The sequence below is a fragment of the Phodopus roborovskii genome, unplaced genomic scaffold (genome assembly GCF_943737965.1).
Source record: "Phodopus roborovskii unplaced genomic scaffold, PHOROB, whole genome shotgun sequence".
Taxonomy (NCBI): Eukaryota; Metazoa; Chordata; class Mammalia; order Rodentia; family Cricetidae; genus Phodopus; species Phodopus roborovskii.
Window position 1 is genome coordinate 28,392,817 of NW_026125295.1, and position 71,313 is coordinate 28,464,129.

At 38.3% G+C, this 71,313-nt stretch overlaps 2 protein-coding genes across 3 annotated transcripts in view; both read right to left on the bottom strand.

Moving 5' to 3' along the window:
• Positions 1-33,862: 33,862 nt before the first annotated feature.
• Positions 33,863-56,284, bottom strand: LOC127238575 (phospholipid scramblase 2). Its single transcript, XM_051207200.1, has 8 exons — positions 56,187-56,284; positions 49,373-49,453; positions 45,174-45,406; positions 43,143-43,185; positions 41,923-42,143; positions 41,645-41,806; positions 36,775-36,936; positions 33,863-34,171 (listed from the first exon to the last, which is right to left on the bottom strand). The coding sequence occupies exons 2-8, from the start codon at positions 49,449-49,451 to the stop codon at positions 34,142-34,144; spliced, it is 930 nt and encodes a 309-aa protein (XP_051063157.1). The 5' UTR covers positions 49,452-49,453; positions 56,187-56,284; the 3' UTR covers positions 33,863-34,141.
• Positions 56,285-61,813: 5,529 nt separating this feature from the next.
• The window catches only part of LOC127238559 (phospholipid scramblase 1), a 19,400-nt gene continuing 9,900 nt past the window's right edge, over positions 61,814-71,313 (bottom strand). The window contains exons 4-9 of one of the 2 annotated variants that reach the window (XM_051207180.1): positions 71,124-71,313; positions 69,322-69,364; positions 67,556-67,776; positions 67,278-67,439; positions 63,227-63,388; positions 61,814-62,260 (exon numbers count right to left, since the gene is read on the bottom strand). The exon at positions 71,124-71,313 is cut by the window's right edge and continues 76 nt beyond it. In XM_051207180.1, the coding sequence (XP_051063137.1) occupies positions 62,201-62,260; positions 63,227-63,388; positions 67,278-67,439; positions 67,556-67,776; positions 69,322-69,364; positions 71,124-71,313 (838 nt within the window). In that variant the 3' untranslated portion in view covers positions 61,814-62,200. The remainder of the gene's footprint in view (positions 62,261-63,226; positions 63,389-67,277; positions 67,440-67,555; positions 67,777-69,321; positions 69,365-71,123) is intronic. The other variant, XM_051207188.1, reaches the window with a different exon arrangement.

The window sequence follows — 71,313 nt, forward strand, 5'->3', positions numbered from 1 at the left end:
TTAACAGTATTCTCTCCCACTCCTCAGTTGTGAAGAGTGTCTGCAGCAGCTATTGGCAGTTGTCCCAAGTAGGCTGGTGAGAAAATATAAGGGACTCCACCAACCCCGTAAGGTGTTGGGGATCCTCTGAGAAAGGAAGATGATTAGTTTTCCAAAGAAAACTGATCTGAGAAGGGCCAGTGTTGGAGAGGCTGCAATCTGGCCACTTGACACTAGGGGACCAACTCTGTCGTGGCTCCTCTCCGCCTGAGCTTCAGAGGATGGGGGCAGAAGGTCCCCCTGCACCACCCTGGTCTCTAGCTCATCCATCCAGGTGAAGGATCAGAACTGTATCAAGAATGACTTTGAGAAACACCGAGAAGGATAGGGGTAGCCTCTGGCCGGTCACCTCACAGGGACCAGAATGGGGAGGGCACCCCGTGTCTGCCAGCTGCCTTGGCCCAAGGCCGCTCGGCTGTGGCTCAGCTCCAGTGGCCCCAGCACACTCCTGGGGGACGTGGGATGGGTGTGTTCACAGTCTTGCTGGGTCTCCTGGCCCCAAAGATGGCCCCACACAAGTCCTCATGGGTGGCAGGTCAGGATGAGAGCCAGGTCCAGTCTGAAAGACAGTTGCCTTAACATCTTGGATAATCTCAGAATTAAAAAGGTTCCTTCTGGTGGCCGTCCAACACCGAATGTCGGCCACCCAGAGGTGCAAAAAGTCTGTCAAGATCTCCCTAATCTCAACTGACAAATTATGGGCCTGAGACTTAACTTCAGTACAGTGGTCAAGAGTTAAACTAAGGGGAGTCATCAGTCGTCACTGTCTGTCCTATGATAAAACTGTAGACAAAGACACCAAAGACATACAGAACGAAAACGCATGAAACAGAAACCAACAGATCCAGACACAGGTGACTTGTCTGCGTCCTCCACCAGCAGGCAAAAGAATTGGACAGCCGCTTCAACAATAGATCTCCATACTACCGACCGATAGAAGGTGTCCACCAGGTGTCCCTGGGCTCCCACACCTCCCAGGGCATTCCCCAAGGCAACAGCCTGTGATCCTCCTAGCATGTCTGCTAATCACAGTCCTCTGGTCCTTAAGGCCCCAGAGGACAGCTGCAAAGCGAAACCGAAAACGTGTGTTCAGATACTTAGAACAGAGACCAGGCACACACACACACACACACACACACACACACACACACACACACACACACACCAGGGGGGGATCCCCTTACCTCCAAGTTGGTTCTCGGGTGTGAGGGGTGGTCACAGATTCCCGGCCAATGAACCAAATGAAAGACCCACAGAGCGTGAACCTTCACACTCTGATTCAGGAAAGGCGACACCCCAAATCACTCATGAGAAGTGGTCTTGATGCAACAGCATGAGGACTTTTTATTCTAAGTGCACTGGGGTCCACAGTCATACACCATGCAGGGGTAAAGGACTGAGGACCCCGAGTACAGAATTGAGACAGCTTTTATAGGGTTTACAACAAAGCCCATGCATTGTAAACCAATTATTTCATAGCATCAAGAGCCCACACGGTGCAGGCCAATCAATTTAAACCATTTTATAGTTTTTAAGCCCAATCATTTAAAATCATCTAAGCCCACACTTTATAGACCAATCAGTTTTCTATAGCCCCAGAAGTCTGCATTTGCGTGGGCTCCTAGACCTTTCACCTATTTATAGGCAGAGGACAGGGTCTGGAATTTAAGGTATTTAGGGCTTTTTAGATAGTATTTTTAAACTTCTCACTTCCTGGGGTCATTGGAGAGTTAGGCTGTATTTTTCCATCCTTACAGAACCATCAGTAAAAACTTACATGGCATTTTTTACAGGATTACTCCTTACAATTTTAGGGAATATAAAAGGATGCATTAGTGCAAATTGCAACAATCTATAAGCTGGAAGCTGATTATCAATTTTTCCCCCAAACTGAGCAAGAGCAATTGCCCATGAATCACTGTTTTGAAATAACCAATCAACTTGCTGTTTGGTATAAAGAACATATATTACACTTGGTTCCCTGCCAAAATATCTCCTAGACTCCATACAGCATTTTTGTACCATACAAGCTATTGCTTCAAAATAAGGATTAATACTTTGGCTGAGAAAACAGGTAAATGCAACCATAACAATGGTTGCCATAAGACAGAAGTCGGACTATGCTGTGTGGGAAGCACATAAGTATCCCATGGTTTTGCATAGTCAATATACCATATCTGCTGATGTTGGATTGCATTCTCCAATTTTAGGAGAACTTGTCTAGTCTTTTTAGTTAGCTGACTAGGTAAATTGGGACCACTATCTCCTTTTAGGATATGGCCTAAAGGTTTCAAATCACCAGTAGGTGCATTTAAGAAAAGGGATGTAACCATTGGAATATTTCCCAATAACTTCTGAAAATCATTCAATGATCACAAGCTATCTTTTCTAATTTATAATTTTTGAGGCCTAATTTCTTTAGGATGTAACATATGTCCCAAGTACTTTTGAAAATTCTTTTTCTAATCTGATCTGTAAAGCCATCATTAGCTGACATGGTCTTATTTGCATTTTCATTGACACCTTTCTAGGTGGCCTAACAGGGCTGCAGTTCCCTAAGGCTTTTTCTCAATAGCTTTTCTCAAATCTCATATTAACCTCCATTCTCTCAATTTCTTTTATAACCACCAAATTTAGGAAGAGTTTTGTATCCTCTCCTCTGCTAAACTCTTTTGAACCATCCATACAGATTCCTCTGGCTCTCAGGCCATTCTGGCTTCGACCATTTCCTGCTCTTCCACTCTGGGAGCCAGCCTTGGGAAACACAGATCTCCAACCCTTCCAATTAAGAAAGTGACCTGATGTCTTTTTTTTTTTTTTTTCTATATCCCAAGCAATTCAAGTAGTACCTATTGTTGGGATTCACACGTTCACAATCACACTTCAGACACACGTGTGGCCACACTATACATACAGAACATACATACATCTTTCAGCTTTCCTTTTCTTTATACCAATATTAGTTTGTTGAAATAGAACATCCTTAATTGAATTCTCTTGCAATGCAGCTGTTATAGCTAACCCTTGAATTATGAACATCCAAAATCTGAACAAATCCCAATAAATTCATCATGTCACTTTGTTTTCCTATGAGGCCTTGAAACAGTTTCTGACAGGCTGCATTAATTTTTCCATACACTTGGCTGGGCGTTAGCCATGGCAGCAGTTCCTAAAGCTCTGCCTTTGCTCTCTGGGCCTGGGCTGGCTCCCTGCAGCTCATCTATGACTGCAGCTGTTTGAAAAGTAAGCGACCACCATTGTAGCAACTCTAAGTTCTTGGCACCCACAGGTCCTGCTGACCTAGTGCATAAGCGGGACCTCACTTTTGCTTCCCCAAGCCCCGGTGCAGGTCTAGAACAGCTGCAGTAGCGGCTTCTATGAGGGGGAAGGATCCTTACAAAACTTTCAAATTCTAAACATTTCTGTACTTGCTCCTGCTTTACTCCAGCTAACTCAGCTATTAAAATATACCCAAGTAAATATATAATCATCTGACTAATATTTTCCTGTCTTATATCTCTAATTATTTACATTATAACCCTTGAGGTTAACTAACTCACTTCTTTACCATCTGTCTGATATGTCTCTGTTTCACATCCACAATTATATACAGCTTTACTCCCGACATTCACTCACCGCAGGTTATTTCACTTCTTTTTTCGAGTGCTCACTTCACCTTTGTGGTGTCTATTCTTCTGCAGTGTCCATCACTTATGTCCCCTGTACTCAGTCCCATGTTCCGGAGTCACATGTTGGCACCATCTGTATGTTCTCACATTGCTGGGCCATACACTATCCATTTCTGTTCCCTGTTCCCAGCCCCAAGTTCAGGCACCATATGCTGGAAGCAGTTTTTGAGGGGCTGCAATCAGAGCCAGCCGCATCTGTCTTTGGTGCATGGTCTATAGTCTCAATACGGTAGTGTCTCCACTGCAGCTGAGAATGTGTTTCTACCAAGAGTTTCTCAGCCTCCAATGGTGCAAAGCCTAAGCTTTTTATAATGACCGCTTTATGCCTTTCAAAGCCAAAACATGTGGGTGACTCTTACACATTGTAAGATTCAACTTCCAACTTGTGATGTATCCTTTGGCCCCTCAACAAACCACAGATTCTGTGCACTGATCTTGAAATGCTTCCCAGATTTCACCTTAGCGATACTGGTATCTTATTGATTACAGATGATTTTTTTAGCCCCAGATAATCACCACCAATTGTCCCAGTGCTGGTCACTTTTTAATCATAGTCAATTAGATACTAGCCTAGCAGAAACCACAGATTCTTAGTTGAAATTATCACATGATCAGTTCTCATAGTCTTTGCAGGCTTCTCAATATTGCCTCTGGAACTTCACGATCTAGGCCTCTATCATCTGTAGTGATCCAAGAACAGTCTTCTAAATTCCAGGAGTAGCTTATTAAGCTCTGAACTCTCAATGGCTTTTCTAGCTCAAAGCTCCAAAATTCTTATTTTTTTTCCCTCATAATACATTCTAAGGCATAAAAGCCTGATCAGGTTTATCGCATCAATATGCTATTCTCTAATAACAATTTCCATCATAGTTTACTTCCTGCTGCTGTGTTAAACAGCATGACCCAGAAAACTTGTGAAAGAAAGGTGTTGGTTGTTCTACAAAACCTGATCACAGATCATCATTTAGGGAAGTCAGGGCAAGAACTCTGGTAGTGGCAGGAAACATGGAGAAAAACTGCTTATTGGGCTACTTTATTTGAATTTCTCTGCTACCTTTCTCATTCATTACAGACACACCTGCACAGGTATGGTACCAACACACAGTGGTTCGGGTCCTCACACCTCCACCTCCAGCAGTAGTGATCCAGTCGATCATTCAATAATAATTGCTGTATACACATGCCCATGGGCCAATCTAATAGAGACAATTCTTATTAAAGTTCTATTTTCAGGTGAGTCTAGTTTTTGTCATGGGGGAAAAAAAACTAACCTTGCCTTTTTTAAAAAATTAAACTATAGTTGAAGTAGATGTATAAGCTGGGCAATGGTGGCTCACAAGTTTAATCCCAGCACTTGGGAGGCAGAGGAAGGCAGATCTCTGTGAGTTCAAGGCCAGCCTGGTCCACAGAGTGAGTTCCAGGACAGTCTTTCTTGAAAACAATATTAATGTTTGGCTCATGGTGGTTAATTTTAATGTGTCAACTTAATTGATGGGGGATGTCCTTCTGTAAGCTATATTTCTCTTATTGGTTGATGAATAAAGATGTTTTAGCCAAAGGACAGACAGGATTTAGCCAGGAAATCCAAACAGGGATAGAAAAAGTTAGTAGGTGGAGTCAGAGAGATGTCATGTAGCAACTAAGGAGCAAGGGACCCGGGCATCACCAGTAAGCCCAAGACCACATGGAGATACAGAGATTAATAGAAAGGGGTTAATAATTAAGAGAGATCTAGCCAATAAGAAGCCTGAGCAATAGGCCAGAGAATTTATAATTAGCATAAGCCTCCATGTGTTTATTTGTGACAGAAACTTCTGTCCATACAGCATACTCAAACCAAACTTCAGTCTGGATGTATTTAGAAAATGTTCCAAGTTGAGATGAGAATTTGAATGTGGGGACTGAATAGGTTTCCCCATGCTATGTAGGTAGGCTTTCTCTATCTCTCGAGAGTGTAAATAGTGGAGAAGAGAAATCTCTGCTCTTTTTTGGGGGGCGGGTAAGGGAGTAAGGAAACAAGTGTTCTGTTCTTGGCTCTGGGGTGAACCCAAAATGAACTTTGTTTCACTGGTTCTCTGGGTTCTTGGATGGAATTACACAATAGAGTGCTTTTGGTTTCCACTTTAGAATTAACTTTGACTGAGTGAGCCAAGTGATCCCATTCTATCAGGACACAGGAAGCAGAGAGGAAGAGAGAACAGTAGGAAGCAGAAAGAGAACAGTAGGCTCTGAAATTTCAGTCCACCCCAATGATATACTTCTTCCAGCAAAGCTCTGCCTCCTCAGGGTTACAGAATATTCCCAAACAGACCCCACATGAACCTATGAAAGATATTTTACATTCAAGTCATAACACAAGATTAATATTTACACACATGTAACATAATTATGTATGTGTGGATGGTGCATGCATATACACAAATTGTATAGGAGTATGTCAAGTGACAGAAAACTTTTGGGGGGGTGGTGTTAAGGCAGGGTTTCTCTGTATTGCTTTGGAACCTGTTCTGAATCTTTCTCTGTAGCCCAGGCTGGCCTCAAACTCACAGAGATCTGCCTCCCGAGTGTTGGGACTAAAGGTGTAAGTGACAGAAAACTTAAAAGCCAAAGTACTGCAGTTAAGAAGCAATATTTTATTTTCATATTGATAATTTTATTTTTACAAATGCTTAGAAAAAAAGTTTTGTTTCTCAGAGTAAAGTTAATATAGACAGAAGAGTAAATTGAAATTCAAGACTTTCCATCTTACCCATAAAAGACAGACAGTCCTGGCCAGAGGATTATGAGTTTAAGGCCTATCTCCAGCACAAACAGCAAATCAAATACCTTAAAGAGAGACATTAATAAATTTTCAGGAAAGTGGGTGAGTTGGGAGGTTTCTCTTCACCATGAGTGCATGAATCATCTTTGTTCTCTTGATTAGAGAGTTGTTCAATAGCAAGCGACTTTCTTGTTCTAGCCTTTGCTTGCTTCTGTGTCAATGAGAGAGGGAGCTACTCAGGCCAGTGAGAGAACACAGTAGGTCAGTCAGGCCTTTCATGACCCCAGAGCAAGCAGGAGAGAGAGTTACAAGCTCTGAAGAGCAGCTGTGTGTCTGTTGTCTTTGGTTTGCTTGTTAGTTTTGGAAACAGTTAGTCAATTAATGTATGATATATTGCTTTACTCAACATTGAGTAAAAATACTATGCAAAGCTAACTAACTGGTTCTTACCATATTTGTGTTGTTTTCTTGAACCTAAAACATTGTTTTTTTTTTTCCAGGCAGACTGTCTTACAAGCTACACCTCAGTTATAGTCCACTGCACAGCACTTTTGACTTGCACTTTTTTTCACTTCAGTGAACTGTGTTCTGAAGGACCTGATTGTCTACAAGGTCTACTTTTTACCCTGCCCTTGAACTTGGACCCTGGATTCCTATTAATTTTTTTTCTTGAGCTAGGGAACAAACCCAATTTAAAGGTGAATATTCAAGAAGGAGGCCTGTAAAACAACTTAAGCTTCTCCATTCATCGGCCATTTACTTATTTCCAGCATCCTTTAAGAACTTCTGGGTGTCCTCTTCTAGGCATTTAGTTCTGTCTCTTTGGAGAGCAGGATGCAGTGTGCCTACCCCATCCCTCCAGGGTCTGGAACCTTTCCTGTATTTTTGAAGTTCCTATTCCATTTGTACTATACTGCCTATTGTACATGAATGAACTGTATACATGCATGAACTAAGGACCATGCACAAGTGTATATTTTATAAGGATTGATTACAATTCACACGAATTGTTACAGTGATTTCTGTTTCATGACCTATACATATACAGAGGGAAGAATTTCAATGAATCAACACAACCATTTTTTAAATAGTTCAGACTTGGGTCAGGAAAGATGGCTTCTTGGCAAATAGTTCATAGTGCTCTTGAGGAAGACCTGAGTGAGTTCCTAGCACCTGGGGAAGGGAGCTCTCAAGTGCCTGTGGCCATGAATCTAAGGCATCAAACATCCTCTTTTGGCTTCGGCAAGCACCTTCACTCACATACATGCATGATCTCTCTCTCTCTCTCTCTCTCTCTCTCTCTCTCTTCCCCTCCCCCCTCTCCCCCTTTTTGCCTCTCCTCCTCTCCCCTGTCTCTCTCTCCCTTTCTCCCTCTCCCCCTCCATTCCTCCCTCCTCCCTATGCCCCCTTCTCACATACATGATATTTCAAATGCCACTGTTCTTCTAAGTGTAAATGTGATTTCTGACCACTAGATGGCTCAGGGTAACCTTTAACTATACTCTCCATTTTGTACTGGATTGAACTGGTTTTACCATTCTACCCCAGATTCTTTCACTGTGTTCTCATTTTGGTAACATTGATAATGAAGCATAAAGATATTAGAATGAAGGTAGAGTGCCCAGGGTATTTCCTGACCCAACAGAAATACTCGGTGACTGTCATTGCTGGCATAATTATTACAGAAATATGCTCATAGGGTTTTGTTCTTTTCTTACATCCTTACTATTTTTTTGACCCATGCATGTTTTGAAAAGGGTGTTGCTCTACACTACATCAGACTTTTTGACCCACGGAAAATTCAAAAACATGGCCTCTTAAGGGATGGGCTTATTATACCTTTAGAAAGATGCGAAAAATACATTCACTACCTGGAAAGTTTGCTCAGTGTCATTTAGATTATGCTATTTACAATTATTCTTTTGGGTAAAATTATAGGAATTAAATTTTGAAATGCTTATGTAGTTCCACTGGCTATAGTCTAAAGGATTCATGAGTTATATATACCTGCTTGGTCTCCCTGGATGTTAGGCTTCTGTTGGACGCTGCCTCTGCCTTCTGGTCTTCTGTCCTCAGTGGATTCATTAACTCCTCCCATGATGGAGGACAGATAGGAGCACTCTCCCTTTCTCTTATTTATTTGTTTATTTTTATTTTGTCCTTTGATATGTGGCTTAGAATTCAGTGGCTGTAAATGAACTGGCATTAATAAATCAGAAGAATCAAGCTTGGGCATTTTCAAATTCCCCTTTTCAGCTAAAAAATGAACTTCTTAGGAGTTTTGAGCCTATATTTACACAAATAATAATAGGTACAGCCATTTTAATCATTTCAAGATCTATTCACTTGAATAGATCAAATTATTCAAAATCAGATGGGCATAGTAAAATATATTGCTCAGTTTAAATAATTCCTACTTTTATGGGGTTTATTTCATGTACACCCAGGGCATAGAGGTAAATAATAAATTAGCAAACATGTATTTATTTTTTTCTGGGAGGCCCACTGGTCTAATGCTGGGAAATAAAACTGCAAACTCATGCTTGAAAGAACACAGGGCATAAATGAAAACCATATTTACACTGGCTACCTGTAGGTTACCATTTTAAACTTGTGGTGGCCTTTAAAAACTGTGTAAGTTAAACTTTTTGTCCCTTGTTTGTAGCTAAATGTGAGGAATTTAACTTTGAAATTTGCTATGTATATTTTGGAAAATTTTAAGAGCCCTGTCTCTTGTTTTCCACAATGACTATAGTAAATAATATCCACACATAGAGCTTTCTCTTCTCTGTAGACCTCACCACCTTCATCCTTCTGGTTAAGAACTCTTCTTGACTTGCTATGGTAACATCTCACTGTGGTTTTGATTACCATTCTCTTGCTGAATACTGGGAGTGATGCTAGCCCCTAGACATAGCTGGGAGGAGTTTCATTCGCTCAGATTTCTGTTTAAGAACTGCTGTTATTTTTTAAGAGCCATTGCGATAGGATCACAAATCATTACATGCACATGTTTGTATAATGAATAATACATTTCATGTAGAAAATTCCCAAGAATAAACTTTATTTAGAAAGTTTTAGAAAATTTGACTTGGAGCCATCTAGTCCTTAGTTTCACTTTGCCAAGAATTGATTCAACTTACTACTTCAACAGGACTATTTGGATGTTTACGTCCTTCTCCTTTGATTTGTATAAGTCAAACATGTCCAGAATTTTAACCATCGCTTCTAAGTTTTTCAGTTTGTCAGCACACAGGTATTTGTAACACCACCTAATAATTATTTTTATTTCTGTGGTATTTGGTTCAATGTCTACATTTTCATATTTAATTTTATTTGGGACTTCCTTTTTTCATTTATTATGGTATCCCTCCCAGTTCCTCCCCACCTTCCTTTAATGTAGATTCACCTCCTTTCTGTCTCTCATCAGAAAACAAACTGGCTTCTAAGGGATAACAATAAAATAAAGTCAGGTAAACCCAAAACTAATACATGATAATAGGACAAAACAAACACACAGAAGGAAAAGAGCCCAAGAAAAAACACAAGAAACAGTGTAGACTTGGAAACACACGTACGTGTTCACATGCTCAGGAATCCCATAAAAAAGCTAAACTAGGAGCCAGAATATGTGCAAATGACTTACAGGGTAAAAGAGATACATGTGCATATATATGAGTACACGATATAAAATAAAATATGTATTATAAAATACAATAAAATAAAATATAAAAAAAAGTTTTTAAAAGCTCTGGTGCAATATTATGGGATAAGATAAGATGCTATTGAGTTCGTTTTCCGTTTGTCACCTATTGCTAGGCAGCCTGCCTTGGGAGTAGTTTGTTTCCCTAGTGAACTCCTTTGGGGAAAACTAGATTTTCATTTGCAAGTGGCTTTCAATTGGCAATAGCTTCTGGATTAGGGATGGAGGGTATATCCACTTTGAGACTTTTTTTTTTCTTTTAATTTGGTGAGTATGGCTAAAGGTTTGCCAATTTTGCCTGCTTTTTACAAAAGCCTAGTTTTTAAATTTATATTTTATTTTCAGTGTTTACTTCTCATATTTTTGCTTTTATCTGTTATTTCTTTCCTGTTACTAATTTGGGATTTGTTATCTAGTTCTTTGAAATGCATTCAATATGTTCTTTATCTGGAATCATTCTATTTTTGATACAGGAAGTTACACCTCCCTCAGTAGGAACTTGCTGTATCCTGTAAGTTTTGAAATGTATTTTCATTTATTTTGGGAACTTTTAAACATTAAGTTTTGATTTTTTTGATAACCAATTGTTCTTACAAAATATAGTGTTCAGTTCTCATGTTTGTGTTATTTAAAACTCTTTATTATCTTGTTGACTTCTAGTTTATGCATTGTGATAAAAAAATATCCTGGATGTGTTAAGAAATTGGGTGAATGTCTTAAGGCCTGTTTATGACCTAATATATGCTCTAGTCTAAAGAAAGCTACATGTGATCACGAAAGCCACATGATATCCAGCTACTGGCTATAATAAATGCCTGCCTTAACTATTTACAATGAAGTTTAACTTTTTTTTTTTTTTTTTTTTTTTTTTTTGCTGAAATGTTTAGATCTGTTTATTGATCAAGTAAGATGCCCTCAATTACATTTCCTTGGAGCCTATTTCTCCCTTTAGGTTTAACCGTGTTATTTTATTAAATTGGTCATGTCTATATTAGACAGACATAGATTTATGTCATTATAACTTCTTGTTGAACTGATCCATTGGACATCAAATAGTAGTCTTTGTTTTGTGTTGAAGTTTGATGTGGAAGTCAAACAAAAATGTATTTATTTCAAGGTTACATTTTCTTTGAATATAATTTCCCATTCTTGTACTTCCTGTATGTAGTTGTCTTTTAGGTTCTTTTTTTTTAAAAAAAAAAAATCTGTTAATGCAGCCTGTGTCTTTTCACTTGATAATTTAATCTGCTTACATTGAATGTATTATTTATTTATAAAGACTAATTTGGGGGTAATTTTCTTCTAATTATTAAAATAGTCTCCCCGTCTTTTATTGCTGTCACATGTGGCTTGATACTTAGTATCTATATCTTGTACATCTTACCTCCCGCTAGGATCTTTCAAGTGCTTTGGGGATTTAATTAACTTTCTTTTGCTTCTAGATATAGGATACTCTCAAGTATCTGTTCTAAATTTACTTTGCTGATCATCGGTTCTCAGTTTCTTTATTTACCACATATTGTTGAAGGGTACTGTCTTACATGGCAGTTATTTTCCTTCAGGATTTATACTATATCTTTAAGTTTCCCAACCCTTTGTGGTCTTTCTGGTATTAATCTAATGAGAATAGCCTCCGTGTGATGTTGTTTTGTTTTGTTTTTATGTTTGAGAACTCTTTATCTAGTACTTTTGAGAATTAGACTATCACATGGTGGAATGGCCTTTTCCATTCGTGTCTCTTCATGATCCTATGTGTTTCTTCGCTAAGAATATTCATGGCTTTCTCCCAATTAAGAATGGCTCTGTTATTTTCACTGAATGGGTTTTAGATGTCCTTAATCTTTGAATCTTTTCCTTCAGGATTCCAAAAATGCAGACATTCCATTTAATGGTGTGGGTTTGAAGGATCGCTTCAGTTCTTTTTTTCTTCTTTCTTCTTCCTCTTGCTTTTGGTCTCAGGATTAGTTACTTCCATATTGCTATAATAAGATATGATCAGTATAGCTCCAGGTCCAGAGGGAAGCATCTGCCACCATCACAGTGGGGAGGATGGTGGCAGGTGGACATTGTGGCTGGAGCAGCAAGCTGAGAGCTCACATCTTAAACTATGAGCAGGAAGCAGAAAGAGTGAACTGGGAATTACCACACAGACTTTTAAAACTCAAAGCTTGGCTTCAGTGACACATTTCTAAACCTCTTAAACATGTCAAACAGCATCACAACAGGGACTAAGTGTTTCAACATCTCAGCCTATAGGGGACATTCTCACTCCAACCACCATAATCTGTCTGGACTATTGTAAAGGATCTACCTTTGAGTTCAGCTATTCTTTCTCTTACTTAGTGAGATCTATTTATTGACACAATTTTATTCTTGGTCATAATTTCTATTTCTACTCAATTTCTCATTCCAATCTGGTAGACACTGCCTCACTGCCTTCCTAATTTTATATACTGTCCACTTGCATCTTCTTTAAACAAAATGACTATTTTCTTTTTAATTAATTTTTATTAAAATTAAAAACAAACTTATTTTACATATCAATCCCAGTTCCCACTTCCTCCCATCATCCCAACTCCCTTTTACCAGCTCCCCGTGCCACCTCCCATCCGTTCCTCAGAGAGGGTGAGGGCTCCCATGGGGGATCATCAAAGTCTGTTGCATCATTTGGGGCAGGACTGAAGTGCCCCCCCCCACCCCGTATCTAGGGTGAGAGAGTATCTCTCCGTAGGAATGTGCTAGGGATAAATACTGGTTCCACTGCCAGCAGCCCCACAGACTGCACAAGCTCCCCAACTGACATCCACATTCAGGGGGCCTAGTTCAGTCTTATGGAGTTTCCCCAGCTGTCAGTCTGGGGTCCATGAGCTCCCACTTGCTCAGGTCAACAGTTTCTGTGGGTTTCCCTGGTATGGTCTGGACACCTTTGCTCATCACTCCTCCCTTTTTACAACTGGACTCCAGGAGTTTTGCTCAGTTTAGCTGTGGGTGTCTGCTTCTGCTTCCATCAGCTACTGGATGAGGCACTATGATGGCATTTAAGGTAGTTATCAATCTTGTTATAGGGGAAGGACATTAAAGGAAACCTCTCCACTATTGTTTAGATTCATAGTTGGGGTCATTCTTGTGGATTTCTGGGAATTTCCTTAGTGCAAGGTTTTTTGTTAAAGCCCATGAAGTCTTCCCCTGTCAAGGTATGTTATAGCAGCATAGTCTGTAATAGCCAGAACCTGAGCAACTGAAAAATGGATTAAGAAAATATGGTACATATACACAATGGAGTAGTGAAAAACAGGGACATTCTGAAATTCACACGCAAATGGATGAAACTAGAAGAAACCATCCTAAGTGAGGTAACAACTTTCTCCTATAAGAGTATCAGTTGCTATACAGTGCTGGCATAGAATCCTTTTTGTAGCATGTAAAATTGTGAAAACTGTGATACAGTCAGACATATTTACTGTCTCCATGGACAATGCAACATTGGAGATAGCCAACTCAGGCAACTGAATGTAGATAAAGGATGATAAATAGTTCATGTTGTGATGACTCCTATTAAGGGAGTGGTTTCAATAGCTAGAGGGGCTAGTATCTGCACAGATCATGTTACTAAGACTCTCTTTTATTCTTAAATCTACAAAGGAATTCTTTACCTTCTCAGCCCATGGAGTAAAAATGGCAGGGTTTTTGTTGTTGTTGTTTTGTTTTATTCCATTTTCCTTTCTGTCTCCCTGGTTTCTATGTTCCATGAGTTACTACAACTACAAGGTTTCAGTGACTGACTTGCTGATTTCCAGTGTTCTTCCAGGGTCACTCATCTCAAAATATGTAATATATATTACTTTTTGGATTTTTGGGTGGAGGAAGAAATGAATTTGGGGCATCTGTTTAGCCAACTTAAATCTCCACAAAATTATGAATCATAATTTTTATATGGAGCTCTTGGATATTTATTTTGGTATTTATCCTACATCATTTTTAGTAAGACTGACAAATTTTAAATGAAACATTGATACTGAACTTTCAGTACATATTATTTCCAATAAATAATAATTCAGAGTATATAAAAACTCTTATTGTGTTATAGTCATTTGGTTTTTTGTAAAAGTAAAACAGTAATCTAAAATCATGACAGTCTTGTGCCTCCTCTCAAATATGCCTATTTAGCTCTTTATTCCTACTCTGTTTATTACTTAGGACTTTAAAAAGTTGATAAAATAGTATTATTCTTTAATATACTTCTGTATTTTTATTCTTACTTTTAAGAGGGATGGTTGTGATATGTAAGTATGCATGATGTTTTCCTATGAATTTTATTGTGATCTAAAGTTGCTTTCTTAAAATATCTAGAAGAGCTATAAAATAAATAGATAACAATCTTCTGAAATGAAAACATGTTTCTTCTCACTTTAATTATGAATGGAAAATGCATGCCATTTCCAAATACAGGATCTTCAGTTTTTTTCTCTTGCAATACATTTTAACTCCATCAGGAATTATTGTGTCTAAGGGAATCAGGAATAAACAGTGGAATTTTCCTTTTCAATGCAGAATTCTTTGAACTTATTTTTAAGCCATTTCCCTCTTATAATATTTTCTTTTTCTACCCCTTATAACAACCTTAGACAAAAGATGTTTGAACTATATGAAATAATTTATTTTCTAATGCTATTTTAGAAAGAATATTTATTTCATGAAAGGAATTTATCAGTATTTCTAGGAAATACCACATGACAAATAAAACGTGGGTTCTGATTAAATAACTCAGAACAGTAGGACATAATGTTATTATCAAGTATTTTGTGTTTTGCTTTAAAAACGACTGTATTGAAAACTGGGAAATGGCTTATGAAATACTACCAAGGTATCCTTCATTCTTGGTGTCACACAATGGAACAAAGATTGGCTCTACACCCCCCTCGTTGTCACATCATTCATATCATGAAAGCATTTGAAAATCTTGGTCCTGGAGATCTCAAGCTTCACTCTTTGGGGACACCTGTTCACCTGTTAGTCTGTTAGTTTGTCAGTCTTCCCATACCACTGGCAACAACAGTGCTATAGTCTACACTCTATATATAGCTTGGATCGTTTAAACTTCAATAAAAATGTAATTACCACCCAAACAAATGTACCTCGTGTTTACAACCATTTCTAATTAACTCTGGGTTGAACTGAACATGGAGTCTTCAGGTGGTTTCCCAAGATTAGCTGCATCTGCCTTGTTTGAGCTCGGTCTTTTCTCTCTACATTTTACTTTCACAATGTTGTTACGTTTTATGTTCACAATATCCTTACAGCTTAATTATTCCCTAAAGCACCAACTCTACCAGATGAGATTAAAAATGAAACAAATATAAGGAGAACAAATTTAAAATAGTTTGCAGTTTCACCCACATCGGTACTTTAATTTCCTCCACAGAGTGTGGGTAATCCTTCCATGCTCTTAGGGAATTCCTGACACCTTCCTCCATCCTCTCCCTGCCTTTATTCCACACAATCTGTCCTAAGACACTGGAACAGACCTTGCATGGTTTTGGCAACTTTACACAAACATAGGCGCATGGGGTGGGAGTGGGGCTCTTGATTGAGAAATGTCTCTATTCAGATTGCCTGTAGGCAAATCTGTGGGGAATTTCTTGATTAATGAATGGTTTGGGAGGGTTCGCCCACTGTTGGCTCTGCCACACCTGGGCAGGTAGGGTTCACAAGTAAGCAAACGGAACAGGAAGTGCCATTCTTCTGTGGCTTCTGCTGCTTGTTTTGTCCCCTTGATTTCCCTTAGTGATGGAGTATGACCTGACAGCTGTAAAACACTTGAGTGATGATGCCCAGGAAAACATGAACTTAAGACTGAACGACATGACAAGGACAATACAGGATTTAAACAACAAACGCAGTAAAGAGGAGATTGAAAACAAGATGAAATGAAAATTGGATTGAAAAAGCACTCAATAACAGAATTCAAAAACTCATAAGTAGCCTTATAAGTAGAATGGACTGAGTAAAGTAATATACTCAGTAAATATAAGGACTCAATCACAAATTAAATGAGTTAGATAACACAAGCAAAGAAAATATTTTTTAAGTCACAATAAAGGAACAAAGACAGAACTGTGTGACAAGTAAAAAAAAAGAAAGAAAGAAAGAAAGAAAATCACAAATACTAAAGCTGTAGGCAGTGATGAAAGAGAAGAGTTCCAGGTCAACGGACAGACCATATTTTCAACAATATCATAGAAGAGAATTTCCCCCAAAAATATTACAATCAAATGATACCATACATCAAACATACCTAACATACCTTCCGAATGTACCAAGGAATATACTTTATATTCACCATTCCATGGAAAGTTTCTCCATGGAAAATAGCCCATCCTGGGATGCAAAACAAAGCTTACCAAATTATGAAAGGTTGAAATAGCTCTACGTATCCTATCTGACCATAATTTAATAAAACTTAGACAGCAAATAAACCTCTAGTAAGTACACTAATTAATGGAGAGTAAAGAGTTCATTAGGGGAAAAGACAAAATCAATAAAGAAATTTAAGAAGTCCTAGAATTAAATGAGAATGAAGACACAACAAAACAAAACCTCAGGAACACATTAACAGTAGTCCTTCTAGGGAAATTTATAGCTTTAAGAGCTTACATTAAAAACAAAATCAAAAGGAAAAATAAATAAATTACTTGAGATACAACTCAATTTGGAAACACATCAAAAAATTAAAGCCAATTCCAGTTGATGACAAGAAAGACTAAAAATCAGAGCAGGAAATAATAAAACAGAAACAAAGAAACTAATGAAAGGAATCAATGATCTAAGGGCTGGTTTCTTGAGCAATATTTACAAGCCTGTGGCTGAACTAACCAAAATGAAAGAAGTGGCGAAATTGACAAATCAAAAATGAATAGGGACCACTACAACAGACACCAAAGATATTCAGAATATTATAAGGGGATTATTTAAAAACCTGTATTCAGTTAAATCAGAAAATCTAAAAGAATTGGAAGACTGTCTAGATTCATCAAAACCACTAAAGTTAAATGAAGAGATTAACAACCTAAACAGACCCAGAACAAATGAGACTAAAATAGTAATAAAAGGCTTTCTGGCTGAGAAAAGTGCAGTCTGAGATGGACTCACAGGAGAATTCTACCAAGTTTTCGCAGATCTACAGCTAATAGTGCTTAAATCTTTCAAAAAGAAAAAGAAAGAAAACAAACAAACCAAAAAGGAAAAAAAAGAGAGAGACCTTCCTAGCCTCTTATGTGAAGCCAGTACTACAGTACTACTGTAATACCAAAGACAAATAAAGAAAAGAAAGACAACAACAAAAAGCAAACTTCAGCCTAGTATCTGATTAACATAGACCCAATAATCAATCCACAACAAAATATTTGGGAAATGAATATAGATATATACCAAAATGAACATTCACCATGATCAAGTTAGCTTATCCCAGAGACAGAGGGATGGCTAAACATATGTAAATCAACACTGTAATAAATCATACAAATGAACTTATGAACAAAAATCTATGATCATCACAATAGATGCAGAAAATAGAAAAATCCAACATGCCTTCATGATGAAAATCCTAAAGAAAGTAGGACAAAAGGGAACATACCTCGACATAATGAAGGCTACATACAAAAATGCTCAGCCAACATCATCCTAAATGGAGAGAAAAGTGAAGCAATTCTATTAAAATCAGGACAATGACATGTCTGTTCACTATCCATACTTCTTTTCAATATAGTGATCAAGACATGAGCTGAATATGACTGCATTTGCCCAAGATTTAAGGCCAACAAATAATAAGAGAGACCTCATTAAAAATAAATTAGTAAAAGCATCTACACAACTAAGAAAACAATAAATCAAATGAAGAGCCAGAGTGGGACAGAATCTTTGTCAGCTCTACATCTGACAAGGGATTAATGTCCACATTACACAAAGAACTTCAAAACAAACAAACAAACAAATAAAAGTCAAGAAAACAATCACAAACTGGCTACAAATTTGGACAAAGAATTTCATAAGAAGAAATAAAATGACTAAGAAATATTTCAAAACATGTATATTATCCTTAGCAATTAGGGAAATGAAAACTAAAACAAGTTTGTGATTTCAATACACCCCACTTACAACAGCTATGATAACAAAACAACCCAAAACAAAGGCTGATAATGATGTTGGGAAGAGGGAAATCTTCATTCACTATTTTGGGGTTGTAAATTGTTATATCCAGTCTGGAAATCAGTCTGGAAACCGGTGGGGGGGGGGGAGGGGAGGGAATCTCAAAAAGCTAAACTTAAACTAGCAAAGCTATTTCACAGTGTGTGCCCAAAGGATGAAGCACCCTACTCCACAGATACCTGATGTTGACTGACACTCTATTCACAAAGCAAGGAAATATAAGTAACATAAATATCTTCCAGCCAGTGAAGAAATTTTAAAAAATATCACATATAAATCACAAAATGTCACATAATAAATCATGGATTGCAATTCACCTATAAAGAAATGTAAAATTTTCAGATATATGGATATAAATAGAAAACAATGAATGAGGTAACCAAGTGCCATAAAAGCAAATGCCACATGATCTCTCCCTTTAGCAGTTCCTAGCTCCAAATTTTCAGGTGTGATTATATAACCTGATTTCTGCCCCGATCTTTTTTATCATGTCTACTATAGTTGTATTTTGTTTCATGATGTTTCCTCCAATGCATTAAGGAGCATCAAGAAATTATTTATTTGAGAACTCTCTGAGAATGTAATGTTGGCATTTAGTGCTTGACTTAGTTACAAGTACTAAATGAGGTAAGTTAAATGAGAAAGAGTTTATTGAGGGGGGGTTATAGTTTCAGAGGGTGAGTCGGTACATGATCATCATGGTGGAGGAGCATATACTAGAGCAGTAGCTAGAACTTGCATCTGATCCGTAAGCTTAAGAGAAAGGTAACTAGGAACCACATGGCCTTTTTAAACATCAAAGCCCACCACAGTAACACACCTCCTCCAAGGCCATGCCTCCTAATACTTCCCAAACAATTCCATTAACTAGAGACCAAGCATTCAAATATGAGCCTATGCAATCCATGCTTATTCAAACCCCCATATTACTATAACTTTCCTATTAGAACTTGCTTCCTCCTGTCCTGTGGATATTGTGTTTTCTTTTGTATTTAATTCCAGAAAATTTTTGTTTCTTGATTTCTTGTAAAAACTATTCATTACTTAAAGAAAAGCAACAATCAAACAATTGTGTTTTGATTAAAATGTTCTTCTTCAGTTGTTGGAAAGAATGTGAACTTCACATTATCCTTCAGTTAGAGATACAGTTTTCTTAATTTTGAAGAAAATTCTGACTTTATCCCATGCTGTTCCTGAAAAATCATTCACTTCTCATTTAGTCTGAAGTATAAAGAAAAGCAGGATAAAACCCTGGCATTTCTAATTTCATTTGTATCTTTACTTTGGGGTAAGCTTATAGAGTTCTATACAAAAATATGCTAATGATTTATAGATATTCTCAACACTTATGAAATTTAACCTCTTCCCTCCTCCTTCAAGATTTATGATACAATAGTAGTTCTAGACAATAGTAACTCAGGTACTTTGTTTTGGGATTTAGTATCATCTAGCTCTAAATTATAGAACTGTTCCCTGAAAGTATCTTGTCATTGTTCCACACCTACAGCATCCTTAGATTCTAAGAACATTAGAACCTTGGTATTCCCTCATGAGGAGAGATCACCTCCTATGCCAATAGTAGTAATAATCCCTTGGGAGCTGGAGATTTTTTCCATTAAAACACTTCATTGGGGCCATTTTACAGAACCCAAACCAAGATAATCATCACCTGAAAACAGTTTGATTAAGACCGTTCAATCTTGAACACTTCTCACTCCTTGCCCAATTCTCTTTAATGCTAAAGCACATAACTATCCCAAAGATGCACTCAGATGTTAATTTTCTCCTTTCCAAGATGTTCATTTCACATATTTTCCTTTCTTGATATTTAACATTACTTCTGTTTGTTTCTTTGGGACAAATGCCTAGACTTTACTTATTGGAACCTCTAGAATTGGGGCATCTGGCTTAGGTTATGGTCAAATAATCACATACCTGCTAAATATCTCTGAAAATACTCATTGTTGGTTCAAGGTGAGAACTTGTTTTTAATTTCTAGGTCAAGCCTCAAATTATTTTTGAAGATTGGAACATGAGCCTAAGAAATATCTTTTCACATTAGATTTATTTGTGGTATAGCCATGAAATGAAAATACATATCCTGAGGAGAAATGAGAAAACAGGAGTATTTGACTTGGATCTTTGCATGAGTGTAAATATAGAAAGATGTAAGAAGGCATAAGGCCTCTTCATGGCCATGTAAATCTCTTGCATATTATTTTTTTAATGTCAGAAGTAAAATGAGTTTGGAGGCATTTGTTATAATCCAGCTAGGGAATTTGATTCTTTCTATTCTAGATAGAAACATAAAAGCTTGATTCCAAATTAGGAGACTAAATTCCAAAGAAGAAGGTTAAGAACTTAGAATCATAGGCAATGTCTACAAAACAAATCAAGATTATCACCCATAACCATACCAGCATCAATGAAGTATCAACAAAATTTGAATTCTTTGAACACTCATTTCTTAGTTCAATAGCCTGAATGTATGCCTGACAAATACCAAGAAATGAAATCCTTGAAGTGATATGTTTATGAAGAAATGAGTTAGTTCTTGAGGAAAGAACCCTCATGGATGGGATTAGTGGTTCATAAAATAGGTGTCAGAGAGAGCTTTCCCTGAAAGCCATATGAGGATACAAGAGAAGTTAGAGATCATGAGGGAACAGGCTTTTACCAGATATCAAATTTTAGCCTCTTAATCCTGGAATCCATTCTTCCAGATTATGAGAAGTCACTTTCTATTATTATAATCCATCCAGATATGGTTTTGTTATAATAGAAAAAAGACCCAATATACCTTATAGGTGTTTTACGGGCCTATGTGAATGACATCCTAGGCATAAGTGAAGTGTAGTTATGATTGTCCATATTTCAGTCTCTGAAAGATACATATGAAATGGCTACCTTAGACATCAGTGCAAAGAAGGTTAGATCTTCAACTGTTTCACAGTCCAGTACTTTCATGTTATTAGGAAGAGTCCAGGATGGGAAGTTTATTAGGAAGAGTCCAGGATGGGAAGTTCTCAGCAGCTACAACAATTAACATTCCATTCAGAATGTAGAACCTGTCTATTTCTATGAATACTTGGAGGTGCATAGGGATGTACAGTTGATAATTTTTCATGATCTTGGGACAATTTGCTTTCAAATAATTGAACAACTTTCTGTCATATGTCCATGAAATTTGTGATTGCTAAAAGCACTACTATTCTGTACTACAAGCACCATGAAAATAAAATATTTATAGCCCATGACATGGTTGAAAGGCAATTGGTGTTGTATTCCATTTTAACAATAACATACAAAGGGATATTACTGAGAATTATCATTCTTGGTCATATATGAAAAAGACAAAGACAGAGAATGATGTAAATAGAACATTACATTATGGAAAGCAAAGTTTCAGCTGAGGAAATGGTGCAAACTTCCACATTTTAGAAAAAGGAGAGGTATTTAAATGTAAGAAAGATGGAATAATTTCTATAAATGGTAAATTTCAAATGTGCTGTTGTTTTACTTAGATGTAAAATTCCACATGTATTAAATTGTACAAAGTTTTTTTGATAAAATTTAATGATGTTTATAAGAAAAAGAAAGATGGAATAAACTTGTTGGAGCATCTTGGGGAAGAGTGTTGAGGTGGCAAGGTGAATAATTCTACTCAAGGCCTTTTACCATCCTCACTTTTAGACAATATGGCACTCTTGGGCTTGTCATATCCTTCGGATCATGAAGAGTAATGTCCATATTGCCCATGAGGACAACAAAGTACTTCTAGGACATTTTTGTGGGTGGGGAAGAGGCTCAGCAATTCACAGCATATACAATCAAAAACAAAAACAATTGGCAGAGAGAGAAGATAGGCTAAAGGAAGCTCCCTCCTGAAAGAGGAGCTCATCCTGTCCCAAAGGATTCATGTCCCTTGGGTGTCTGAAGTCTCCATAGAGAAGAGAAGGCTGGTTACTATGTAATCAGCAATCATGCAAACCTTCTAACCAGATCAACATATTGAATTCTTTTTCTGTGAGCATGAAGGTAGAAAATTAACATTGAAGAGCTGTGTCCTCAAGGGTCACAGTAACATGAGTTGTATGTTGTAAGTTACTAACAGAAGTAAATGACTAATACAAAGATGGATTCATTGTGCCACTCCAAAATCTAGTATATTCAGATGTTTGAATGCTTCTTCACTTAGAACTTTCCTTTAATTTTCTTTCAAGAGAGTAAGTGAAAATATGGCACTATTCCTGATTTAACAGAATCATGAAGTTACAAAAAGTTAAAAAAAAAAAAGATGAGAATTATTAAGAAGTAATAGCCTACAAAGAGTATTACAGTGACATATTGTCATAGTCAATCCTCAATTTTATTGTCCTTGAAATAAAGCTCTAGTGCTAGAGAGATGGCTCAGCCATTAAAGGCTAGGCTCACAACCAAAAATATAAGAAATAAAGCTCTATTCTTCTAGTTATAAAGTTACATGGAAGTACTGTTTACTCAGGTTATAATTTTGGATATTATCTGGGCAAAAAAAAAGAATTTTGGATTCTGAATAAAGTGTTTACATTTAAATAAATAAATAAATATTAAGCTGAATTAAAATTATTATGTTCTCTTTAAAATAACAATACTCTTTTAAAATAATCTCAAACAATCTTTCCCAACACATATTAAATGTCTAAAAGGGTGAAAACATTTACTTATTTATTGATTTAATATTTTCATTTTGTCAGATTATTACCCAAGGCATCCCTGTAATATCTAGGAAGAATGAAGAGTGGCTATATGTAATTATATCATAGAAGAGTAGATTAGCAAGTAATATATATATATATATATATATATATATATATATATATATATATAATTTTTTCATAGAAGAATAGAAAAGCAAGTAATATATCTATACATATATACATATATATAATTTTTATTTAAATTTTTCACAAGCTTGTTTTACATATCAATCCCAGTTCTTGTACCCTCTCATCCTCCCCTGTACCCCACACCAACCCCTATCCCATCTCCTTTCTGTTCCCCAGGGAGGGTGAGGCCTTCCATGGGGAGTCTTCAAAATCTGCCATATAATTTGGAGCAGGGCCCAGGCCCTCCCCTGTATGTCTAGGCTGAGGGAGTATCCCTGTATGTGGAATGGGCTCTGAAAGTCTATTCATATACTAGGGATAAATACTGATCCAATACCAGAGGCCCCATAGACTGCCCAGTCCTCCCAACTAACACCACTTTCAGGGAATCATGGTGTGTTCTATGCTGGTTTCCCAGCTATCAGACTGGAGTCCATGAGCTTCCCCTTGTTCAGGTCAGCACTTTCTATGGGTTTCTCCAGCTTAGTCTTGACTCTTTTACTCATCACTCCTCCCTATCTGCAACTGGATTCCAAGAATTTGGCTCAGTGTTTAACTGTGGAATGTCTGCTTCTGCTTCCATCAGCTACTAGAAGGCTCTAGGATGGCATATAAAGTAGTCATCAATCTCATTATCAGGGAAGGGCATTTAAGGTAGCCTTTTACTTAGATTGTTAGTTGGGGTCATCCTTGTAGATCTCTGGACATTCCCCTAGTGCCAGATTTCTCTTAAAACCTATAATGGCTCCCTCTACTATGGTATCTCTTTTCTTGCTCTTCTCTGTTATTTCCCTGACTCAATCCAGATGGCTCAGCCATTAAAGGCTAAGCTCACAACCAAAAATGAAAGAGCAAGTAGTTTTAACAAGTTAAAAATCCTACATATACAAAACGATGTTTTATATATTAAGTGTTCTCCAAAAGGTTCTTGTGCTGAAGGATTTTTCCAAATAGTTAATCTATTCATTGAAAAGTAATTGAATAATAAGGTCTCTGAATTCATTGGTGGATTTATAATTTGATAGTAATTACTAAGAGAAGGTGGGATGTTGGACACAGTTGAAAAAATAAGTCATTGGGTACCCCTAAAAAGAATGAACTCCTCCCTAACTGCTTTCTGATCCCCATAAATTGAGCAACTTTCTCCCCAATGTGCATCAGATAGGATGCTCTGCCATATCATGTGCCCAGAAACAATGGAACTACCAAACATACATGGAAAGTTCTGAAATTCTAAGCCAAAATAAATCTCTCTTCAAAAAAACTTTTTCTCTCAGGGTTTAATGCAGGGAAGAAAAATCTAGCATAGCACTGCTGATACTTTAATTGATGTTACCTTTTAACCATGGGTAGTAATTGTATGTATTTGTAAAATTACATTTGCATACTATATGGGTATGTGTATATGTATATATTAAGAGAAAATGAGTCTATTTTGTATGGTTTTAAAAATTCTTTCCCTTAACACCATTAGATTCTGTTGCTAACATTTCATCTTTATCATTGTGTTGAGCTTATGTTTACTTTCATTGGTTCTAGATCCTATGCACAGCAGTAATTTCTTTGTGGGAACTCCATTGTCTTTTGCAATGTCCCGATGTCTGCTTGTAAAATGGTCTAAGTAACAGTGATAAATATTGGCAGGAGGTGCTTTTGAACTCAGAGCCTGAGGCACGAGTCATAGTTGGAGTGTGAGCCAGCTAGCTCAATGCATGCAATCACAAAGGAAGATTTCGTTGTTATTTGTAGTTTAAAATGCTCCTGTTCGAAAGTCCTTTTGTGCTCACATCTCCCATGGAGGGATAACTGCCTTAATCTAGAGACAGGAGAGAAGCCCTAGTCCCTATTTCACATGACCTGTCAGATCTACATGACCCCAACTGGATGGCATTCCCCTACATATGGAATTGGGGTGGGAGGATGGGAGGGGAGGGTGGTTAGAGTGCATGTGAGAGGGCAGAGAGGGTAGAAGGGAGGGAGGGAGGGAGAGGGAACTGGGATCGACATGTAAAATAATAAATTAAATTTAAAAAATGCTTTGACTCCAAAATTTAAGTTGAAGGACAAGTTACTGGGGAAAAGGATTTCTATTTTTGTTTCCACAGAAAATGAAAAGATGTAGATTCCTTCCAGACTAATGTGGTTTGATCAAGCCAGACCACCTGAAACAGAGTACCAGGTGATCCTACATTCAAAACAGCTGGACCAAGCAGCCTTACAGACCTACAGCCAGGATTTCTGAATCTTCTTCAAATCCCGCATGACAGCACCCTTACCAGCAGGAAGTAGTTTGGAAAGAACAATGCCCAAATTCCCAAATATTGTCTATAAGTGTTTGTTTTCATTTAAATGGACTTTGTTATATAAAATAAATTTTAAAAAATTAAAAAAAATGCTCCTGTTATCTATTATAGTATACTCTCTGTTTCCCATAGACTCAAGGCACAATTATCCACAGAACAAGAACAATGTTTGAGATACTCTCATTATAGGCCAACTTAGTGACATCATCAGGAAATACATAAGCATTCTCAGTTTGTCATAAGGGATGGAACTGTAACAGAATACTGGAATTTGCGATGCCTACTCAGCACTGAACAGAATCAGGAATTGAATCTTAGTGTGAACTGGTCACAGAACCAGCAATCTGGTAAAAACAGATTAACCATTGAGTGTCCTCAAATTCTGCTGTCCTTCTCTTCACCCCTGCGTGCACATTTTAGAAGGGACTGGAACACAGAGTCAATCATTAAGCTTCTCCTTGCCCTGAATCAGGTAGTCAGTCTTGTTTCTGAGATTCTTGATGCTGCTGTTGCTGGCTCTCTTCTGTTGCGCTCTCTCCCTCAGGATGGTTTCTCTGATAGTGGGGTTCACACACACTACCAAGATTACTGAGCCTCACAACACTACCAAGACAACATGTAGGTTAAAGGTTAACTCAGAGCAAACACATTATCAGTTGTGTAAGTATACTGAGATTTTTACAGTGCATGTGTGCTTAATATAATATGAAGTAAAAATGTCGGATGTAAAAGTCTCCCTATCCCTGGGAACAATCTTTTTGATATATATGTAATATGAGCATAGTTTCTTAACCTTGATGAACTGCTTTTAATTAAAGTGCATTTTAATTTACTTGTGTATAATGCTGGTAACCTATATTAATGTTACAAGTGTTGGTCTCAGATCATTTCCTTCTATAGCACATAACACTGTAGCTCCCACAGCTGAGGGCTGTAAAATAAAATTTTCTTACAAATTATATATAACAGTCATTTTTTTTCATTTTTTTATTTTATATAACAAAGTCCAATTAAATGAAAACAAACATTTATACACAATATTTGGGAATTTGGGCGTCGTTCTTTCCAAACTACTTCCTGCTGGTAAGGGGCGCTGTCATGGAATCGAAGAAGATTCAGAAATCCTGGCTGTAGTCTGTCAGGCTGCTTTGTCCAGCTGTTTTGAATGTAGGATCACCTGGTACTCTGTTTCAGGCGGTCTGGCTTGATCAAACCACATTAGTCTGGAAGGAATCCACATCTTTTCATTTTCTGTGGAAACAAAACTAGAAATCCTTTTCCCCAGTAACTTGTCCTTCAACTTAAATTTTGGAGTCAAAGCATTTTTTAAATTTAATTTATTATTTTACATGTCGATCCCAGTTCCCTCTCCCTCCCTCCCTTCTACCCTCTCTGCCCTCTCACATGCACTCTAACCACCCTCCCCTCCCATCCTCCCACCCCAATTCCATATGTAGGGGAATGCCATCCAGTTGGGGTCATGTAGATCTGACAGGTCATGTGAAATAGGGACTAGGGCTTCTCTCCTGTCTCTAGATTAAGGCAGTTATCCCTCCATGGGGGATATGTTCATAAAGTCCTTTTGTGCACCACTAGCTCCACTGTCTGAGGTCTCTTAGACTGCTCAGTCCTTCTGGCTGAGACACATATTCAGGGGGGCCTGAGTCAGTCCCATGCTGGCTTCCCAGCTATCAGTCTAGTGGCCGTTAGCTCCTCCTTGTTCAGGTAAGCTGACTCTATGTGTTTCTGCCTCATGGTCTTATCCTCTCCATCTGCATCTGGGTTCTGGTTCGACTCAGTGTTTATGTATGGGTGTTTGATCCTGTTTTCAACAGGCATTAGTTGAGGGTTCCATGGAGAAGTTAGTTGTTGATCTCACTCTCCGGAAAGGGCATTTATGATATAGCCTTTCCACGGAAGCTGAGATTGTTAGTTGGAAGCAGTCTTGTAGTTCTCTAGACCTTTCTTTGTGTTCAATTTTATCTTCAAACCAATATTGGCTCCCTCTTTTATGTTCTCTCTCTCTCTCTCTCTCTCTCTTTCCTATCTTCTATTCCTAACCAGGCTCAATCTTCCTGGTCGCACATGTTTTCCTTTCCTCCCCCTCATTTTCTCCTACTTCTCTCTCCATTCGCTGCCCCCCCCCCACTTCACCTGAGCTCTGGGGGACTTGTCCCTGCCCAGTTCTGTGAGGGGCTTTATATGAATCTCTTAGAATACACCTTGTATCCTAGTTCATCTGGTGATGTGAATTATAGGCTGGTGATCCTTTGATCTAGGTCTAAAATCCATATATGAGTGAGTACATACTGTGTTCCTCTTTTTGTGACTGGGTTACCTCATTCAGGATGGTTTCTTCAAGTGCCATCCACTTGCCTGGGAATTTCAAGATACCATTATTTTTTTCTGCAGAGTAGTATTCCATTGTGTAGATGTGCCACATCTTCATTAACCATTCTTCAATTGAGGGGCATCTAGGTTGCTTCCAGGTTCTTGCTATTACAAATAGTGCTGCTATGAACATAGTTGAACAGATGTCTTTGTTGCATGGATGTGAATCCTTTGGGTATATGCCTAACAGGGGGATTGTCGGGTCCTGTGGTAAACTAATTTCCATTTTCCTGAGGAACCGCCATACTGATCTACAAAATGGCTGTGTGAGTTTGCACTCCCACCAGCAGTGGAGGAGTGTTCCACTTTCTCCACATCCTCTCGAACATAAGTCATCACTGGTGTTTCTAATTTTAGCCATTCTGGCAGGGGTAAGATGGTGTCTCAAAGTTGTTTTGATTTGCATTTCCCTGATAGCTAAGGATGTGGAACATTTTCTTAAGTGTCTTTCAGCCTTTTTGATTTCCTCTATTGAGAATTCTTTCTTCAGTTCTGTACCCCATTTTTTAATAGGGTTATTTGGTGTTTTGTTGACTAGTTTCTTGAGTTCTTTGTGTATTTTGGAGATCAGCCCTTTGTCGGATATAGGATTGGTGAAAATCTTTTCCCAGTCTGTGGGCTGCCGTTTGGTCTTGTCAACTGTGTCCTTTGTCTTACAGAAGCTTCTAAGTTTGAAGAGGTCCCATTTATTAATTATTTCTTTCAGTGTCTGTGCCCCTGGAGTTATGTTCAAGAAGCGGTCTCCTATAACAATTTGTTCAAGGGTACCTCCTACTTTCTCTTCTAAGAGGTTCAATGTGGCTGGATTGATGTTGAGGTCTTTGATCCATTTGGATTTGAGTTTTGTGCATGGCGACTGACATGGGTCTATCTGCAGTCTTCTACACACCCTCATCCAATTGTGGCAGCACCATTTGTTGAAGATGCTGTCCTCGCCCCATTGTATAATTTTAGCTGTTTCGTCGAAAATCAGGTGTTCATAGGTGCGTGGATTAATATCAGGATTTTCAATTCGATTCCATTGGTCTACCTGTCTATTTTTATGCCAATACCAGGCTGTTTTCAGAACTATAGCTCTGTAGTAGAGCTTAAAGTCAGGAAAGGTGATGCCTCTTGATGTTCTTTTATTATATAGGGTTGTTTTGGCTATCCTGGGTCTTTTGTTTTTACATATAAAGTTGATTATTATCCTTTTAAGGTCGGTGAAGAATTGTGGTGGGATTTTAATGGGGATTGCATTGAATCTGTAGATTGCTTTTGGTAAGATTGCCATTTTTACTATGTTAACTGAACAAACTGAATGGAGAGAAACTTAAGCCAATTCCTCTAAAATCAGGAACAAGACAAGGCTCTCCTCTCTCTCCATATGTCTTCAATATCTTACTAGAAGTTCTAGTTAATGCTATAAGACAACAAAAGGAGATCATGGGGATCCAAATTGGAAAGGAAGAAGTCAAACTGTCTCTATTTGCAGATGATATGATAGTTTACATAAGCGACCCAATAAACTCTACCAGGGAACTCCTACAGCTGATAAACACCTTCAGCAAACTAGCAGGATACAAGATAAACTCAAAAAATTCAGTAGCCCTACTTTTTTCAGACGACAAAGAGACAGAGAAAGAAATCAGAGAAACATCACCCTTTACAATAGCCACAAGCAACATAAAGTATCTTGGTGTAACGCTTACCAAACAAATAAAAGACCTATATAATAAGAACTTTGTGACTCTAAAGAAAGAAATTAAAGAAGATACTAGAAAATGGAAAGATCTCCCATGCTCTTGGTTAGGTAGGATTAACATAGTAAAAATGGGATGGAAATTTATTAAGCCTGTAAAAAAAATAAACCTGGAGGGTGAGGCAAAGACTGATAAGCTCTGATAAAGTCACTTGCTATAATTCATCAAGACAGTAGTAGAAAGTCCTACTTCAGAGACTTCCAATGCTGCCACACTGGAGACTAAACCTACCAAGCTCATGATAGCAGAACATTGCCAAGAGAGGGGCATGAGGTACTTGTGGAAACTTGGTGCTTCTTGTCCTCTGTTGCTGCTGATCTCAGCTCCTACATTCTGGTGCAATATCTACAAATGCCCTACATGTGGCTCAAGTGCAGCTGGGTGTCCTGGGATGCCACTCCACATGGCAAAGAAATAACTATGGCAATGCTTACATGGTGCTGAATCTACTGTGTGTTTACTGCACAACTATGGGGTTATGGCTACCTTCATCTAGATCCTAAATGAAACATAGACAGAGTAGGGCTGTAGCTGTATATTCATGGAGTAAAGGTCCTTGCAGTGTGCTCTCACTGGGTTATTGTCCCTTGAAGCTATAGAATTGGCATCGCCATGTAGATATGAAGTCCCAAAAGCTGGAGTGCCCCCTGAACTGCAGAAGTATAGAGACCAGAACTCTAAGTAGTAGGAGCCAAAAGTATAAGATGTAATTGAAAAATCTTATAAATGCTGCAGCCTAAGACATTTCCAGTAAATCCATGGGGCATGCTTTCCTTGAGCCTTGGAGAGGGTATAGAGTGGGCAAAACAGGTAAGTCTCAAGATTTATGAGTCAATGTTTGGTCTCTGAGAACCATGTTATCTCTCTCTCTCTCCCTCCCTCTCTCTCTCTCTCTCTCTCTCTCTCTCTCTCTCTCTCTCTCTCTCTGCTTTCTTTGGGAGTATATAATTTGTTTGACAGCCATAAGGAAATTTGACCCTCAAAAGAATCAGCTCTAGCGTATTACCATCATCTGTTTCTGAAGATACTTAGGTAAGAGATGATGCACACAGCTCTTAAAGTTGATGTTGGAAATGACTTGAAAGTTTTCTAAGTATAAAGATGCAACTTTGTGTATGAATTTTTGGCTGTATTTGGCAACCCATTTCAGCTTACATATAGCCCCCATAAATTCATCTGCTGAAGCCTGAAGTATGAGGAGGTGGAACATGTGGGACATGATTAAGTGATGAGTGTATGAGGTTAGTATCTCTATGAAAGTACTCCAGGGAACTTATCAGGCCACTGTTCTACTGAGTTGTTCAACACTGAATGAAGTAGCAATAAAGTAAAAAGTACAGAGACTGAGGATTCTCCGGACATTGAGTCAGTTGTATCTTTCACCATGGTCTTCAGTCTTCAAAACTGTAATAAATACCTGTTCTTTGTAAATTACATAATCTAATACATCCTGTTATAAGAGTGGGAACTAGAATCAATTGGGATCTAACCTATTGTGTAAAGTTCAGGTAAGAAGAAATGTCTCTGCATTATTCCTATATGACTCATTTCCTGGCAATGTGTAAAGTTAAAATGTTCCCTAGCAACTAATTCTCAAACATGTACACACAAACCATAACTAAACAAGATTTTATCTCACAAATATGCTACTGTTAGTTCTCTAGCCTTGCCAGACCGAAAAATATTCAGTATGTTAATGACATAGATCCATAATCCTCAGCTAAAATCATAGTTTTCATTAGTAGAGAAACAGAATTAGGCATTAGTGTTCCAGATCTAGTTGGCTTCCAACTTAGGTAAAATTTTAAACAACTTTTTGGCACAAATAGGGGCATTTAAAATCATACAAACATGGAAAATAGGTTGAAGATTAACTTGGATATGTGACAAGAAACAAAGCAATGAATATTCCCTAGTGCTCAGCTCACTTTCCCCATTTTACATAGTCTAGGATTCCATGAAGAGGTCATGATGCTGCCTCTGGTCAAGATGATTCTTTAGACAGCAGCTAACATAGTCAAGAAACTCTCATGTAGGCATATTTAAAGGCCCATCTTCCTAGTGATTCTAAATTCTGACACTGACATTTAATAAACAATCCCAACTGTACCCTTTGTCAACTTCACATTCAAACAGATCATATTTAATCCATATACAACCTCACAGCTCCATAAAATAATAACCATGTTATAACAATACCTACTGTATTCATTCTTACATTGAAAATGCCAATGTCGTTAACAGTTTCAATATTTTAAAAGTCTAAACTCTCTTAACTTTCAGTTCCCATAAAGCCAAAAGGGAGTTACATATTTTCAGCAGAGTAAACATTTCTGTTCCCAAAATGAAAGAAGCAAGGAGCAGTCATAGTAGGAACAGTCATGCAAAACAAAACCCAAATCTGCAGAAAAATTTACTTATTCTGAAATTTTCATGTCTGGCACCCGGGACTTATGGTATAATAAATGGGACTCCAAAGAGTATGAATGGCCTACTTGTCTACCTCCAACTCTGTTGCCTTCTGTATATCTAGCATAGACTGCCTTCACTCTACACCTGCAGCTCTGTTCTGTACACATTCCATTTTCCACAGAACCTTCAATGTCCTGGGTTTTCCAATGGTACCTTAAGCTTAACATTTACAGCTTCATGACATAGCCTATCAAGTACTTCTTCCAGATACTCTGACACTGTTCCACATTGATTAGTGTGAGCTATTTTCCATTACACTCCAATCTTTTATCTTCCATGCCTTCAAAACTATTTGCACACAGATGACTCTGCCAAGTTCTGCTACAAGTTGGAGATGTAGCCTGCCTTTCCCTTCCTCAAAGTCCACAACTCATGATGATATTGCAAGATTTTTTTAGGCAATAGTTTCAGAGGGATGAGAATGCCCTGACCCACACTCTGGGGGCTACATTCTCAATTCAGTCTCTCTCCTTTACTGATGTTTTCATTTTCACATCTTTGTGGGAATCTTTGATGGGAGGGATCTAGGGTCACCTTTATTACTGTTCCTGTGGAGAAGAGGGCTTATTGTTAATGATGTTAATGTCTTTAACATCTACAGATGCTTTGTTATTTGTTCTCCATTGTTCACAGCCCTAAGCCTGTTTATGTGCCTCTCCTCATGGAGTTTCACGTTGTTTATTTCTTTTTGCTAAATTGTTGCTTTCTCCCACTAAAGATCTGAATGTTGGTGGTGAGAAATCCCAATAACATCCTGCCTTCGAATGTCCTCTTCTATACAAACGAGTCCATTACTTTTGAATTAAGTTCTCTGAATATTTTCAAAGTAGAGCCAGCCTCTTTGGAATATGAATGGCCTTAGCCTTATGCTTGAGTGTCTATGCTGCCCTATGAAACTAGGCCTCAACAATCCAAACCAAAACTGCCTTTTGGTCATTGAAACCACCACTAGGATGGCCACTTTGGCTTTTACTAACAGCATTTTTGGATTTTTCTAGCCCAGTTAGAAACTTTTTTACGTTGCTTCCTCAACCCAGTCCCAAAGACCTAAGAAGCACATGACAAGTTTAATCATAGCAACAGCCAAAATCTTGGTAAAACTCCCTGATGTCATGTTAGTTTTCATTGTTACCTTGACATAAACTAGAGTCACCTGGAAAGACTGAACATCAACTGAGGAACAGCCAAAATCAACTGGTCCCCTGGCCATATTTATGATAGGTTCTCTTGATTAGTAACTGTGTATAAACAGTAATGTCAATAAGTCAACCCCAATAGTAAAGTAGTAAAGAGTAAGTCCTAAAAGTTAGTGTTTCTTAGAAAGAAAATACAAAGCAAAACATGACAGTGTTCACTGAAAAGCATTTAAAATGGGTAAGTTGCAGACTTTCAGTATAAAAATTTATAATAGCAGAAATTTTAAAAGACCATTTAGTGTTATTTCCTAAAGATAAAAGAAAGTACATGTTACTTTTATTTGCATTTTATTGAGTAATATTTCCCAGGCAACAAAATAGTTAACATTTTAAAAAAAAGCTTTAAAATTTCAAAATAATATGAGGTTTTTTGTAAGAAATAAACAATATAGTTTTGGTATAATTTTATAATTAACAATAACAAGGTTTAAATTGAAAAAGACATGAGAAATAAATCACAAATTATGATTCAATTTACTTTCCATAAAATGTTTCATTTCTAAATATACATTTCCATTTTTACCTTGAATTCAGTGAATATATTGGATGTGTATAAAGATGTATGCCCATGTGTATTCCAAGATGTAGAAGCTAAACTATCACTTGGAAAGCGAAATTGCACACATTATGCCTCATGTATTATAGCTTAATTCTGAGAAATTTCAGTATAGAAAAATAGAGCCACTGGTTTCCCATTTACATGGTCTCATTGTAGATTTCAAATCTTCTCTGTCTTCTTCATTAGTCTCCACAACACTGCTAATTTTTGGTCCTACTCACAGCCTTCAAAAAACATGTAATCCTAGAGAGAAACAAAAACATAAAAATAGTTTTTCAGAGGCAAAGACTGACCTATTCTCAGACACAGAAAGCTAAGGGCACTTAATACCAAATGACATCGTGTCATCCAAGATGAACTTAAATGTAATGAGTAAATGTTGGAAAGTCTATAAAATGACCTTTCTCTTCTAATTACAATAGTGATTAATTTCTATGATTTTATTTGTTTCTCCATGTTTGTATCAATTTAATTAATTCTCCTATACCTTCTCTCAATATTTATTTTTCGTATTTCCCTTGAAATTTTTCTTCCTAAGTTGAAATTTTTTTCCATCAATGATTTAAGTTTATGTTTATCAGCATTGTGTCTCCATGCATGTCTGTGCCCATGGAGGTCTGAAGAGAGCATCACATCCCCTGGAACTGATTATCGTGAGTCGATGTGGTGCTGGAGTTCAAACTCAGATCCTTTGGAAGTGCTTACAACCTCCAGCCCACCCCTTATCTCTTTCTAGTTTTATTCCAATAATGTAATGTTTCAGGTAACAGGAGATTCACGGTCAGCTTTAGACCATGGGGTTGATGCAGCCTTTTCATTCAGAATGACATACACACCAAGCTTCCTGGTCCAGGAACAGCAATTCTCTTCTAACCCAGCCTACTCTTTCCTGCATTGCTTTCATTCTCTAACTAACAAATCATATGGAATTTGTTTCTTTCCTATTTTGTATATTTTTTTTGATCAACAGTAATAACTCAGCTCTTCTGCTGATCACTTATATACTCCGATGTCTGTGTAACTGATTTTTCAAATCATTACCTCAATATTTCTTTTCAAACTTGTATTCAAAACTACTTTTTTACAACCCAGCTTTGAACCAAGCAATATACAATTTTAAATAGGTTACTCTATATTTATGAAAGCTTCCTGATGTTTAAAGTATTCTGAAAAAATTTTCTTTGCATTGACACAAAAATGTGGGTGTATTTATGGAGCATGGGGTGATCTTTCAATATGTTCACATATTGTACAATGTTTCATAAACATTCTGACCATCTCATTTATTATATATCGGGGTGAAAACTTTTGGAATTCCATTCTGAGGTTTTTGAAGTTGATGCTACATGCAGCCCCTTCTTTGCCATAATATCCAGAACTTTCTTTTACCATATCTAGAAAACAATTATCATTCTACCATCAACCCTGTTTCACATCAAGAGAAACCCTGCACATTATGTCCTTCCACTGAATGCAGGGACTTTCACATGCCCAGACTTTTGCTTTAAAATGTTTTCCCAAAAATAAGGCTAAATTTACTTTATAAGTGTTCTTTACACTTACTCAACACACACACACACATACACACACACACACACACACACACACACACACACACACACAAACCACACATCTTCTCTTTCTTTACATGTTCATTTCGTTTAAACTTTTGCAAAAGAAAAAAGGAAGAAAGAAGGAAAGAAAACCTGAATAAGCATAACAGAAATAAAGAACCATAGTGCACAAAGTCATAGCCCCTGCTCAAGTGGCTTCTATAATGATTAAGCTGTATCTACCTGTTACTTAACCTTACAACTCCACTCTCTTATCCACATTATTTAAAAGCCAAAATTCTTTACCAAGCAAGTTTACCAAAACACACATATAGTCAATTGTTCTTATTGAAACACCAAAATAAATCCATCATTCCATCTAAACACCATTGTTTATATTTACTTGAAACCTCATAAATGACTTTTAAGATGGTTTTCCATGAATTGATGCCCAAACACGGTTCACAATAGTTATTATGGTGACATCCTGTTTTTTTTTTTTTTTTTTTAATTTGTATCTGTTTGTTGAAAGAACCCAGACAATAGGGCTGGACAAGCTCTTGTTGGTTTTTTTTTTTTTTTTTTTGTTTGTTTTGTTTGCTTGTTTGTTTTGCGCTTTTTTTTTCTTATTGCAACTCTAAAACAATGCTTAAGATACCTCACATTTCAAACCCTGCAACATAATGGAACTAGCTAGGAATTCTATCCAGACTAAAAGGTTGGAAAAAACTTCAGAGAGTTTAATTTAGTGGAGTTGTAATCTGGGCAGGGAGTGTTTAAAGTTCCCTGGGTATCCTGTTAATGATGAATATTGACTGCATATTGTAATCTGCTGACATAATATGTAAATACTGATCATGAATTTCTGATTTATTTGAACTGCCCAGATAAATGTTTCAATTAATTTACCTTTACAGCCTAATTATAACTATATTGTAATTTATAGTCACATATTAGATGATAATTTTATGATTGAACAACATGTACATTTTGATCAGACTTTTTCCAATTAAGTACAGATTCAACACTGCCTCCAAATCTCTAGCTTTATGTTTTATTTAAAAAAAAAAAAACCTGAAAGAATGACAAAGTCTGTGTTGTCTTGTAATGAGCTATAGACTCCTCAGAGAGTAAGTAGCCCTCCATATCTGAATTTCAGGGATACAAGCCATTGAACAGCTATAACAAAGCAGAATCTCATAAAACCCATCAGTGTAACAATGTCACTTTGGGACTCACAGTGTGCCGAATCATTATGGAACAATTCTACCAAGGATTAGCAGGAACACTTACTATGAGGAAACACGCTCCGAGTACCACAGCCTTCATCTTCACATCAAGGTCTAGTGGGAACTGGATCCCAAAGTTATCTGCATCTGTGAAGGTCTCTTTCATACACCCAGACCACTGCTTGGAGATCTTGCCAATTCCAGATTGTTCATCAAGAGACATGATCTACATATGAAGAAAAAAGTAAGGATTTGTAGAATATGTATGGAAAAACCTACTTTCAAAGGCTGGAGTAAAGTCAGACAAATATCTTCTTAAAATTATGTTCAAAATATTTACCTACTTCAATTTCTAGAAGGTGTTGGGAAGACAGCAGATGAAACTCCTCTAATATTATATGCTTTGAGAAGCATAACTTTCATGCAGGATAACTGTATAAATGTGGCAGAGGGTCATTGCCACCTATGAGACCAAGGCAGTAGGGGGCATTAAAGTCAAAAAGCCAAGAAAGATCCACAGACCAGCTACTGGGTATAAGGGACCAACAAGAAACTCCATGTGAGACTACTGGGGGGGCAGAGATGGGACATGAATTGATAATTAGTGAGGAGTGTAACATACTAGAACAAAAGTTAAGTGAAAAACTTGATTAGGGGACTCTGTGGGAGCAAAGCCCAGGACCCCATTTTACAATAGAACAGGTAGGGCACAAACTAAAGCCACTCCACACAGGGAATGCAGATTCTTACCAAAGGATGTACACATAGGCTTGAGCCAAAGGAGGAGGAAATAGGTTTGTCCTTTCCAAACCTGCAAAAGCCATCAAAGGAGGGGGCAGCCTCCTTTAAAGTCCTTGCCTTTAAAGCTCCACCAAGTAAACATGAGGACATTCAGAGGTAGTCTACATCTTGGTGTGGCTGGAAGAGGATGATATCTTAAATATGTTGATGTTTACTTCTTTTTTGGCATTATTTGTTTATTTCTTGGCTTGTGAACACCCTTAATTTGTTGATGTAGCAAACAAATTTCAACTCTGCTATGCAAATGACCGAAGGAATCTGCTCAGGAATTAACTTTAGAGTTCAATTTCATACAGGCAACATGCTATATGTAAAAAAAAAAAAATACTAACTGAACTACAGGCATTAAATAGTGAAAAAATTAACACTTTATTATAATTTATTTTATTTAACAATCTAGGAAGTTGGCATCAGCAGTTCCAGTACAATTTCAGATACAACTGGGAATTCATGAATCTTGGTGGAGCTGTTTGTAGCAGACCTTGCATGTAAAATGCATGAATATTTTCAATAGCACATGCGAAGGCATCTCTCTAAAATTGACCTCATTGCTTTCATTCTCAGCAAACTACCCTGGTTCACTCAACATGGCTTTTATTGTTCCTGATGTTAATGCATGTTCTCTTTATACAATAAATTAATGGCCATTAACTTGACATACATGGATGTCATCAGGGCCTTCACAGTCTCCATCCATTATTTTCTTACAAAATCCTACTTGATCCCACAGGAACTTTAGTAGTTTCCTGTCGAGGCAGAGGCATGGTCCTCTGGGAACTTGCATGCAAAGAAAGTGCATTGTGTTCTGTGATGTTTACTTCCAATATGAATGAAAAGTCACAGACTATTGCTCACAGAATAGTACTTTCATTCTACACCCACACTAGGCATAGTATACTTTCTCTTCCTTGAGAATTAGGTTTTGTTATATGTCTAATTTGATGATAGGATGTGGCAAATGTCTTGAGTCTTCACCATGGCTAACTTGTTTGGCCTGGATGTTCACCAATGAGCAGTATCACCCATTGAGTAGCTGTGGGTTCAGTCCTATGACTCACTTTCCTTGAGCAGATGGCTGGTTACTTCCTGGTCCAAGTTAGAGCCATCTACATGAGCTTCTGTGAATGCACAGAAACTCAGCTGACCTAAGGACCATGATGTGAACTCAGTGATATTGACTTGAAGTTATGAACCATTATGGTTGTATCAGATATGCCATTTTGATAAGTTGGCCTAAAACAAAACCTCTTTTGTAACATCTTAGCATTTTATGTGCAATAGTCATCATAAACATTTATAGTCAGTCATAAAATTCCACACGTATGTTTGAAGTATGAATTATAGTATAGAAGACAAGTGGTAATTTGTCAGCATCATAAACCCAAAGCTAAAAATAAACACATGAATATTTACCATTTTTTTTAGAAAGCAATATCTTAAAAAACTGAATCCATTTTCAGATGTAATTTTATTGGAGGGATGATGAGAATTGTAAATTACAGAAAAAAAGTAACCAGCTAAATTTGAAATTGTTTTTATTGTTTGTGTGTGTGTGTGTGTGTGTGTGTGTGTGTGTGTGTGTGTGTTGTGTATGTCATTATTCCCCTTCCATCATGGCATCATGGTAGTCCAGTGGGTAGAACTCAAAATGGCTAACTTGGTAGCAAGTGCCTTTGGCTGCTAAGCCACACCTCCAGACCCCAGGTAGCATTTTCAACAAGACACTTGAACAAGAAAATTTCATCTTTGACATAATAACAACTGTAATTGTTCTATTGGCAGTTCTAATGGAATTGGTAGAGCTTATACTAACATTTCCCATTTTTAATACATGAACATCGCTATCACATACTCTATAGAAAACAGAACAAGTATCTAAATTCTGTCAAAGACAGTACATCGATATCATCATTCTAAATATATCACAAAGGAAGAAACTTATCTAAGGCAATGGCTATTTGAAGGCATCCGTGAAGATAAATGGCACAATAAAACTTAAAATCATTAATAATATCACAAAACTCGTTTTTTTTTAATCAAGCACACGACAGCAAAGTTTTCCTTAATAGTATCCTTTGATTAAAAAAAAATCTATCATATGTTGTAACTAAATACTTACTACTTTTACTGACTCTCACATAAGCAAAGTGTTCTGTATAAAGAATCATCATTATAAATGTTCATAAGTGTTTTTATATACACTTACCCCACACACAGCTTTTTGTCACAGGTATTTTCTTAAAACTCTCAACTCTGCCCTTAGAAATAGATTCTGTAAGAAGGGCAAACTACCTTTACATACCCGGTTTCTCAGAGAAATTGAGTCCATATGAATGGCTGTAAAGACTGAGTGAACCTGGAAAACAGAAACCTTGGGGAGATCTGTGGTTGGGGCACCAGAGTTCTGGCAAAGGGAAAGCTCCACTCAGCCTTAGGGAATCTTTCCTCTGTGTGTAAATTAAGACCAGTTTCTCCTCATTCTCATTTCCTGAAAAAATACATGGCTTTTCAATTTAATGAATTCCCCATTTAAATACTTACCTGTAAAAATAGAGCGATGAGGCTGGCTAGGTCAGTTGTTGTAGAAATCTTATAATGTCACACACAGCAAAACTCTAATGGCCTCATTTACTTCACGGGTTTATCAGAGCCCAGAGAAGCAGAACTGTGCTATGTATTTTGATAGAAGTGGGCCTTACTCAAGGGCCATATGGCCAAGCCTTGCTGGAGGCCTACACTATGTATGTGAAATTGTTTCCTATTAATGCATTTCTGGTATAGAGTTTATTTTATGGGGTGGGAAAACTGATCTGCTAAAAAACTATTAGTGAAACAGAAAAAATATGATAATACTCTTTGAAAGCTTTATGGGAATGGATTTCTCCCTCAAAGATCTATTCTCTATTTACTAATCCTTGATGAAGCCTGGTAAACAGTGCCAGGTAGTGAGATGAAGTCCCAAGGCTACTTTAGGCTATGGAATGAAGACTACTTGATCACTGCACTGAGAAAGCACAAGAGTGAGGAGGCTTTGTGACTGGCCCCTTGGAGTCTGTTGAGAAGGACATTTTGGAGGGTGTGCAGAAAGATGACTCACACCCAGGCAGGATGGAGCAGGTCAGCCTGAGGTTAGTTCACACCACTGGGAATAGGGTGTCATTTACACCTTAAGTCCTATGTATTTCAGCAAATTTCTATTTCAGATTTTCAAGCCACAGTTCACCCTAGGTCATAGAAAATTTGGAAAATGAAACACCAGAGAAGAAACATGGCTTCTAGTCACCACACTGAAACGTCATTATGTTAGTGGGGTAACAACAGGAATTTCAAGTGATAAAATGTATGTACCTTCACAAGAGCTGGCGAGGTTTAAAATGCAGAAGAGGGAAGAAAGGACAACCCTGGAATTTAAACTCTTAGTTTAAAATGAGTAATACTGTGTTAACAAAAGGAAGAGGGCCTCTCTCTCTCTCTCCCTCTCCCTCTCCCTCTCTCTCTCTCTCTCTCTCTCTCTCTCTCTCTCTCTCTCTCTCTCTCTCTCTCTCTCTGTGTGTGTGTGTGTGTGAGGGGATGTTCATGTATTCATGTTTGTGCATGTATGGACATTGTATGTATGACATGGTGAGTATAGAGATCAAAGGTCAAAGTTAGGTGTCTTTTAGCATTTCCAACTTTACTAAGACCAGGCCTTTTTCACTGAGCCAGGGGTTTCCCTATTCAGCTAGACTGGCTGGCCAGCACGCCCTAGGAATCATTCTACCTCACACATACCTGAATTGGGAGTAGAGGTGGATACCTGCATACTAGGGCTTCCCTGTACGGGTACAGGGATACAGTTCCAGGTCCTCATATTTGCACAGTAAACAGTCTAACCATTCAGTAAATCACTAGAAAAACCTATAGAATTTTTAAATGCTGGAATGTTTTCTTTTTCTGAATTGGCCTCTGTTTGCATGACACTGAGGGCACTCTACATTAATCTTTAGAGAAATGACCTTTGTTCTGAATCATTAAATGACCATTAATTAAATGGGCACACATAAACAAACACTATTTAGGTAACCAGGAACATCCTATAGGAATATATTCTTTTCATGTCAGGAAGACACATCCTATGACATTATGACATTTACCTCAAAGTCAATGTCTGTACAGCAGGTGCATGCAACACATGGACCAACAACTTTTAGAACTTCCTCCTTCTTCTCATTTTGAAGAGTGAACTTGGGCAGACATGGGTGCCAGGTCTGAGTCACATACCCTACCGGCACACCAGGAGGAGCCTGGATTTCTATCTACAAAAGCAACAGTACATGTTGAATGTAACCATGGCCATACCATCCAGGTGTAAGGCATTCTTGAAAACTCTTATTGCACCTCTTCTCAGTTGCTATGGGAACATCACACTGACCTCCTGGAGGCAGCAGGGAAAGCAACAGCTACTGCATCTCAGGGGTCTCTCCAGAGTCATGACTTCTCTGCCAAGATTGTCCAGGATCCTCAAGGTGAAAGGTCTAGCTGCTTCACAGCAGTTTCGAGTACAGCAGTCAGTATCTTCTACAGCAAAGTAAACCATCTGCCCGAGACTGTTCTTGATTTCAAATTTGTTATTTGTTTCAAAGCCTGTTAAGACTGAGGACACACAGGGGAACACATTGACAATGTTGTTAGGAATAGTGACTCTCCTAAGGTAGCAGTGGGGAGGAGTGCTCGAGACTGCAGGGAGCAGCAGGAAAGGGGAGACAAGTAGTGCAGAGGAGATCTGGACTGGGGACACAGCAGTGCCTGACTCACTTCTTTTCCTTGTGGACACCTTACCTCCTCTTGGCACCTGTCAATGGCTGGGGCTGGCCCTAGGCAAAGGTTTTTTCTAAATTCCAGCCAACTTTTCATAATACAAGAAGAGGACACTGGCTCATACAGCTTTCCTGGCTGCCTTCTCCTGGTGGGTGTGGTGATGCACCTATCGGTGTCTTAAGTTCTTTTTGCATCTGGGCACACTGGATCCAAGGAGGCATCTGGAAGCCCTTTTCCCACTCAGAACAGGAGTATGCTCTGAGGAACAGCCTTGAGGGGCTGTGCTCAGCTCCCCTCTGATACCACAGAGCCTTTTACCTCAACTGGGAATCCAGAGCCCACAGGGTACAGATTGTGTAAGCCTCCTCCTCTGTACCACTAACAATAGCTCGGGTAGCTAACAATGATTTTACAAAGAATTCGTGTCCTAATTACTAACGACCATTCACCCTGGGAGCCAAACCACTATATGAGGTTCCATTCAAGTCTCAAACTCATCACGGGCTGGCAGAGAGTGGCTAAGAGGTTTAGGTGAAAGGCAAGATTAGCTTAGTGCAAGCAGAGAAAGATCACCAGCACCAACTGTTTCCTTTCTAAAGCAGTGACATTTCATGGGAACACATGTCCAGCACAGGAAGCTTGATCACCTGACTCCTACTTCTTAGAAGTGGACAGGAAATGGTGTTCATAATATTTTTACAGTGAAGATAGATGTCTGTTGCCTCCTGCCTAAACCTCCCACAGAAGAGTGCTGTAGGAGAGGCAACTCACAGGCCATTAACTCTGTGAACTGCTCCTGTTTCTAGAAATACCATCAAGGCAACAGATACATACCTTCCAGAAGTTCAGTTTGCTGATGAATCAGAAGCTGATCTATCTGTTCCAGAAAAGAGAACATGCATGGGATTATTATCAATTCCTAGCAGGATCAACATTTCACACTTCACATTGTATAGCGATACATTTTTATATATTAATGGCAAATGTTTATTTACAGATACATTTATTTTTATGTGTATGAATGTTCTGCCTATATGCATGTAAGTGTACCCCTTGCATGCAGTACTTTCAAAGGCCAGAAGTGGTAGACAGACTCGTGGAACTGAAGCTGATGGCTGTAAGTGGCCCTGTTGGTGCTGGGAATCAAACCTGGGTCCACTGCAAGACTAGGAACTCCTGAGCCAGTTCTCAAGACCCAGTACCAGTTTGTTTAAATTGTTCATTTCAAAGGGGAGAATTCTTTTTAAGTCAAATAAAGTTGATTTATAATGGAACCCCCATAAAATTACAAACCAGTGTTCTTTCCAGAAGATGAGATTGATTGACAATTTATCCATTCAAATCATTTTCTTGTAAGAAGTTGTCACTTGTAAGTGAAAATATTCCTTCATCTGTTAAACTCCCTGATTAAATTAAGTGTATTCCAGGGTATTTTTTAAAGATTATAATTAGCACTGAAATTTCTCTTCACTAAGTCCAATTAGAGCTGCCCATGTGTACAGTGGAGCACGGGAAGGTTACTCGTGGTCACACCCACAAAGAAGGAGCTTCCTTCCCCAGAAGCTAGCAAGTGTCCAGAGTTCTCAGTTAGGAATGGGAATTCAGGAGCCCCTCCAGCTTCAGTGGAGGAATTCTGCTTGGCTCTTCTTGTTCAGATAACAATAGCTACTGTGAATTCCTGAGTTCATCACTCAAAATTCATCCAAAAGACTGCATTCCATAGCACCCTTCCATAGTCTCCTATTTCTACATTCTTTCTGCCTCCTTCTCTATAATTTTCCTTGAGTCTTGTGTGTGTGTGTATGTGTGTGTGTGTATGAATTCATGAACACTTCTAAGTCTGATGTTTGAATTCACATAGGACATGTTAATGCCATGTGTGCCAGATAGACTAGACATGGCTTGGAGATCACAGGGCCCTCTGGATTTGTTCATGGATTGGGTGTACTTCACAGTCCTCTTTTACCTTGCTAGCTTTTCACACCAAGCTATTACTAAACTTTATATTTGTGCTAAAATTCATTATCATTGAACTATAGTTCAGCAAAACCCATACTTTCTTCCCTTACTAGAGGCAATTATAATGGATTTTCTAAAGAATAAAAGCAACTTTATAGTCTATAAAGCTACATATATGAAAAACTTACTCTTTCTTAGCAGCGGTGAAGCACACCTTTAATCCCAGCACTTGGGAGGCAGAGAGGCAGGCTGATCCCGTGTTAAAGGCCAGCCTGGTCTACAAGGTGTACAAGCTAAGTTCCAAGACAGCCAGGGCTACACATAGAAACCGTGTCTCAAAAAAAAAAAAAAAAAAAAAAAAAAAATAAGGAAAAAATTAAAATTGCTCTTTTTTAGGTATCACTTAAAGATAATAACTAATATTTTTTTATACTCTCTTTTTCAAATACCAAGGCTGTGTGTCAGTCTTGGGTTAAAAAGCTTTCGTACTCACTACCAAAGTTCACATGTAAAAAGTAAATCACAATGACTGTTCCATAACTTTCAAGCCTTGCCAAAGCAGTTGACATCTTTGGACACTCGTTCCCTCTTCGAAAAAACAGTGATAATTATCTTGTGCACACATCACCAATTTTCTAAGTATTATACTTGGAACAATGACTAGAATAATATATAATAGATACTGCCTGTTGGTTATTATAGGCCAAACTCACAGGAGACAAAAACAGAATTGTCTCACACATTGATAATTTGCTTAACAACTGCAATTCATCTAGCAGAACTATGAGTAACCAGAAGGCATAGAGGAAAATATTATGCTTTGGTGAATTATTCATTTGTTGTCCAAGTAAACTAGAATTAGAAATACAATTTTGTCTTTTGTGAGTTCTGAGTATACAGATTTACCTGACTTAAGTATTCGAGCCCAGGTGGGCAGTTCCGAAGAGGTGGTGGTGCTGGCATCCATTGGGTATTAACAAGGATGATAGCCTGGTTATTTTGAATAGGAAGCCGTGTTGCATTATAACCTTCATGGCCAGCTGTTGAGACTGTGTAGGCAGCCTGAGGCCCTGGGTAACCAGACTGCGGACCTTGGTAGTCAGTCTGGAATGTAGGGTGTCCAGTATGTTCTGGAGGTCCTGAAATAGGAGCAAGAAAAATGATTTGCAACTTCACAGAGAAAAGTATTATTCTGGCCTATGATGTTTAAGACTTTTCAATGCAGTCTTTGGGGTTTATACCTGCTTCTAATTATAGGTTTAAAAAGCCAAGTTTATTGTTATACTAGTCATAATCAGCCAATATATGGAATCAGCCTAGATACCTCCCAACATATGATAAAGAAAATTATACACACACACATAAGGGGGGGGAGACAGAGACAGAGAGAGGTTATGGATCTAGATATGGATAATAATAAGGATAATGTTTTATTCAGCCATAAAGAAGCATGAACTCATTTTAGGAGAAAATATAAAACTAGACATCACCAGATAATGAGAAACCAGCCAGATGCACAGGTGTTTCTGTCACCAAGGAGCGACTCTGGAGCAAAATAATTTCCTATATCATTATCGGGTTTTAGACATTTTTTTTTTTAAATCTGAGCTCTGAAATGCACTTCAATATGTGATCTATCTCTATAGTTTCTACTTATGCACCACCTATGTGTACAAACACATACACACAACACACACACACACACACACACACACACACACACACGGTTTAGAGCAACAAAACAAAGCTTAAAACAATAGTAAAAATTAAATTAGCAGACAAAGTAACACATTATTTTGTGACACTGATGTTCCTGAATATCATGTCCTTTGTTCACCGTTATCTTCCATTGTCCCCTTGTGTACCAGCCTATATCTTCCCACTGGGTTCTGACTAGTCCCTCAAATAGCTGAGTCTGCTTTTGATCTTATACAGTCATGGTTTTATAACTAGATTACACACACACAAATAATAAAAATAGGGATGTCTGTTTTTGGCAATCTGGCTTGCGTCTCTATCTCCATCTCTCTGTTTTGTTTTTTGATATGGTTTTTACTATATTGCCCTGGCTGGAAGGTCTTTAACTTGCTATGTAGGGCAAACTGGTGCCAAACACACAGAGATCCACCTGTCTCTGCCTCCCAATTCCTGGGATTAAATGTGTACACCACCACACCCAGCCTTGTTTGTATCTCTTAATGGGGTGTGTCTAGTTTCATCCATCTTCTATAAATGACATTTCACTCTTCCTTCTGTCTTAATAAAACCTTTCTAGCTCTCTCTCTCTCTCTCTCTCTCTCTGTGTGTGTGTGTGTGTGTGTGTGTGTGTGTGTGTGTGTATGTGTGTGTTCTTTCATCTGTTAAGTATCAAGGGTGACCCCATATTTTAGCTGTTACAAATAGTATAGTAATAACCATGGATAATTGTTTGCCCGTGGTATGATAACAGATTTCTTTAAGAGGGGATCATGTGATAGCTCCATTTTAATTTTGGGGGGGGGACTTCAAATACTAGTTTTTTTAATTGACTGCATTAATTTACCAGAAGCACATAAGTCCCATTCTCCACGCATAACTTTTATTGCTGTTTGCTTGAAGATGGCTGAGTGGGTCCCTGTGGGTGTTATGCAGAACAGGGAACTATGTGAAAGATATTAAGAATGAAAACCCATTGCGTACTGACTTCATCAACCTCCATCAGACTTTCAGGAGTCTAATAATAAGAGGTTTATTTCCAGTATTTTTAAGTGTAACATGAAAAATTAAAACCCAGAGATAGATATTGGGGTTCAAGCTGAAGATCAGTGAAGCAAAGCAGCCAGCCACTATCCCTTGCCTATACCTTAGACCAAAATGGCTGATCCTGACTCCAAGAATCAGCCACAATGCTCTGAGTTCATATCTCCTTCCACCTTCTATTCCTTTCTCTGCCCAGCCATATCACTCCTGTCTCCACCTCTGTAGTGCTCACATTAAAGGCATGTGATCCCAAGTGCTGAGATCACCTTTGTGTGAGCTGTTTCTCTTTTAGACTGGAACAATTTTGTGTAGCTCGTGGCCCCTGTCTCCTGAGTCCTGGGATGAAGTGAAGGTGTGCACCACCACTGCCCAGCCTCTATGGCTGTAGCTGGCTAAGCATTTTGATCCCCAGTTGCTTTAGTAGATCATCAACAATATGTTACCAAATTTAAGACCAGTATTGTTGTAGGATGTTTGTACACTGTGTGAACATGTATTTCTGTGATTAGTATAATAAAAAGCTGCACAGCCAATAGCTAGGCAGGAGAGGTAACTACTGGAACTTTTGGGCAATACAGAGAAATGAAGTATCAAAGCACTTGACAAAACATATATTAGAAAAATATGACTTAAGTTATAAGAAGTAATTAGGGCAAAAACCTAACTTTTATAATTAAGGCCAAGCTTTTATAATTAATAATAAGTCTCCCAGTCATTATTTGTAATCTGACAGCCTAAAGAAAAATCCATCCACACAACATAATTTGGAAAAAAGTTTCCTGGTGTAATACAATCCCCACTGCATGAGGAAACATAATTACTATGAAGCTCAACTCAGGAAACACGTCATTTCTTCCCCGAAGATGGGTTCTATCGATACACTGTATGTATCTTAAGGGCCTACAGAAGGATCTGGCCTGGTCTGGGTCATGGTCATACACACAGCTTAGAGGAAATCTAGGCCATTACCCACCTCTGGTCCTGATTGTGGGAGTTTGGGGGAGAATCTGACTATAAGGTTCATTTATTTAGGTTACTAGCCACCTCCTGTCCTGTTTGTTGGAGCTTGATATGGCCTGGTGCAATCATTTCCAGTTCTCAGGTTCCTGGATGGAAGAAAAGGTTTTTCACCTTTCCCAAACCAAGATACCTTTTCTAATATACTCCATACCTGATACTAACTGAACAGAACATGTATGCCTATTTTACATGAGCTGTAAGGTTAATAAAACTGTTCTATGGGTGCCTAGGTTAAAATATGGACAATCTAGGAACTCTCCAAATCTGTTCTGAGAATTCAGAACAGCATTTCTCAATCCAGGCCTCACATTACAAACACCTGGCTTCTCGGGAATTAGCAGTCATTGTTTAGAGGTGTGGCTTAATTTCCCCGTGAATGCTCTCTGTATTAGTATTTTTAAATGAAAATTAATGACAGCCATGGTTGTGAATGGCTGCCTTAGAGGGCTGGAGCTTAGCTAGCTCCTATTCCTTTAATTGCAAACATCTGGATAAGATCTGAGACCCATAGGGAGTTTTCAAAGACAATTACACACAGGCCATTCAACTCCCAAGCCAATCTGTTTCCTCAGAATAGAAAACTAAACTCATGTATCCTTCTGTCAAGGCATAACACCTTCGATATTAACCCCCACGGTGCTCTTTAAGGATCTGGATAGCCTGCTACTGGTAAATCTGGGTACATGATTAACATTGACATTTACAAAAGTCCACTTGTGCCTACAATTGCATTTGCCTAATGTCTGAAGTTGTTTACTGTCTGAAAAGATAAATGAATATCTAGTATGTATTTTATGTGACTGCAGAATGGGGTGGCATGTCTGAAGGAGTGATTCTTCGAATGTGTTACACAATGAAAATGAGGGTTGCTATGAAGTGAGCATTTCTGTTGTAGGCAGTTCCAGTTTTACGTCTACTCTTTCTCACTGAGCACAATTAATTCTAAATACTTCATGGTTCAAAAACACCCACAGTTCAGTCTTCTAAACATCATTACATGAGGCAGTTTTCAGCACAGACGAACAGCCAATGAAACATTTGTTTTACTCGCTATCTGTATCAATATTTAATTTACTTTCAATGCTATATTTCACGAGTAAATATAAACTTGTGTACTGCATTAGTTCCTCATGATGTGTACTGTCCTTCATAAATAAAAAGTGCTTCTTTGGAAAGCATGTACAGTCTAAAACAAAACAAAACCTAGGCCACTACCATTTCCTCAGTGCAATATTAAGAAAAAACAATCACTAAAATAGAGACAGAGTCACCACTTCTCCCTTTTTCTTGGGAGCATCAATTGATCAGAGTCATTGTATTGTTTTCTTCTGCAACAAGTATTTTACCTTGGAGTGCTGCTGGAGGGTACCGAGGGCCATACCCAGCTGGCAAATATGTTCCTGGGCGAGGAGCCTCCATTTGCATGCCTGCAATTCAGGGAGAGGTACAGTTTATCAGCCTAAATGAGATGGGCGACAACAATTCACAGTGCCAACATAATGTGTGGCACTGAACTGAAAGATGCAGTGTAAATCCCACAAGTTAGGCAGTGGCTGTGAAAGCGCCAGCATGTAACAGAATCCTGTCTGCAGCAACTTCTCTTCTAGGTAGCTTCAGGCAGCTCTGTGACTGGGGCTGAATTCCCAGGGTTTTTCATTTGTGACATGAGAACAAAGATAATTTTCAAAGCACACATAGATAGAAAGTGTAGAAAGCAATAAAACTCCCTGTATGTGGTGATGGCACTGCTAAAAATGTGGATTGTTTTTTTTTAATAATAATCTTCGTTAACTCTTTGAGAATTTCATACGATGTATTTTTGTTATATTCAACCCAATTCCTCCCTTCACTCCTCCCAGGAGAGTACAAACTGGAGACAATGGTTTATTAAACTATGAATTAAGTGCCCATAATCATTGCCTTGAGAATTAATTTGGGTTCCTGATGCCTCAAACTGAAAAGAGCACTTGCTGCTTGGTCAGAGGACTAGAGTTCTTCTACCAGCATCCATGCTGGGCAGTTCATAACTGCCTGCTACTTAGGCTCCAGTGGCTCTAATAGTCTTAGCCTGTGGGGGTACCTGAACACATGGCCACACATACATACATGCAAAAAATAAGAAAACAAAATAAATCTTTAGTATGTATACTTCTGTTAATTATCATTTTTATGGTTACCCTGAACCTGTACTACTGGGGCTGTGTTGTTATCTTTTTTTTATTACCTCTTAATCAATTGACCTCAGGCACCCACTCTTTTCAAAGCTACTAAGGGAAATTTTATGTAAATCTAAAAAACCCAAAATTCAAGGTTTGAGGTGGAATTCTGCTGGCTCAGAGAGGCAGATTAGAAAGTAGCAAACCTCCCTTTGTGGTGTCTTCCAAAACACCCAGTGGCCTCCTCTCCACCCCCACTTAAAAACCCTTGCTCAAACACATGGTTCCTTCCTACCACTTCCTGTCAGCTACTTGCTGACTTAGCCTCCTGCTTTGGAGCAGTTTAATTTTATTTAATCAAATACATCTTTATACTGTTAACAAAAGCAGTAGGAAAAAAAAATGCAACACACTTTAAAATAATATTCCCCAACAGGACTGAAGTGTACAAAGTTTCTAAGTTATAACTGACTTCTAAAAACTATACTATTCACTTTTAGTTAAGTAACATATTGCAGTGTTATCTTCTATATATAATATCTTGAATCATCTTAATATATGCACACATTTTTCAGTCTACTGCTTCTCTAGAGAGTCATTTACCCATCTCAAATATTCAATAAATATGAAGTGAGCCTCTTCTGAGCCACTTTTGGTTACACTTCGGGTGATGATGGTTCTGTTATTACAGAATTATGATCTAGTAGACATTATACTTACTTTATTTTCTTCTCCATTTATTGTTGGGTTACTGACCATTGGAAAAATTCAAATGTTTCCATTGTTGAGTTATAGAAACATGGCTTACCATAGAAGGAAACGTTCAGGCTTTCAAACTTATTTTCTTCATGTAACTCTTTTGTAGACATCTAAATATCACTCAGCTTGTTCGTTTATGTGCACGTGAGAAAGGCTAGACTGAGGCCATTCTCCTTTTTCAGTTGTTTCATAACAATTTGGCAGTATAGAGTTCATGGAAACCATAAACTCAAGAAACAAAGAATCCCTTGCCCAAATTCCTGTAACATACCCTAGATTGTTGCGTATCTCTGAATTACCACTGATCATTCCATTAGAACCATTGTCTCCTACTTCTCAGCTAAAGATGAATGGTCTGAACGCTTAGTTCTGCTGTTTGTTAAAGCCATGGCTGTAGCCACACTCTCACCCTGGGTCTTAGAGCATATCTAAAGGAAACACACTCCAGTTCTGATGATATCTATGCTGAAATGAAATGATGTACAGTCACCACTTTTGAATAATATAAACTGCACACATATAACCAGGACCAAATGGATTCAGTAAGTTAGGAGTTCATAGTCTCTTGGGTTTAGGGAGCAAAGAAAAGACTCCAATTTCAGGAGTCCCAAGGGGAATTCCTGTGAAGAGAAATTAAGATAATGGGCAGATTCTCAAGTATATTAAAAACATAATAATTATAGGTTAATTTCTGTATTTGGACCATAAAAATAATAGAATTATCATTTTATCTGGAAGATATCAACTTCCTTTTACATACACATATTCCTATTTATGCATTATATGTATAATTATTCTAATTTATGCAGAACTTCTATTTAGCATATAAATAATGCACATACATACATATATATGCAAACATGTATAATTGTGTGTTTGTGAAACAAAATAATTAATGTCACCTTAGCCAAATGAGTCTAAATTGAACCAAGCCATCATCCTGAAGCTTCTAACATATAAAACAACTTAAGTAAACTTACATTGACCTTTTAAAGCATTTGGCAGGATTTTACATGAAGCAAGTCAAGGCTGCAATTATTAATAAAGATCAACTCCTTGGGAGAAATATAAGGAGATGGTCTAGTATATTCATTGAGGCTAACTTGATGTAAAACATATCAGTTTGTTGCTATTTCAACAAAGACAAAAGAAAAAAATCAAGATCATTTCAGAAAAGCATTTTTTTCTCTAACGAGAAAAATATTTCATTAAACACCTAATAGATAAACAATTTCTTTAAAATTTTCATGGAAGAAAAGACACAGAGCATTATGATGAGTACTTCCTTATATCAGGGTTATGAAAATATACAAAGCTGTGAGCCTGAGGATTTATTAGAATGGACTGGTTGTTTAAAGTTATCATTTTTTATACTGTGACTAAAATAAACCTTGTGTATATAAAGTATACACAGAAGTATAAAACTGTCCCATCTGAAATGTATTCTACATATACAATATGTTTATCAACAAACCTAATATTTAGCTTTCCCAAAAGCTTTAAGGAAAAAAATCCATGACATTGGATATCTCTGCAATATATCTTCTCTGTTATGGAAATTTGAAATAGGCATTGGAAGAATAAAGGCAAAAACATTGTGACAGAAAACAGGTAAATAGATTTAACTTAAGAGGGAAAATACTGAAACTATGTATAGTGTTTAAGTCTATGATTTAAACAGTCCTAGAACAGGCCTTCTGTTAGTATGGTGTATGAAGACAGGCTGACAGGCTCTGGTCAATCAAGGTGTCCTAGAGCTATACATTCTGAGTCATGAGCTAGTCTTCTTCAGCTACCTGGTGTAGCCTCATCTAGCCAGTCAAACCTTTGGCCTTGACCCTCTTCCCATGCTATGCTTTTCAAAAAGACTAGAAATTGATGGCTGGCCCATGACTGTTAACACTTTCCTGAAAGCCTCTGGAAACCAGTGAACCAGGGGTACAAATGGGTAGTGTCCCTTATAAACACAACATATTCAAATTGTCTGTAAAGTTTCAATCTGTCTCCATTACTTTTTTTTTTAAATAGGACAGCTTTTTTCATTTTAACTGATGATGCTTGGCTAATGAAGGTTCTACAAACTTAATAACTTTTAATAGTAATTTTAAGGATTACTGCCCATCATTCTCATCTTGCCTCCATATAAAAAATACCAACGTATATCTAAAGGTAAATCATAAATGACTTCTACATGGACAGGTTTGGGCAAGTTTTCTTTATTTTGTATTTTAAAAGTTAATTTTTTATTTTCAATTCAGTTAACAGTTGAATTAGGATTAAAATTTTTGAACTTTATAGCCATCTATATGAGATATAAATATTTCTCTTCTAAATTAAAATAATTTGGACTATATACCCAAATATATGAGATGGAAATATTTCCCTTCTAGTTTAAAAATATCTTATCATTTGTTTTCTGGAGACAGAGCTTCTCGGTACACCCTGGCTGTCCTGGAGCTTGCTCTATAGACCAGGCTGGCCTCAAACTCAAAGATCTGCCAGCCTCTGTCTCTCAAATGCTAGGATTAAGGGCATGTGCCACCACTGCCTGGCAGTTTTCTCCACCTTAATGATCTATTCTCAGGTGTGTTGCTCAGGTATGAAAATAGCTGGGTATACCTCTGGTTTAATGAATTGGTTAATAATTTATGTCATCATCATAAAATAACTTCTATGAAAGGTAAACAATTACACAAAGACTTTAGAACAAGAAGTAAAATCCATGATGCAGTCCTGAAGTTTCTGGTAGAGTTACTGTATGTTCCACACCATGGGAAATCGTCATAGCACCAGAACAAAATTTTGGGCACACTCTGATGATCACACACATCTTCTGAACCACGGAAGATGTTCAGGGGAAGCTGAGGCTTCCTTCTGTTAGAAATCAGGCTACACTCACCTTCTGAGCTCCATGATAATTGTCACACTCCCAGTAAGGAAAAGAAGAATGCTGTGAGGGTTGTGATGTCTCCACAGTTTATGGTTTAGTAGAAGATTTAAACCCATGCCCCAGGAATCAAGAAATTCCCTTACAGCTTTCAAAACGTTTTTCTGAAATATCATAAAACTATTATGCCAATCAAACAAGTAAAAAAAAATGGGTTCAGTTATTTAATGAGAAATTACTAGTTAAGTGTCTACGCACAAAATTTCCCATCCAAAGTCATTCAATACTCAGGATAAACCAGTTTGGATGATTAAAGCCTTAAGTTTGTAACCCATTACAGGTTAGTTTCCCAATACTCTTTTGTTCCAGACACCATGGCCAGAATTCTATGTCTCTAATGTCTTAGAGTAAGTGAAAATGAGACACTATGTTGGGGGAGGAAGAGAAAGTAAGGTCAGAGATTGAGGTAAAATTAATGAAAATAATTTCATTATTTTCAAACCAAATATTGTTCATGCACTCCTGGCAATGCTTGTAGAAACATTTTGTGTATTTGAAAGGTTACCATCAAAGAAGACAGGCACTTTTGCTGTTGAACTATTTGGGGGGACTGTTCTATGGAGCCAGAATTATTGTGTTTGCACACATTTGGGCTAGAAGATGTCAGTGGCTCTTGAGGACATGGCACAAGCTGGAAGTGCTGTAATGGAGAAATCTGGATAAATGCAATGTACTCTTTGAAACAGTAAAACATTCTACCAATATCCACTTTGGCATTTTAGGATAAAGCAAACATGCTTAAGAACAACTATGGATGGCATTTAGAGAATTTTATTCATAAACTTTGGATGTAGAGTATATATCATCATAAGTCATCAAGCACTAATGGGCCAGTGCACACACATATATACAGAAACATTTCCTATTTAAGTACTTAAATATTAATGTAACAAAAGCCACTGTCACTCAGTCCTTTATGAAATGGTAGCATCTACTCTAACAACTTACAGAAGTGGAAAATCAACTTCATCCTTTAAGTCTGTATTAGTCCCACAATTTCTAAAGCAAGCTAAAAGGGGCTATACATGAAGAAATTCAGGGTTGGCAGGCCTGAAGCAAAGAAGAGATGGTCACACTCAGAAAGCCTCTCTGCCTTCTGCCTGCTGTGCCTTTCTTTCCTGTGTACCTGGTATTCTAGAATGCCAAGCATAGTTGGGCTCCAGTTAATATTAACTGCTCAATAGCTTGCAGGATCTGTGACTGGTTCCTCAGGTTTCCACTGAATTGTGAAGCAGTATTATTAAGTTGAACTGGAGCCTGATGTGATCTTTTCAAAAAGGATGTGGTATAGGATGCTAGGCATGAAGAGAGCCATTCTTTATGACAGGAACACCCCTATCGTGATATCCTGTGTCACAAAGGGCATGGGTAATGTCTGAAAACATCCTGTATAAACTGTAGAGACTCTAGTCAAGGTAATGACAAGCAAAAGTATGAGGGAGAAGTAGTCAACAGACCAGAAATGATATTTTAAAAATGTTTAATAACACTTGCTTCAAGAAAGACAGAAGCAAACAGAGAGAATAACCCTCCAGAGAAGGAATGGGTGTCTGAAACAGGTAAGAACAATTACTTGCCCTTAATGGATTTGTTCTGTGCATTTCAGTTGCGAGCACTCCATTGCCTTGTTAAGTAATATGTTATATATGTTGTATATAGCATTAACCTTCCTTCTTGGGCTGTGAGCTTGGGCTCCCTTGGATGTGAGCTGTCTGGCACACTAGAAGCTAATCTGTAACCTTTGTGTGAGACCTGACAAGTACTAGGACCAGCAACTAGTAGTCAAGGACTGATTATTCGGGTTGGAGGTCATTTTTTTTTTTTTTTTTTTTTTTTTTTGGCTCTTTTGTCTCCATAGTTAACAGTTTTACAAATGTAGACAGTAGATACCTCCTGCATCAGGCCAAGGGTGATGACCTTCTTTGAGACAGTTTAATTCCCCGAATTAAACAGGAAATCATGTTTGCAACCTAAATACCAGCCTGAAATGGAAAGAAAGGCCACCTCTAAAGAAATGCTAGAGAATGGAAGAACTGTCTCCTTATTTAAAAGACCCATGAAAAATAACATCAAATCCCTACCTGTCTACGGGCAAACCTTATTACTAAGCTACGTTTTACCTCTCTAGCCAGAGTCCCTTCCTTGCCCACCTCCACTTTCCTGGCATCTAGGCCATTATTCCTAACCTCCAGGCCATATCTTCATCCTCAGATTCCTCCTCCTGGGGCTTCTGTATTTTCTGGGTCCTGCAAGGGCCACAGATCCTCTTGAGACAGACAGGGCAGCTGGCTTACTTACTTTTGTTAAGTAGTAAATCCTGGAAACCACAGTGGCTCTGCTCTCCAAACCTCTCTCCAAAAGGTACAGGTGCTACACTCTTCCACTCTACTCAAGTTCAGGAGAAAAACACCGTGAAGTGACTCTTGGACAGCTGCTTGAGGCTTGAGTTTCATTTCCTGAGCTTTGCATATAAAAAGTTGACATTTCCTGCAAGAAAGGCACACCCCTGCAGCATAGGTGAAGTCTAGGCAAACAGCACACTGGGGGAGGGAGGGCTTCTGCCCCTCCTGCTCCCAGCTCTGGGGGAGAAATGATCCAGTCTGCGCAAATTTCTGGAACTCGTGGAAATTTCCTCTGACCTGACTTTCACTGCCTTCTTTAGACTCTGGAACTCAGGAATGCTTTTGCTTCTTCTCTTTTTTTTGTTTAGGCTTGCTTTTCTGTTTGTGTGGGGACGGGAGAGTTTGAGTATTTATTCCAGTATCCCTCAAATCTCCAGCCAATGCTGGTTTTCTTTATGGTGTTTTTGTCATTGAAGAGCCCAGGAATATGAAAAATTGTAGGCTTTCCGCATATAGCCTATGCACATATTATTAGCACTGATAGCCATTTTACTCTTTGCCCTGCATACTCCCAGATAAGGACAAGACAATTTAAAGGGAACCACGAGTATGTAAACATCTTGAATTAACACCTATAATCATGAAAGATTTTAGTTTGCAGAGCAAGGATGTAGGAAAAGGGCAGGAAAATAATTCTAGCAAGCAGAATATAGAAAATCATAAAGCATGGACATTGACATGGGAGGAGAGAACAGGAATTATGAAAACAAGAAAGTTACTATGGTGAGGGGGCTAATGGTCATGCTAGGCTAATTCTGTTCAATAGGGCTAGTAACTGAATCATCAATCTCCTGCGAAATAACTGAAGTCTCTCCCAGGTCGTGGCCTATATCAAGGAAATGGGTCCCAACCCTGGAACAGATGGTTCCAGATAAAAGGTCCTGGCTGGATCATGCCCAACCAGTGGACAGTCTGGGGTCTCTCCCTGTCATTCTGTTGTTTTCCCTTTAAAGAAGAATAGGTCACACCTGGGTAATCTCTCAAATGAAAGACCCCCACTATGCTTATTGCCTGTTTGAATTGCTCTTGCTAATTTGCCAAAGTCAAGTTATGAGAAAAGTACAGGAGGGAACCAGGTGCTGCTCTCATCCAACACCAACCAGATATCTGTGGTCTGCAGCTTGGACCAAAGCAAGGTCAGCAGGACGGTATCCGGGATGCTGAGAGAGTCATAACTGAATTCTTTGTATTCTTTGTGCCCAACCCGAATAACCAACTGTCCTTGGTTAACTACAACTGCTACATTTAGATGACACAATGAAATCCCTGTAACCATGCTTCTGCTTCTGTAAGCCTGCTTCTTGCCACCCCAACCCTATATAAACTGCCTGAGTTTTAACCTCGGCACACTCAGTCCCCCGAAAGACTGAAGTGTCCACAGGTACCTGTGTAAACAATAAATAACCTTTTGCATTTGCATCCAGTGGTCTGGTCTCTCTCATCTCTTGGGGGCAAGGGCCTTCCCCCCTGACAGGCTCCAAACTCTTGGGGTCTCTTGGGGGTCTTGCACAAACATGACATTATACTTTGTACTTTGTAATTATGCTTTGTAATCAATCACCTGGTGCCCTGTGCATGCATGAAGCCTTGCGCTCTTTAAAAAGGGCCTGGACCCTCTGAGGGCTGTGCAGCTTTCCCCGATTGCTGGCATCCCAGCGCACACTCATTTAATAAACGCCTCTTGCTTGTTGCATCTCCTGGTTTGATGTCTGTGTTGCAGGCCTCTCCCACAGGCCTATCAGGACCCCGGAATTAGGGTCCAACAATCAGAGGTTGTAAACCCCAACTCTTAGAATGCACTGGGGGGGGGGTACTGTAAACCCAAAGAGCTGCTCCTCCCCTAGGGCAGAAATCTCAACTCCATGTGCCATATTGCCCAGAGGCAGTCTTTTTGTTGGGTCTCAAACAAGGTCAGACAGGGTGGTTTTATTAACATACCAAAGCAGATGCTGGCCACAAGGTTTTCTCTCTGTCCCTCAGAATATGGCTGACATACCCAGTTCACTACCCTAAAACTTCTCTGTCCCATGAACTGAGCTGCTCTTCCCCCAGGTGCCTCTCTCCATGTAACCCAATCATTGTGGTTATGTGGCCCCGTTTTGCTCTACCCTTTACCCATTGGCCAGTCTCTTGGCCCAGGAAGCTCCTCTTTGTTGGCAGTCACCTTTTCCCTACTCCTCTCCTTTTCTTCACATGGCCCAGCTCAGTCTGTTCCTGTTCATTATGAACTCTTCAGATGCCTTATCTGGCTTAAACTCTCCCTCTTATCTACAACAAACCTTCTTCAACATACCTAGGTGCAGTCATGGCCTTTCTTCTTCTTCTTCTTCTTCTTCTTCTTCTTCTTCTTCTTCTTCTTCTTCTTCTTCTTCTTCTCCTTTTTTATTCACGTATGACATACTATCTTGCTAGAACAGCAAGTTTTACAAGATCAGAGATCAGTCAGTTTAAGAACAGTCTCCAGCGTCTGCAGGGGTGGGAGGGAGAGTAGGTTGCTAGGGTGCAGATTGTACAAGATAGGGACTTACATGTGTTGTGGGAAATGTTTTTTACTCTTGGCTTTTTGAGGGGCCCACCACCTGGCTCCCAAATAAATCTCACGAGGAATCTTATTGTTACTTTTGAATTCCTGGCCTTAGCCTGGCTTGTTGCTAACCTGTCCATGTTTACTCTTTGGGCTTTATCTTTCTTACTTCTGTATATCTTACTTTACTTTTTACTCCATGGGGGTGGTTGGCTCATGCTGCCCTACTCTCCTTTTTCCTTCTCTGTGCTTCTTCTGTTTATACTCTCTATCCGCCAGCCCCACCTCTCCTTGTTCCTGCCTTGCTATTGAGCAGCCATTCTACTCTCTATTAGACCATCAGGTGTTTAAGACAAGCAAAGAATCACAGCTTCTCAGAGTTAAACAAATGCAGCATAAGTCACACACCTTAAGGTAATATTCTACTACATACATGTTAGAGGCATTGTTTTACTTTTTTGGTCTCTCAACCATAGTACGTCTGAACTTTAAATGAATTGTTAACCATCATGGACCTTAATTCTTAAGTTCATTTTTCTTTTACACAGGGCCGTTTTTTCCTATCTCCCTGTACTCCTCCCCTCAAAGTCACTACAGAATTCTTAACAGATAAAAGTTCTAGAGAGGGACTAGAAGTTAGATTCCCTGATAGGCAGAGAGGAAGACATGGCTACATAATAAAGGTAGTAGACTTCCAAAGGGGTTGTTTTCATTTTCGCCCTTCTGACCCAAGACAAAAGGCTGGCAGCTCAAAAAAGGGCCTAGGGGCCGCTTTCTCTTATTGTGAGAGCCAAGGTTACAAGTCAAGGGTTAACTACTGTGCCTTAGAGATCCATGAAACACAATGGTGACTCTGATCTGCAAGCAAGCCCCTTCCCCAAGCACAGATAGTGCCTGAAATGCTAGAGGCTATTGTTTATGGGAGATAACAAGGTACCTGATTCTATTGCCTAAATAAGTTTGTTTGACCCATCTGCACTGGATGTGCTTTATCACATGTGGGTGGGAGGTTTATAGTCAGGACATACTCAGGATGGATGCTTGCCCCTGACTGGACCTGATAGGAAATACTTAAGCCACTGCAAGCAGTGGCCATTTTTCTGGGAAACCAGGGATGAATATGGCCAGAGCCCATCCACTGGTCAGTATTTAATTAAAGCTTGCTTCAAATCTGGTTTTCAATTATGGCAGTGGTCTTATTCTCCATTGGTGGGATTCACACTGTTTTTAAGCCCCCTGCTGATGAACTTGCTGAACAAGTTCTTGTTTTACACAACATCTGTGGGCCAGTCCTGGTCCTGGTCAGGACTTGTTTTACCCAACAACTGTGGGCCAATCAGTCCTCCTTGTCTTTCTTCAAACTGACAAACCCTTAAATAGGAGAGGAAGACTCTTCAGAGACTTCAAAGACCCAGCCCTTGAGAAGAGTGGGCTTTTGGCTTCCTGAGCTTTCCCTCTGCATTTTGGAGGGTCTTTTGCTGTCTGCTCCAACCCTGTGTTTTCCTTACTTAATAGCCACTCTTCAAATGCCCATTCTGTCTGCTGTCTGAGCTTTCTCCATGGCTATCTCTCAAGCTTGAGATTTTTCCTACCTGTTAATTCTTTAACTGGCATAGGAAATGAACCCCATCAAGACCACTAGATGTAGTCTGTAGCAATGGTACAATTGTGCCCTTAACTAAAGACAGACCATGTTTCACTTACAAATGAAAGCCACAGCCAAGGATGTAGATGAATTGGTAGAGGCCCTGGGCTCTACCCTCAACACCCCAGAGATGGGGAAAACTGTTAGCTAGGGTGCAGTGAAATCATGCAATTATATCCCTCTATGGGTAGGGAAAAGAAGGTCTATTGAAGAGTCAACTGAAGGGTCTTTCTCTAGGTAATTAGAACAGCAAATGGTAGAAAGATCCTTGCCAGTTTAAGGGCAAAGGGGGCAGGGCATGTGAGACAGAAAAGCCTGGGAGGTAGAACAGGGAGGGCAGAGGGGCAAGGGAAACCTAACCTAACAACTCAGAAACTTGATTGGCACTTTGATCATTTACAGGCTCCTTTGCATTCATCAAGAACAATATGATCACTGAGGGGTTGCATAAGGGAAGTAATGGCTTTTCCTGTCAAGCAAAATGCATGCCTGTCACAAGATTTCTAAGGAATGGGGCCTTCAAGGTTTTTTTTTTTTTTTTTTTTTGTATCCACTAGCAATCTTCCTGTTTACTTGGCCAAAGTCCAGCCTTAGCAGACTCCAGACTGTTGTTTAGAACATTGCCAGCTGCACTACCATTAGGGTGTCCACTTTGGACCTAATAAAAACAAGCTAAAAATAGATATATAAGTCTTTATTTGAGGTAGCTGACTGTTGTTATAGTCACTAATTGATGAGGTTTATATATGTTCCATTTACTTAACATCTCAGCAGTAACTGATTATTCTAGAAATATTAGAATTACAGGAACTAAACACTTCATGATAAAATAGTTTCAATGTTGTGCCACCAGAAAAATTTTGAATTTTAAACATGAGTCTTCCTTTAGCAGACTATCTTGACTTCCTTTATTCACTGGGAGCCACTTAAAAGTTGTCAATACAAGTCTTATCTGGTGGGGTGTGGTGGCACAAGCCTTTAATCCCAGCACTCGGGGCAGAAGCACGAGAATCTCTGTGAGTTCAAAGAGCCAGATCTATATAGCAAGGTCCAGGCTAGCCAGGGCTACATCTTGAGACCCTGTCCCAGAAAGCACCCAACACCCACTCACGCATGCATGCACACACACACACACACACACACACACACACGGTACCATTATAGCATAGCATATATTGATTTATATTACATTATTATGTTATAAATGTATTATTGGTATGAAAAGTATGTAAGTAGATACTGATTTTCTAAAGAGAGAAAACACATTTACTGTTTCCTTACTAATAACTAACCCTACAGTAAAGGAAACAAGCACATATTTTAAAGATTTTAAATAGGTAGTGTTTACACAACAACATAGGTCTTTTGTGTAAATTATAATTACATTTAATACGTAATTTCACATTAAATTACAATAATATTTAAGTTTTTATAAAATGGAAAATAAATCAAATATTGTGAGACAAAACATTTCTCTTAGACAAGGCCATTTCTGTGTGTAAAAATTCATATATTCTCTCACTAATTCACAGTGAACATGTTAAGGATGTAGAAAAACAAATGCATGACAAAAGTATAGAAAGTAAGCTATAGTTTGAAAGCACAGCTGTACAACATGGGGTATAGGCATCACAGTTAATCAACACAGTTATTTCAGTAAAGGAAAAAGAGTCATGTGTGTTCCTTTCAGATAGTGTCCATAAGAATGTAGTCCTTGAGTCTCTTGTGGAAGCTCAAGAAATTACTGCCATACTCCTGCCCTTTGGTCCTCATTTCCAGTTTTTTCAAAAAACATGAAATCCTGAAGAAGAAGAAGAAAAAATAAAAAAATAAGAGTTTTCAGTAACAAAACAGAGACCAATCCCCACATACAAAGGGAAGTTATAAAAATTAAGCAGCAAAAGAACAATGGGAAAACACAGCTAAGCAAGCTCTGCCTTCCTCTTCCCATTTTAATAGCAACCAATTCAACCTTTTTCCCTTTGCTCTGTTCAGTATCAGTCTCATTAATGTCCTCATAAATTCCCCAGATACCACTTTTTCATATCCCTTTGAAATCTTTTGATCTTGCTTCCTTAACTTTTGCTAGTCCTGTCTAGGAATGGAATGTCCCTAGTGACAGGAGTTCCAGGCTCAGGGTTTGACTTGGAGCTGGTGCAACCTTCTCAGTCAGAGAGCATCACTGGTGGAGTTCACTGGCCCTGGGCCAGCAGTTCTCCTCAGAACAGGCTTACTGGCTCCCCAGACCGTTTTGCCCTATGAGAGTCTAACTTGACATTTATAGCAAATCTTAGACTATATCCTTGGATCTCTTTTATTTCCCTTTCCCCTTCTATCCATCTGCTTGGACAATTGCAGTGCCACTTTCTTTCCAGTCACCAGGATTTATCACTGAGTTACCAAGACTTATCTTTGTCAAGCTGGATTTCTACAAATTTTGTCTAATTTTAAGTGAACAAGTTAATTAAATTCTTCATGGTCTCTTCGGTGCCTAAAAAGTTGCCATCTTCCCCAAAGCACCAATTTTGTGCCTTACAATAACTCTAAGTCCCAAGACCTTTGTCTTATGGGTAAACATGGTCTTCTTAATCAACTGTACTAGCTTGTGTCCACTGTCATGTTAAATGGAATTTCAGACCAAGTTGGACTGTGAGTACTGATATAAAAACCTGTTCGTTTCATAAGCCATTTTGGAACACAAAATGATTTCAGAATGGCACTTCTTAAGAAAGACACTGGTAAAGAGGGTTAGTGGGAACAGACTTACTATGAGGAAACATGCTCCAAGCATCACAGCCTTCATCTTCACATCAAGGTCTAGTGGGAACTGGATCCCAAAGTTATCTGCATCTGTGAAGGCCTCTCTCACTAAACCAGACCACTGCTTGGAAATTTTGCCAACCACAGATTCTTCATCTAAAGACTTGAGCTGCACAACAAAAATACAGTCATAAACATTCCAAAAAGTAAATGGCAAACCTACTTTCAAAGTTGCAATTCAATGAAACAACTATTGAATTAAATTATATAAATTGTTAAGCGCCAATAGATTTAAGTAGGTCCCTATAGCTATTAATTGTACACTGACAAGAATAACATTCTCTGGTTCCTGCTGAGATAGACAATATAAACTCTTACACTTAAGGCAAAACAAATTTCAACTGAAATAAAATTAATTCTTCACTGATATTTTCTAGAACCACTGGGAAAATAATAAAATAATAATTACAACTACTGTTCAAATGCTGCTTCAAGAAGCTTAGTTTTCTTGTAGTCTTGATAGTTTAAGAGTGGTAGAGATTATTGCCACCCATGGGCAGCAGGCAGTGGGAGGCTCATGAAATGCAAAAGCTAAGAAAGACAAGCTGTTGGGTAGAAGGGACCAACAAGAAGCCCCATGGAAGGTTCCCAGGGCAGAGATGGGGTACAACTTGAAAACTCGTACGGTGTAAAGAATACAAGAAGGACAGTATGTGAAACCAGATCTCCAATGTGAAAAGTTTCTGATTTGGGAGCTCTGTGGGAAAAGCCCAGGGCCCCATTTTACAGTACAAGTAGGGCACAAACTAAAGCCACTCCACAGAGGGCATGTAGATGATCACCAAAGTATGTACACATAGGCTTGAGCCAAAGGAGGAAGACATATGTCCTTTTCAAAGCCTTGAAAGGCATCAAAGGAGGGAGCATCCTCCTTTAAAGCCCTTGCCTTAGATGGGCTCCACTAAGTAAACATGGGGACATTTCAGAGGTAATCAACATCTTGGTGTGGCTGGAGGATGGTACCTTAAATGTGTTGATGTTTACTTCTAATATAAATGAAAAGTCACAAACTATTGCTCATAGAATAGTACTTTCATTCCATACCCACACTACACATAGTATACTTTCTCTTCCTTGAAAATTAGGTTTTGATATATGTCTAATTTGATGATAGGGTGTGGCAAATGTCTTGAATCTTCACCATGGCTAACTTGCTTGGCCTGGATGTTCACCAATGAGCAGTATCACCCATTGAGCAGCTGTGGGTTCAGTCCTATGACTCACTTTCCTTGAGCAGATGGCTGGTTACTTCCTGGTCCAAGTTAGAGCCATCTACATGAGCTTCCGTCAATGCACAGAAACTCAGCTGACCTAAAGACCATAATGTGAAAACAGTGATGTTGACTGACAGTTGTATCAGATATAACATTTCGATAAGCTAGCCTACAACAAATCATCTCTTGTAATATCTTAGCACTTTATGTGCAATAGCTGTCATAAGCATTTATAGTTAGTCATAAAGGGCCATATAAACCAAGGATGAGAAAGGACTGGAGATATAAACAGTACTTAGCAAAGTGCAAAGTGGTTTTACCATTTATATATTCTTGTTCCAGTGTTTACTGTATAAATCAAAAAAACTAAATGTTTTAAAAAGGACGTTAGTAAACTAGAAAAATATGGTAATACTTTATGATGAAAATAATGGGAATGGGTGTTTCTCTGAAAAGATCTTATTCTTGATCAATCTTGCCCTTGAAGTGAAGTGAAGGCTACAGAGGTCATGTGGTTGCTTTAGGCTAATCATTTCCCAACTTGTGGGTCATGTCCCCTTCACAGATCAGATATCCTGCATATCAGATATTTATATTATGATTCATAATAGTATATTATAGTTATGAGAAAGCAATGAAAATAATTTCATGGTTGGGGTATATAACACGAGGAACTGTATTAAAGGGTTGCAGCATTAGGAATGCTGAGAACTACTGGGCTAATGTATAAAGGCTCCATGGTCATCAGTGACAGAGTAGAAGAGTGGATTCTGACTGACATTTAAGATGCTTCATATAAGACTATGTGGAGGGTGTGCAGAAAGATGACTCACATCCAGGCAGGATGGAGTAGGACAACCTCAGGTTAGTTCATACTACTAGAAAAGGATGTAATTTACATATTATAGGGTATTATTTCTGGAACATTCCATTTTATATTTATAGAGCCATTGTTGACGATGGGTAATAGAACCTGTGAAAATTAAATCCTTGAAAAAGATGAGATTTTTTAAACTAATCATATTGAAACTGTCATTAATAATTTGTAATAATCTGCATTTGGATTCTCAGCATCCATATAAGGAGGTGGCATACAGGCAAATGACCGTGTACCACCTCTTCTAGGAAAAGTGTACACTGGGATCTTGGTTAGAAAAGACCTACAGAATATGGCATTTAAAATGCTTTAAGAAGTTAGACTTTTCTGGATAGTGAGACATGTCTGCTCCTGGCAGAACCAATTACTTCAGAGAGGAAGATGGGCATCAAAGAAACTCATTATGAAGTTTACTTTCGACATGGCAGGGATAGCCATTTGGACAAGAAACTGTTTTTGCCTGAATTGCTTGACAGCACCCTGTCCAAACTGAACAAACAGGTTACAGAGAAAAGCGACTGCTGAACTTGCCAAGGGTTCCTGCTTCACAGAAAAGTTTGCCAGACACTTTGGGCCTATAGGCTGAAGACGGATGCACCAACATTACAGAGGAACTTTGGGTGATGTCTCCCTGTGAATTCTAGAGTTTATATATTATCCTTCTGGGGCTTTTGATGAAATTGAAGATAGTTATAGTTATGGTTTTCTTTAGTTGTGTTAAAATATAAATCACATAAAAAATTTTAGACTCACAAAGATAGGATAGATGATAGAATATTTTCTTTAAATTTTGCCAAATTTAGTGGACTAAATATTGTTAACTATAGTTCTTGCCTGTAACTGTTTTGTTATATATAATTTTACTAAGTTAAAACCTTCCTTTATATATTTAGACAGAAAAGAGATTATGGGGGATGTCCTTCTGTATGATGTAAATATATGTTTCTCTTATTGGTTGATGAATAAAGCTGATTCAGTTAATGGACAGCCAGGATGTAGCCAGGCAGGAAGTCTGGGGGCGGGGGCTACCAGATGAGGAAAAATCTGGGGGGAGGAGGAATGCAGAGAGTGAATGAAGAGCGAGATGCCATGGAGCTGCTGAGGAAGCAAGAAGTACAGCATCACCATAAGCCAAGACCATGTGGAGATATACAGGAAATGGGTTATTAATTAAGAAAGAGCAAGCCAATAAGAAGCCTGAGCCATCAGCCAGTTTATTTGGGACTGTGTGTTTATTTGGGACTAAGGCTGCAGGACTGGGTGGGATAGAAACTTTATCTTTAGGATACTTTCCTTGGAACAGCTGTACCTTGTCATGCAGAACAAGGGAAGAAGGAAGCGAGAACCCAGGAAGCCCATTTTAGGGTATAAACATAACAGTAGTTAGTGTTTGTGTGTGTGGGCGTTTATATTTGCGCATATCAGTATGCATTTTTGTGGAAGACAAGTATGTAGACAGGGTTTAATGCTCTCAACCTTATTTTTGAGACCGGGTCTCTTGATGGCTGATGAAGCTAGGCAGCAAGTCCCAGGCAGTCTTTTGTGTCCATCTCCCCTGTACTGGAACATAAGCATGAGCCTCTACACCATTCTGTTTACATGAATGTTAAGGGTCCAAAGCAGATGATTATACCTGTACAGCAAGCACTTAGTCAACTGAGCTATCTCTTCACCAAAACATACAAAGGTTTTAAGAGCTAGATTTTTTTTTTGTTAACTTTTCTTCCCCCACTAAAGACCTCTGCTTTTCATCCACACTGACCTTTAATCAGAGTAATTGTTAATCATTAATCAGATGGGTACGCATCAACTCACACTACTTAGGTAATGCATTAGGAACATCCTATAGCAATATATTCTTTTCATGTCAGGAAAACAAATCCTGTAGACATTATGATACTTCTTACCTCAAAGTCAATGTCTGAACAGCAGCTGCAAGCAACACATGGACCAACAACTTTTAGCACATCCTCTTTCTTCTCATTTTGAAGAGTGAACTTTGGCAGACACGGATGCCAGGTCTGAGTCACATACCCTACCGGCACACCAGGAGGAGCCTGGATTTCTATCTACAAAAGCAACAGTACATGTTGAATATAACCATGGCCATACCATCCAGGTGTAAGGCGTTCTTGAAAACTCTTATTGCACCTCTTCTCAGTTGCTATGGGAACATCACACTGACCTCCTGGAGGCAGCAGGGAAAGCAACAGCTACTGCATCTCAGGGGTCTCTCCAGAGTCATGACTTCTCTGCCAAGATTGTCCAGGATCCTCAAGGTGAAAGGTCTAGCTGCTCCACAGCAGTTTCGAGTACAGCAGTCAGTATCTTCTACAGCAAAGTAAACTCGCTGCCCAAGACTGTTCTTGATTTCATATTTGTTATTTGTTTCAAAGCCTGTTAAGACTGAGGACACATAGGGGAACACATTGACGACGTTGTTAGGAATAGTGACTCTCCTAAGGTAGCAGTGGGGAGGAGTGCTCGAGACTGCAGGAGCAGCAGGAAAGGGGAGACAAGCAGTGCAGAGGTGGTTTGGATTTGGGACAAGGTAGTGGGAAGGGAGGAGACTATTAAAGTAAGAAGGAAAGATGTCCATATGTGAGACTTCCTAAGGGAGAAGGATGCATCTCCATGTCCATGGACTCTATCATAAGGGGCTCCAGTGTCTGTGGTGGTAAAATGATGAGGGAGAAGATGGAGCTAGAAATGTAGATAAAACTCATGTAATCGGTTAGAGTTTTGCTTTAGGACTTACAGAGTGATCTCTCTCTCTCTCTCTCTCTCTCTCTCTCTCTCTCTCTCTCTTTCTCTCTCTCTCTCTCTGTGTGTGTGTGTGTGTGTGTGTGTGTGTTCATTGCATTCAAAACCACAAACATATATATAATTTTTCCATGCCATTTTGGCACAAGCAAAGCAATGAAAGGGATTTTCCCAAAAGTACAGTTGTGAAAAATGAGAGTAAAAATGAAATGGAAATGAATCTGAACAGGACATTGGGCCAGGGAATACATAACAGTGGCTGGGACATGTTAGACAAGAGGCATAGTGCTTAGTAGCCACATCTTCAATTCATAGCCTACAAGAGTTATACCATCATGGGTCAATAGAGTGATGCTAAATCCTCCTATGCAGAGAGTTTCAAATGCTATATTGCTATATTGACTTTCACACTGTGATCTTCTATTTTTGTTCAGCCAGGAAGACCAAATAGATGTCTGTCCTCGTTCATAGCCCTCTGATACTAGAGTCATGATTCATCAGAAGATTGTCCAAAACCATTAGTAATTACTTAAAATTTGTAGATGCTCAAAGTACTCTCTGCTCTCTATACAAAGACTTTTGGTCATCTGGAGATGTTTTTTGTCATGATGAGCTCATTGAAGTGCCTTTGGTGGTGTTGAGGTAGTCTGTGAGCTCTGCACTCATGGAAACTTCCTTTCTTTCAACACTTGGCTGTCAGTCAACTGATACAGCAGATAGTATTGTTGTTTCTATATGTTAGCCTCAGAAATCTTGGTCATGAAGTTTGACAATAGTTTTAGTCTCTAATTTTCCTTGTGATTACTAAAAAAAAAAAATGAAAATTGAAACCATCAAAACAGTTTTATGTTTGCCTCATTCCTGCACATTTAGATCTGAATACAGGGATGCCAGTAATGCACACTGAAAATGTAAAATCTGAGTGATTTGACTATTATATTACACGTAATATAAAAAATTAAATAAAAGAGAGAGCGAGCACTATAGTATCTTAAAGCTCATAAATCTAAGAAGAACTATATTAAAATATTGCAGCATTAGGAAGGTTGAGAACCACTGTAAGAGACATCTGTAATCTCCTGGCTGAACCTCCCACAGAAGACTACTATGGGGGAAGCAACTAGCAGGCCTTTAATTGTATAAACTGCTTCTACTTCTATGAATACCATCACTACAGTGCATACATACCTTCCAGAAGCTCAATTTGCTGATGAACCAGAATCTGATCTATCTGTTACAGAAAAAAAGAGAATATGGGCTTGAAATTAGTTATTAATGTTTCATATTTGTATTGCTTTTTTATTTAAAAGGTAATATTTTTTAAAATTTCAAAACATTTGTGGAAATTATTTACTACATGATAACATTTGGGTCAAACAAATCAGATTTATAACAAATCCCTGTATATATGAAACAGTATTCTTTCTAATAATTTCTAAAGTAATATTTATAACACTTCAATTTATTATCACTTTTGTTCTACAAGATGGAAAAAAAATCATGTGTGATCAATGTCATCATTTGTAGTATGGGTAGATTTCTTTTTTTCTTTTTTGGTATGTATAGGATGCTAATTTTTTTTTTAAAACCTCTCTTGAAGTTATTTTGTGATCAAACAATTGATAAGACTTTCCCCATCTTACTTACACTTTGAGTAACCTTTGGAAAATGAAGTTCCCACGGAGTATCCACAGAGATGCCTGACTGAGTATTGGATAGTTATCATAAGGCTATTTGTTTATACGTTTATCACCTAACTAATTTCCTTTATCAAATAATTGCTAAAACTCATACTGCTGTATTGTGGGATAATTTGATGACACTATGAACTCCAAGTTTGTATTTGTATTAATTAAATAAAATCAACCTTTGGTCAGGCAGCCTAGTTAACAACTAGTTGGCAGGAAGTAATCATAGAGTCAGAGGGTGTCTGACTGGGAGCAGAAGGATGCTTTCTTTTGGAGATGCCAGCAAAGAGAAAAGGTCAGCTAGTTGCTACTCAGCCTCTCTGAGCTAGCAGGTTTTCACCCCAGCCTTTCATTCTTGAGTCTTATTGATACATGGAACACTAGAGATTTAATTAAAAGCTATATTTGGTAAACAGCGACAGAGCCAGTGCTTGTGGGAACAGAATTCCTGCCAGGCCACAGCCTGAGTGGTCGAGCCACTGCCAGAAAAGCAAGCCAATAACCATGGAAAAGCATTTGTTGGCTAAAACAGCAGTAGATTAAAGTACAACCTCTGTGATGATGGAAAAACAACACTACTATAACTCTTTATCATGTAGTGCAGCATATTCGTGGCATGTATGTATATGTGCGCGCACGTGTGTGTGTGTGTGTGTGTGTATGCATATATATATATATATATATATACACATATATATATATATGTATATATATATATATATGTGATAAAAAATCTATCACTCAAAGGACATAAGCAAGAACATTGATATGGGACTTATTGGTGCTAAAAATATGAGTCGTATTATGAAGATGTGAATTGGGGTCAACATGAAAGAACAGTGAGTCCAGTATCAAAGTCCAGATTAGAAGGCCAGGCCCACTGTTGTGGGCAAGGTATACATTTTTTGCTCCAAGTTTTTCTCCTAAGAAACATGATAACTATAACAGCTATAAATCAGAGATGTTCCTAAAATGATCTAGTGAAATAATACATGAACTGAGTAGGAAACTGAACTAAAAACAGTGCTTAATAACAATTGTCTAGGTAATTTCAAAATTATAGAAAACCCAATTACGTTGTACACTAATATTCTCCTTAAAAGCGAATTTGACCTAGAACAATTAGAAGTATCTAGCAGTAGAAATGTTATTTTTCCATTTCAGGCATATATATATATATATATATATATATATATATATATATATATATATATATTTTGGTCTGATATTACAGCTCAAAAACTTACAGCACACATTTATTTTCTTCATGAGTAGTTCATGCATTTATGCATTTACACTTGCCTGAGTTAAGTATTCCAACCCAGGTGGACAGTTCATGGGAGGAGGTGGTGCTGGCATCCATGGGGTCCCTCCAGGCCCAGCTGGATGATTGTATGCTGGCTGATTTTGGACAGGAAAGCCACCCGGTCCTACACTTCCATAACCTCCAGGTGGGACTGGGTAGCCAGCATGGGGTCCTGGATAGGGTCCC

What these genes read in the sequence shown, in the direction of transcription:
- LOC127238575 (XM_051207200.1), bottom strand. Translation starts at nt 49,451, where the DNA reads ATGCAAATGGAGGCTCCTCGCCCAGGAACATATTTGCCAGCTGGGTAT. An exon ending in CCCTCCAGCAGCACTCCAAG is followed by an intron (nt 45,407 to 49,372) that starts GTAAAATACTTG and finishes CTCCTATTTCAG; the next exon opens with GACCTCCAGAACATACTGGA. An exon ending in GTACAGACATTGACTTTGAG is followed by an intron (nt 36,937 to 41,644) that starts GTAAATGTCATA and finishes CTTCATATGTAG; the next exon opens with ATCATGTCTCTTGATGAACA.